We start from the raw sequence: 72,089 nt of genomic DNA, 5'->3' as shown, positions 1-72,089 counted from the left end.
AACATAATGTTTCCACCCAAAGTCAGCGCCCGATCTCACCGGTTGCACTGCCCTAGAGCTGGCCCTTCTCAAGGGTCCTGTGACCTAAGTGACAGAGTCACTGCTGTTCTTGGCTGTGCTGCTTCATAGGCCTGCTTGCAAGACTGGAGGTGAACTTCAGTAAGAGAAGAACTGCTAGACAGAAAGAAAGGGAGGAATGAAAGGGGGGGGCAGCTGAAGCGGCAGAGCAGAAGCGGACACTGTATTTTTCTTCTCTAAGTAAGAAGGAAAAGACTGAGTCCTGTTACTTCTCTGCCGCCCGTGAACCATGTGAAATGCAAGCAGGAACAACATTGTTACCTTAACGCTTTTACACTCACTATTCCGAAATCAGTGAGTGCTTTTGCCTGAAAGGGGCCTTGAATGGTCCCATTTCAATGTCCATTGCTGAAATCCTTACAAAACGTTAGCAGTTGGACGCAGAGCCGCAGTACACATTTTGTTTTCCGATCCACACCTTGCAGTACCTCCAGGATTGGTGCACTAGTTGCAAGCCCCGGGAAAACAAAGACACATTGCAGTTGAAAAATGGTACAACTCAGGAAGGGCTGATGTCTGTTTTTGTGCTGTGACAACAAACGGAGAGGACACACTACAGACAGCACTAAATGACTGTTTCATTGGGACAAAACGCAACAACAATAATGTGATTTAATCCTCCGTTAAACTGAAAGGTCAGTGCTAGGGGGAAAACAAACAACTAAGCCGGAGAGAGGCGAGCATGGCGCGGAGAGAGTGAAAAGCAATGAAGGCGACAGCATAATGATCGACAGAAACACGTTGAGTTACGGCCATTTTACTGTCAGGCAGAAAGTCACAGCTCTGTGCAATTCTGGTTCTGGCCTGACTTAAGGATGGCTGCCGCCAAGACACAACCACGCCTCGCGTTTACTGTTTGGGAAGAAGCTTTGCTTACTGCAAATATGGCCGGAAATGTACCCTCTGAGAAAACGCACGCGTACAGACCTCAAAATCTCCGCTACCACGCAAGTACCGATGTAGGCGCTCCAAAGTTAGATCTATAGGGGGGGGAGGCCGCTACGTTCTGTGGTCGCCGCATGGCCCCGAATTCCATAAGGAGGCCTTCCAAGATCTCAGCACGCAATATGCGACCAGGTTAACCGTCAGTACGCACCACGTATTTTGGACACGGATGCCGCGTGCATAAGAAGGGTTCTTGCCCATCCCCCATGCCACTGAAATGCGCTCTAGCAATATTCTGTGGGGTGTGAGGGGGAGATGGCGGGGGATTGATGTCTACGGAAAGTTACATCAGCAGCAAAGGCAGCAGGGAGTAGTACAAAATGGAGAGAGGGCGCGAGAGACGGCAGGCGGAGGGCGATTAAAAGTGATTAATGCTCGCCGACATCTGTGCTTAGCAAAAACACGTCCACAAATTATTGCCCAAAATCATCAGCCTGGCCAGGATGTAGCACCTGAGATTCGGTCTTGCCTTTCTAAAGCTCTTCAGACTGCAATGTCCCAACTCGGTGTCAGTTGCCTTACCTGGCGAGAGCCATGAACACCGCCGCCTTTCTCCGAGGTCAAGCAGAAATGCCTCAGAGAAACGCAGCGGCATTTTCAGATTCGGGGGCGTGTTTTTCTTTCTCTCCTCTTGCCATTGACTGGAATGTTTACATTCCAGAGGAGAGAAAGAAAGTAAAAAACACGCCCCCGAATCCGAAAAAGACGGGGCTTGTTTGGAGAGACAAAACTCTTCTCCAATGGCTGACCAGCATTTCAGAGGCCAGCCAATGGAGAAGAGGGGAGAAAAGGGGCGGGTTCAAGCCCCTCTTCTGAAATACATTAAATCTCGCGAGCGAGACTGCGCAAGCACAGCCTTCGCTAGCCGAGACCTAAAAAGGGATTTGAAAACCACAGAAGCAATCTGGGGTGTCATTGAGAGGTTGCTGTGCATTTTGCACCAAGACATTTTGCTGTTTCCTTGGGTATAGGGAGGGAATCCATTTCCAGGGGACTGTATTGATGATGCCAGAGGTCGAGTCTATTATTAATAATTACAAACTCTTCTCTTTCAGCTTTTAATGTCAAGTGGTTATTTCCTATCCACAGATGAAGGGCATCATGTTTTGAAAATCTTTTGGTGAGGAAGTTTTACCATCCAAACATAGTATGATCTGCAAGTCATCTGTCTAGCCTAAAGGTCTGACATGTATAATAAATAGATGAGGCTTAAAGAGTAGCCTGATGGACTCCACATTTCACAGGTACACTTGTTGCCAGAAAAGGAGAAAGTTGTACAGCTTTTGCATGAGCCTCTAGATATGATTTCACTCAAATGAAAGGGGAATACTAAGGCCTCAACCCGCGCCGTCGGGAATATCATGGTCGACATTGTAGAAGGCGGATGACAAGTCCAATAGTGCAACCAATCCCTTGTCTATATCATTTCTTAGAACATTCATAACTAACAGTAGCACAGTTTCGGTACTATGTGCTGGACAAAAACCTGCTTGTGAGGGATCAACGCAGCTGGAGGCCTGAAGATGACTACATTTACCATGCGCTACACGCACTTCTAATATGTTAGCACCAAAAGGTATCAAAGATGGGTCGATAATTTTGAGCAATTAAAGGATTGTCATCTGTTTCTTTAACAATGGGATTTCAGTGGTATGTTAAAAAGATTTTGATACTATGCCCTGTGTGGTATTGTGAGGTATCTAGTCGACAAGGATTCCATGATTGCAAACTCGATTATTTTCATAGGTTCAGGGGGTCACGGTTCCAAAGAGGACCTGGACTTAGTTTTGTCATCAAACATTTTAGCATTTTCATTTCAATCAGTTGAAATTTAGATATAGATATATTTTTAATTTCAATATACAGTAATTCAACTTGACTTGGCTCTTTGCTAATGGTTTATCTGAATTCTGCTATTTTATTAATTTAAAATTCAAATAAAAGAATTCTCGCAAACTTTTTTAGAGGGTGTAAATCTTGGTGAGGCTTTGTCTGCTGAAGAAAGTTTATTCACAATTTTAAAAACCTCTTTCTGGGTGTTGGAGGCTTCGGAAATCTTATTGGTGTAATATGCTGTTTTTACCCTCAATAATGTAAGTTTCCAGATCATCATGTCTTGTTTGAATCTGTTCTTATGTACTTCATCATAATTCTTCCACGAATAACCTTGAAGGTGGCATACTTCTGTATTAGCTACTACTAGCTGGGGCAAACCTCGGAGTCAGTTTAGCTATTTTTTAATATTCAGCTCTTGACCCTAGAGCAAGTAAATTACCTGCTTCTTTAGCCATGATGTAAATTCTTTTTCAGCATTACCTGCTTTCAAGCTCAACTTAGGCTGAGTGTTTCTGAGCGTCGTAATCATGGCCTCAGGCTTCATCTTCTACTACTTGCTGATTATTTTAACTTAGTCTGACCAAATACATGGAGAAATATATTCAAGTCAAGAGTTTTAAAATTAAACAAGAGTTAATGCCATAATTGTAGGTCCTTGGCTCCTGCCCTTGGGCCATTGGCCTAGTAGCTGAAATTGTCAATTATCATCAAATGCGGATGCTTAATCAGTGGAGAGCATAGAAGTTCCAAAAATTGTTTAGGAATATCCACATTTAGTTAGGTGGGCGATATGTACGTAAAATCGTTCTGTGAGCTACTAATGAGATGCAGCCTCAACAGCAGCGTGTCTGCATCTGGAGGCCGTTCAATGGACAGCGCTGAGATCAGAAGATGGCATTTTGTGTTCAAAAGATTTTCACTGAGATTTTGTATTAAGCAAAACATAAAGACAATACAGAAAAATATTATTGAGCGAAAATACCTAATCATCACGGGGGAGGAGCCTAGCGCGCAACCAAGATGGCCGCGTAGGTGCGAGGCTCCCGAGGACCTCCGCAACCTCCTACGTTTATCCTGACTTCATCCTGCATCGGTTGAGGGAACTGTGTCGGTGAGCCTGAGCCGAGGTGGTACCCGTTTCCCGTTTTTGAATCGGACCTCGGGTGCCGGAGTGAGCACCGATTGAAGTTTGCGGCCTACTTCTCTCCTGACCCCGGATTCGCGTTTGGGGGCGACCCGGTGGCAAAGTGAACAACAACGGCGGGCTGGGCCTGGCGAGTCGCGTACCCCGCACTTTCACTTTCACTTTCGCGCCCCCTTGCTGTCTTTGCAAGTGGGATCGCGGCGCTCTTGGTGTTGGGGTGGCCTCGCTGGGAGACCCTGCCTGCCTGCCTGCTGTGGCCCGCTCCGCCGTCCTGGGGTGGCCCCCCGGAGCTCGTGGCCTTGATTGCTCGCTTTTTACTGCGTGGCTGGTGAGGGTGTGAGACCCGCGACGATGGCCACTAAACAAGATGGAGATCGGTTGAAGGCCAAGTCGACCCGGCGTGGCGCCGCACATCAGGCCAACATCATGGACCGCTACACCCTCCCGAAGGGATCTCCCGGTGGACCGCACAAGTCCTCTGAGTGCCCCCCGGATGCCCCGGATTTGCCCACAGATCTGACTCTGCAAGACGTCATGGGCGCCATTGCTGAGATGAAGGCCTCGGTGGGCCAGCGGTTTGACACGTTAGCGTATAAAATCGACGCGGTCCTCGTTGATGTCAACCTGGTGAGAGCTGATCTCTCGAAGACCAACGACCGGGTCGATTCTTTGGCCCACACCGCGTCGGGCCTCACGACTGAGGTGGCGGCCCTTCAGACGGAGGTACACCGGCTTCGTCAGGCGAGTGCGCTCATGGATCGGCGCCTGGAGGATTCCGAGAGCCGGGCCCGGAGGAATAATATCCGCATCATCGGAGTACCTGAGGGACGGGAGGAGTCGGCGGCGGATCTTTTTGTGGAGGACCTGATCAATACCCATCTCCAGCCTCGGGGACTGAGTAAATTATTTGCGGTGGAGAGGGCTCATAGAGTTCCCGGGGGAAGGCCGAAGGTCGGAGCCCCTCCGCGGCCTCTTATTGCCCGTATCTTTAATTTTCGGGACAGGGATGCAATTCTGCAAGCCTCCAGACTGCAAGGGCCGATTAAGTTGGAGAACATGGAGGTGAACTTTTATCCTGACTTCACCCAAGCGGTCCAGAAGCAGAGACTGAGCTTCTTGGGCGTCAAGCGGCGGCTTCGGGACATGAACTTAAAATACGCCATGCTCTTCCCGGCCAGGCTGCGGGTGGAGGTGGATGGTCGCACTCACTTTTTTGACCGTCCTGAAGCGGCCGGGGACTGGCTGGACACTTTGTCTGGGGGTCGGGATCGGGATGGCGGGGGGGGGGGCTGCGGGAGGAGAAGGCCCACTGGACCGGGACTGAGGTGCTGATACTGGGACTCACTCTGGACGAAGATGCTGCCGCTTTCGGCCAAGCTTAGGGTCTCTCGTTTTTTGTACTCGTTCTCCCTCCTTTGTAGGTGGTGCGGGGTCTCGAAGGGGTACTCTTTCCTCCTCTAGGGGGTTTACCTAGTTTCAACTATATAGGGGCGACAGGCACACTGCAAGTTGGGGGGGCTGTTTGGGCTCATGCAGGGGTGCAGGGAGGGGGGAGTTTTGTTGGGGCGGTTGGGTTGGGGTGGGGTGTTGTTCATTTGTACCACAAGGCAAAAGTATTGTCGTGCTATTCCCAAAGTGCTCTCGGGGGGACGAGTGACTGCTTTCGTTTATGATGGGGGGTAGGGGACTGAGTCTTTTGTCCTGGAACGTTAATGGACTGGGGGACAGGATAAAACGAGGTGTGGTCCTGCAGTTCCTGAAACGAATTTCACCTGACATAGTTTTTCTGCAGGAGACGCACCTCATTGGCAACTCCTTTCGTGCTATGAACCGGCGGGGTACCGCCTTCTGACCCATTCGGGCTTCACGTCGGGTTCAAGGGGTGTGGGCATCATGGCCAAGACCTCGCTCCCGTTGGAAGTTGATGAGGTACTCCATGATGACAGGGGACGTTACACGGTTCTGGTGGGTAGAATGGAGGGCAGAGTGATTATTTTTGTTTCTGTCTATGTCCCGCCAGGGTTGCAGACGACCACCTTTGCGGATCTGAGGCGCCTCCTCCTTGGCCTTCCGGAGGGGATTCTGGTGGTTGGGGGGGATTTTAACGCTGTGGTTTTTGGAATTGAGGACCGTCACCCCCCTAGGGATCTCCCCCGTGCCCAAGCGTGGTTGTCTGGCCTATTGGATGCCCTGGGGCTGGTGGATTGTTGGCGTTTGAAACATCCTACGCAGAGACAGTACACTTTTCATTCCGGGGCCCATGGCAGTCTATCAAGACTAGACTATGTCCTGGTGCCGGCGGCGCATGCGGGGAGGATCGGGGAGGTGCGCCATTTGGCGCGGGGTATTTCAGACCACTCCCCGCTCTTATTGCACTTCGATATTCTCCCGAGGGGAGAGGGTAGGGTGGCCCCGATTAATCCCTGGTACCTGCGTGACCCCACCATTCGCGCAGAGTTGGTTAAGTCCCTTAAGCGATATTTTGATGATAATGTGGGGTCGGTGTCATCTGCGGTCTCGCTATGGGAGGCATTTAAGACGGTGATTCGGGGGGATGCCCTGTCCCTTATTTCCCATTCCCGGAGGCGCGAGCGGGAGGAGGTGACCCGTGTTGAAACTGAAATAACTGAGTTGGAGGGCGACCTCGAATGTGGGGTGACGGATGACAAATTACATGTCCTCCGACTCAAGCAGGCGGCCTATAAGGCCCTCGTCACGGAGGCGGCCAGGGGCCTCAGTAGAGAGCAACAGGGGAGACTGTATGATGTGGGTGATAAGGCTGGGAAATTGATTGCGTGGCTGGATAAAAAGGAGAGGGCGAGTCGAGTTGTCCCGTCGATTGAGAAACTGGATGGTGTGTGTGTCACAGAACCGGAAGAAATAGTCGATTGCTTTGCAGAATATTTTCGTGGGGTGTATTCCCCGGTGTCCTCCCGCTCGGAAGAGGATTCCCATGCCCTGCTTAGGGATATCGCGCTGCCTTCCCTTTCGGAGGAGGACAGAGTGTCGTTGGACGCCGCCCCAACCTCTGAAGAAATTGCTCTCGCCATACGCTCGGTCGCTTCCGGCAAGGCCATGGGTCCTAATGGACTTCCCATCGAATTGTACAAGCTGCGACCGGATATGCTGGCGCCGCATCTCCGTGCGATGTTCCTCGCGGCCCGTTCGGCGGGTTCCCTCCCGCTAGACCAGCGTACTATCGTGGTCATTCACAAGGAGGGGAGGCCGCGGGACCGGGTCACGTCCTACCGGCCTATTTCGCTGCTGAATGCGGAGCCCAAAATTCTCGCCAAGGTGTTGGCCAATCGGCTGGTTGGCGTGGTGTGTGATTTGATTCACCAGGATCAGTCCGGCTTTATCCCCCATCGCAACACTGCGCTTAACCTGCGGCGCTTGCATGGGGTGCTCGCGCGTGTCCCGTTTATACGGGACCCGGCCATTTTGGCATCCCTGGACGCCACTATGGCGTTTGACACACTTGAGTGGCCATATATTTGGGCGACACTGGCGAAGTTTGGGTTTGGCCCGGGATTCATCGGTTGGGTGAAATTGTTGTACTCGGGACCGCTGGCGCAGGTGGTTGTGAACGGTAGAGTGTCGGCTCCGTTTGAGCTGGGCAGGGGCACGCGGCAGGGCTGCCCATTATCACCGCTCCTCTTCGCGCTTGCCCTGGAGCCCCTGGCGGAGTGGCTGCGGTGGGAACCTTCTATTCGTGGTCTCCGATGGACCCCCGAGTATGAGGACCGCGTATCTCTTTACGCTGATGATATTCTTCTGTACCTGGCTTCCCCACGTAAATCACTGATAGTACTGGTTGATGTATTGCACTCATTTGGCCTCAACTCCGGCCTGGTCATCAACTGGGCTAAATCGTGTGTGTATGTCCTCTCTGGGGAGGATCCTATCCTTCCGCGGGGTTGTCCTATCCAGATCGCCCCGCGGGGATTTAGGTACCTGGGTGTCTTCATTACCCTGGACGCGGAGGCCCGATATAGCCAGAACTTGCTTCCCCCCCTCCAGCGCCTGAAGGAGGACGTCGCGCGTTGGAAGCGCTTGCCGCTCTCGCCGCTCGGCCGGGCGGCATTGTTTAAGATGATGTCGCTGCCGCGTTTCCTGTATGCTTTGCAGAATACAATGGACGTTGTCCCGGCGCGCTACTTTAGCGAGGTGGAGAGTTTGCAGCGCCGACTGCTCTGGGAGGGTAGGCCGCGTATCGCCCTGGCGAAGCTGACGCTCCCGTGGTACGACGGGGGGGTTGCCCTCCCAGATATCAAGCGATACTACTGGGCCTCCCAGCTGGCTGCGATCAATCACGGCCTTTACGGGCCCGCCCTAAACCCGGCCTTTGAGATGGATAAAATGTTACTGCCGGGCGGTGACTATAATCGGGCGCTTTATTCTAGCTCGCATGACGCGCGGCTGACGGGCCCCACGAGGGTCATGGTACGGGTGTGGCATACGGCCAACGTGGCGATGGTGTGGTAAATAATTTTCCTTTACCGGGACTGAATTTGATACAGAAACATAATAAAATAGCTCAGTAAAATGAGAGGCAGAATCCGTGGTATTAGAGGTTCGGAATGGGCTTTATTCCAATACTCGATTATAATCGGATGCTCCAAGTTCCGTCACCACGAAGGTTCAGGAAGTGAAGTACATACATTATTGACATGAAATGGCTTTTATAGAACATACATTACAATGAAGCGAATACAGTAGGCGTAACAATTGATAAGGAAAATGACAAATATCATGCGTAACCGAAAATGGGTGTAATAAGGAGTAAAAAGGAACATAATTGGTTGTGATGTCATGTATAGGTGGATCTATAAGATAATACTTGGCATAGATGCGCGCGCAGCATTATGACGTGTGATTGACGTGTAACTAGGGGGTGAAGGGGACTTGACATTTAGCTCTACATGTGGAGACAAGAAGTCTGAGGGGTCAAGTCAACCTAATCCCAAATCATATCTAACATCCTATGTTTAAAGAACTATGTTATCCATAAAGGAAGGACTCTCGGACAGAATCTATTCTATACTGACTGTGCGTGAGTGTACAAGCGTCTAAGTGTCTACACTAAATGCGAGGGCAGGAATCTTCCATAGTAACAGGGCTATGAATTACTTGTATTAAGACAGAGAAGCCGGGCCCTTTGCTTGGTAGCTGGAAGAATGTTTACTTAAACTACTAGGCAGGAATGCATCGGCTGAGGGGGAAGCAGATAACTCGAAGGTGAAATACAGTTCTTGGCAGAGAATAGGCTGATGTCAGGCTTCATGAGCCGCGCAGAGAATGAGACAAAGTTCATGGTCACAGATGCAGGCTCAGACTGGAGCTTTCAGAGGCAGAAGGCAAGAAGAGTTTGATGACAGAATCAGGGCCTACTTGCCTGGACTGTAAAATGGCATAAGTGAACCATATAAAGGCGGTGGCCTTTTGTACTTAGGAATGGAATATCCGGCCTATTCATGGCGGATCTGACAGAGGACATGTTGACGGTGGACGCACATGTATTTGCGTCTTCATAACTGGAACTGGAGGGAACATACATGTACTTGTAACATGTACATAGAACCGTTGGGGTCCAAGATAGGGGACATAACTGACCAGGAAAATCCATATTTCCACATTCCCTCCTTGTCCCCTACTTGCCCGTTAAGAGATATCAATCTTCATTAATCCATTGATCTGTTCATATAGCATCATTTGTTCTTCTTTCTTCTTCCGGGGTCTTGAATGAAATCTTGGTGGTGGAATACACGATGTGGCACACAGACCACAAATCGCTGGTCCACATTGCAGACATAGACAGCAACTGAATAGTATGAGAAGGCCAATACCTAGGAAGGATAGAACTCTCCATCCCCAGGCTGATATCACACTCCAAAACCAACTGGACCAAGTCCAAGTGCCTGGATTCTGGTGTATCTGGCTTACAATCTTGTGAAGGCGAGTTATAGCTTTATATACAGATGGCGAATTCTCTGGTATGAATACGCAGCAGCTTGATCCGATGACCCTACAAGCTCCGCCCCTATCAGCCAGGATGACGTCAAGGACAAGACGATTTTGAAGCACAACAATCCGCATAGCAGACTGCTCTTCTGTTAAATTGCCTAAGGCGGAAATAGTTTCATTCACTACTGCTTCAAGGGTTCTAGTTAATCTACGTATCAGCTTACTATTGGTAACTGTACCTATATAGGGAAAGATGCCTTTATTGAAATCTACATACTTGTCCCATGCCGTCTCAGTATAATCGACAATTGGGAGATCTCTCCGCTCTCTATTGTGTACTAAATGAATATTTCTATAATAATCAGGAGGAGCTAGGAAAACAGGTGGCAAAAGGAATGCAATGTAGCAGGTACCATCCCAATCTAGAGGTAGACGCATATATGCAGTCTGACCACATATAAAGTAGGAGTGGCGATAAGCTCTGAACGAGGATTTGCCTTGATCACTGAATTCTACTGTAGTAGTGCATTTACTATGGCCCATATGTATGGAACCAACCTTTCTTACACACAATTCACCTTTTGCTGGGAATACTGACATGGTGGGTAAGACTAGTTCAACTTCGGATACGACATTTAGAATCATGAGATTAGGTGTAAAATTACCTAATCCATATACTTCATTTTCTAGATCAGTTCCTGTTCTTTTGGGGCGACCCTCCTTGTCAGGATAACAGACCTTGAGTAAAACTAGGTTTAGGTTTCCCCATACCCACTGATCTTGGAAAACTGCGGTGTCTGAGTCTATGGAATTGATTAAGCTAAACCATGCTCCACAGGAGCCATTATGTGTAAACGGATGTGGAAAGAAAGGCAAGACTCCTTCATAATTCTGATAGGGAGGGAGTCGGCCACACACCCAACAATTAGTTGCATTACTAGTCTGATGGGAATGATGTAACATACTAATGAAAGTGTTATTGCGCAGCGCAAGTCTATAGGACAATTCATGCGGGGGTAAGTCACTAAAAGAATGTTCAGCAGCAACATTATAAACATGTCTAGAAATAGGGTAATATATGTGCAACAACATACTTGTAATAATTATTAAAAGACTCAATAAAAACAAAATTAATAATGTCACTATGCAGTGGCTACGCAGTGATTTACAATACGCCTGTCGTTTCAACATTTTCCGGGTATTTTCTCTACTCAGGTCCAAGGGATACATGTCAGAGACAATTCAACCGCTTCACCTTGGAGAGGACTTAAACAATCAAATTGCTCGACTTGTTGGGCCTAAGCTTTAGTTTGTAAAGTTCGGTTTCAGTTTTTTCCACCAAAGGAAGTTTTGAATCAGTCTGTGAGGAAGTGCAGGGCACAATGTCTATATCCGAGGATAGTCCATGAAATTTCTTGATATGACTTGAATGAATCCAGCCCTTGCGGCCCTCGATCTTCACGGCTGTTCTTGTGGTCAGCAGAACCAACTTGGGTGTCTTCCACCTGGGCTCCAGCTGAGTCTTTCGGTCGAAGTTTCTCACAAATACAATATCACCCGGAACTACGTCATGGGGTTTCACCTCAGTGTTGTCGGGAAATGCTGCAGCAACCTGTGAACGACAAGATTGTAGTGCAGACATCAAGGAAGCCAAGTAATCTGTCAGCATATTACAGTCAATATCAGTTATTTTGCGTGGTATAGGCGTCCCCCACATATTTGGTGGTCTGCCGAAGATCACCTCATACGGGGATAGCCCTGTTCTAGAGTGCGCTACCATTCTCATGTAAAAGAGTGCAACTGGTAATGCTACTATCCAGTCGACACCTTTCTCTCTGCATATTTTGGACAGTCTGATTTTCAGTATCTGATTATGTCTTTCTACGAGACCTGCTGCTTCGGGGTGTCGGACACAGTGGAATTTCCACTGATATCCTAGCAGAAGTGAAACATGTTTCATTAATTCGGATGAGAACGGCTGGCCGTTATCTGAGTAGACAACACGTGGTAAACCGTATCGTGGGAAGAATTCTCGAACCAACTGTTTGGCAGTAGTCGGGGCAGTGTAATCTGAAACCGGGTATGCCTCCGTCCAACGAGACAGAGCGCAGACAACTACGAGAACATATTTGAATCCTCGACATCGTTCCATCTGGATATAATCCATCTGGAGGACTTCAAAAGAGTGATCAGGAGGATGAAATCCACCCTGTTCTACGGGAACGCTTTTTCCTGGGTTGAACTGGCAACAGATCATACAGGTACGGATTTTTTGTTTGGCTGCTGCTCGTAAATGTTTATTGCACCAAATGTGTTGAATGCTGTCTAGCATAGCTTTCTCTCCTAGATGCGCTGGACTATGGATAGTGTTAATAATGACTTGGACCATTGAATCAGGAAGGAACCATACAGACTTTTCCTTCGTCATCCATCCTTGGTCCGTTTGGATCCCTCCTAATTCAGTCCATTTCTTTATTTCGTCTGGTGTAGCATGTGTCTGTATGTCAATTACGTCAAGAGTAGGATCTTTAACTGTCATACAATGTGTCGGCATCGGGACTATTGTCTTTGTCATGTCGGATGTTTGTGTTTGAGCAGTCTGTTTAGCTGTTCTGTCCGCTAAATCATTGCCTTGAGAAATGATATCAGTAACCTTCGTATGAGCCTTACATTTCATAATTGATATTGCAGTAGGTAGATGTATTGCATCTAATAAGGCATGAATGAGGGGTCCGTGCTGAATGTGGGCACCGTGGGAAGTTAAATAACCTCTCTCTCGCCACAGCACGCCGAAGTCATGTACGACTCCGAATGCATAACGTGAATCAGTGTATATGTTGACTTTTTTACTTGTGGCTTGAATACAGGCTTGTGTCAGAGCGACGAGCTCTGCGGCTTGAGCTGACAAAGTATTTATACGATTTGTTTCAATGACTTCAGTATCTGTTGTGACTGAGTAAGCAGCCACCAACTCTCCTGTACTTGTTCTCATACATGAACCATCTACATACAATGTCAGGTCTGGATCTGACAATGGAACATCTGTCAAGTCTTGTCTAGGTTTCGTCGTTATAGTAATAACTTCAATACAGTCATGGGCTAGTGGGTCTGTTCCGGTTACTGGCAAAAGTGTGGCAGGATTCAATGTATTACAGCGTCTGATTTCTATGTGAGGCTGAAACAATGTAAGTTCATACCCTGTAAGTCGTGCTATAGTCAAGTGTTGTGTTTGCGTTCTATTCACAAGGACTTCTACTGCATGTGGTACTTGAACTGTCAATGGATGTCCTAACACTATGGCATCGCTTTGTCTGATTGCTAAAGCTGTCGCTGCTACTGATTTCAGGCATGCAGGCAAAGCCTGAGCTACGGGATCTAATGTACTAGAAAAATAAGCACATGGTTTGTGTGCTCCTGCCTGTTCCTGTGTGAGTACTGACAAAGCAGTACCTTCACGTTCTGTAACAAAGAGTGTAAACTGTTTTCTGTAACAAGGTGTTGCTAAAACGGGTGCTTGACATAAAGCTTTCTTTAGGTTTTCAAAAGCTTGCGTATGTTCCTGGGTCCAAGGGAGAACAGTCGATGTGGCTGCCTCCTGGGTTGTCAACTGAATGAGTGGTTTTGCTAGAAATGCATATTGCGGGATCCACTGTCTACAGTATGAAGTGAGGCCTATGAAAGCCCGCACCTCCTTTTGTGTCTTGGGTATTGGCATGTTAGCTATTAACTGAATGCGGTCTGGTGTAAGCTGCCTTCCCTCCTTGGACAGCGAGTGTCCAAGATAAATAACTCGCTGGACACAGAATTGCAGCTTAGAAGGGGACACCTTGTGCCCCTTTTCGGCTAAAAATTGTAAAACTGTCAGTGATGCTTTTTCACATTCAGGTTCGCTTCGGGCGGTGATCAGCAGATCATCGACGTATTGAAGCAGAGCAGTGTTAACTGGCATGTGGATACTGTCAAGTTCTCGTTTCAGTGCTTGGCTATAGATGCTGGGGCTTTCTGTAAATCCTTGAGGTGCGCGTGAGAATTTGAAGCTACGTCCATTTAAACTAAATCCGAATAAATATTGGCTTTCCGGATCTATTGGGACGCTGAAAAAGGCATTCTTGAGATCAATTACAGTAAAGAATGTTGCTTCAGAATCAATGGCTGTCAGTAATGACGAGATATCTGGGACCACAGGGAATTGTGGCACAATGCATTTGTTTAACTCGCGCAGATCAATAACCAATCGATATACTGGCGGGGCCTTTGGATCTGTTCGTTTAAGAATCGGAATTATTGGTGAATTACATACATTGGAGTCTGTTTCTACAACCACTCCTTGGGTAATGAGCTCGTCAATGATTTGTAGTAAAGCCACTACAGCATCTGGCGGTAACTTGTATTGTCGCATTCGTGGTAGCACCACTCCTGCCTTTAATGTGACTCGATATGGTGTAATATTCATGCAACCGACATCAGTAGGGCCTTGTGCCCATAGATGTGTCGGTAAAGTCTGCAGTCGGGGATCCATGTCTCTAGATACATAGTGACCTTTAAAATCACGTAAAAACAATCTTACTCCTTCCGGAGAACAACATATTATGGCTCCTAGAGCTTTTAACGTTTTTATTCCTAATAGATTTTCTGGACATGATTTAGTAAGTAATAAATCTGTAGTTCGGGTCAGAGGTCCTATCGTAAGTGGCAGAGGTTGTGACACTTCATTAACAATAGGTTTTCCTGAAAAACCAAGGGAAATATTTTGTGAGCCTGAGAGGGGTGCCCCTGGAACTTCACTACGTTTTATAGTTGTTCGACTTGCCCCGGTATCGAGTAAAAATTTTCTGTCTTGGCCTAACAATTCACTATGTATATAAGGTCCTTCTTGGTCTACTGGTATCTCGATAAGGGGTAAGTCAACTTCCCTCTCTAGGCTAGTTCATGCGTAACGCAGGTACTCAGGATATTCATACTGTGCGGTCTGATACATTTGTCGTGTTGTTGTCTGTGTGGCAGCAACAGGCAACGCTGGTGCAGCTGGCACGAACTGTATTGGCTGTTGTGCGGCTGGCATGGCCTGGGCATGCTGCAGAGCTCCTTGTTCATTCTGATCTTGTCTAAGTGGCCGTGATCTTTCTTGCGTTTTACCTATGGCGATATTATGTTTTAAAACTGGACAATCGTGTACATAATGACCTGGCTTTTTACAATAATTGCATGTCCCTTTTACAGGTCCTGCTGAATCAGAATGTGTCATACCCTTTTTATGTCCTTCAGCTGGAACTGTCTGAGAAACTAGCATTTTCATTTTTGTGTCTTTCATGCGTCTGTGTTCATGTTCTTGTTCCTCTCTAATTCTATTGTGATGGTACTGTAACATTTGTAACATTTGTGATGGAGTGTTACCTTGCCAGGTACTCTCGAATTTTAATACTCTATTCTTTACTGGTGGCAGGGCATTTTCTACTAATTTTGTTACATTCAGATCCTGGTCCCCCACCCGACACACCGACCGAACCACCCACGAACAAATGGAGAGGCTCAGGCACCAAACCAATCAAAGAAACTCTAGAATCAAGAAAGCAACACACTCTCCCTGTATGTTCAGAACATGATTCGCTACTTGCTTTTATGCCACTATTTATACCAAAACATTTTTCAAATCGGGCATAGTAATCACTAGTGTCTTCATCTTGCTTCTGTTTACAGGCTGAAATTGTTCCCCAATCTTCCTTTTTCGTAGTTAATAAACGTGGCAGTACCTGTACTAATAAACCTGGTAATGCCTTAGTTTTGTCCCCAAGTCCTGCTCCTGCAGTTCGGGCCTTTTCTTCTGCTTCTAATGCTGACCATTCTATCTTTTGGTCTCCTACCTCCCACTCCTTTTCCTTGAGTTTCTCATAAATGCCAGCAGGCATCAATACCTTTAATATTGTCATAATGTCGGGATAGGTATACTCCCCCATGAGTAACATGTCTTTAATTTCTCGGTGAAAACCCGCTGGGTCTTTGTCATGACTGGGTACCACTTTCTTCATTTGTAACAATTCTATTTTCGATATGGGCGTGTATACAAATACGCGTTTAAACTCATTGTCCTCGCCCTTTATTGGGTGCACTTCTCGTAAGGGATTCTGTCTATCCATGTGATACGTGGTTCTTTCCTTGACGGTCAATGGAACATGTTCTGAACACACAAAAAGAACACACTGCTTTCCTGACTCTAGAACCTCTCCAATCAATCCAGTACCTGAACCTCTCCATCCACCCGCGAGCAATTCAGTCAACATGTCGGGCAAGGGACCAGGATCCGAATGTTGACTCCGATATAGTATAATGAGTTGTTGAATCATATAAATCCCAGCTAACCTCTGTTCATCTGGGGTGAGATTCAAAAATGTGCGTACTACTGTATCATCACTATATTTTCCGGGACTGTCCACCCAATGGACAGCTGCCCTGGCTAAATCTTGTTCATCCATAGAATCGAGGAAATGATAACCCCTTCGTTCTCGGAGTAATTTGTCAGCTGTTTGGAACGAATGCTCGTTAGACCTTATATGGACTATGGGTGTTGGGAAACCCCTGTTTTTGTCTGGACATATCGGGCGTATCGGGTCAATAAGACATCTCGTACTATTATAAGATCTTCTTTTACCTACATAGGCTATAGTTTCTGACTGTCCTGTGGGCGGTCCTGACCCTTCTTCCTCGCTTTGTTCGAACTCGTCTACCTCTAATCTCTCTTCGTGTAGGCGTTCTATTTCTTTACGGATCTTTCGGCACATGGCTATTATACAATTTTGTTTATCATGTCTCCCTTCTGATATATTCTGGCTCCATCTTGTAAGAATTTGCATTGCTTCCGGGTCTACCCCCGGTCGGTCTTGATTTCTGATCACACAGTTTATGAGGAAACGTAACAGTTCCCCCTGTATCTCTACTTTCTGGTATTCCATAGCTCTGTGAATACATTCTGGATCTCGCCCTGTTTGGACAAAATGGTATATTTTATCTAGATGCGCAGTCATTCCTGGTAACTTCCCTAAATACACTGCGGCTCGTCTGATACGTAATGATGCTAGGGTCATTTCGTCCTCTTTACCGGGCACAGGGTCATATCTACAATCTACAAGAAGTTCCTTCAGCGCACGGGCACTTATGAGTTTGGGTGTACGTGAATGTGCTGACTCTTGAAAAGTAAGTTTATTTATTCTAGGCGGCGTAGAAAAGATATTGGTAGCACCTCCCGTGGCCCCATCTGGGGTGTCGGGTGTGAAAGGATTCGTCGAACGTGACACAGCAACTATAGGTGTGGACACAGCTATAGAAGTAGCTGTAGGAGCGGATACAGAAACAGATGTGCTTGCCGGAACTTGTGTCAGAACTTGTTGCTGTAACGATACGGGTACTGGATCTTGGCGTTGAACCTCCCTGGTATGCGGTCTATGCGGGGCGGAATTAGCATACTCGGGAGCTGCGTCATCTAAATATGAGGACAGAAAAACGTCTTCTGCGGTTCTAGGATGCCCCTTAGGATGTACCTTTATTGGGAACAATGGGGGTGGCAAGTCTTTCGGTATTTCTGGAGTAGCCTTAGGTAATCCTTCGGCCAGAAGGGGATACATACCATTCATAAGGGCATTTCTTTGTCTGTCTACTTGTTCTGCTTTCACTCGGATACCTTCCTCAATTAATAGATTTTCTTGAACTTTATTGGAATTCTCTTTACTCTTCTCTTCCAGTCTACGTGCTTTTTCTGTTCGTCTATGTGATTCTTTACGCCATAATTCAATGGCATCTTTCTGTGACTGTCTGACTTTTCTTTTCCATAACTCTTCTTCTACTTTTATGATGCATTCCGCATCCCAGGTTCCCGCTGTGGGCCACCTCTGACTTTCTGGTAATTCCTTGGTATAGTCTACCCATAAATCAAGAAATAATATGGCATCTAGGCCATGTTTATGATACATAAAGTGCCCTGGAGTGTCCCTAGGAGGAATAGGAACGGCTTCTTCGAGAACCCCTTTTCTGGTAGTGATCTGTCTTAATTTCGAAAAGAGCGGCATATTGAAAACTGACCTTATACTTGATTTTGACCAACTGACCTGATACTTGAATTTGAACGGACTTAATACAATAAACACGATAATGAACAGTCATTCATACCACAATATACAGAACATATTTAAACACATTTAACATTTAAACATTAAACCTTTAACTGAAACAACAATGATGATCGTCTGCATAACTAATCACCAAGCTTAATTCTTGACAATAACTAGATACTTCGGAATACTTGATATACTGCTAAACAGTACAGATACACTGCTAAAACAGTGCAGACCGGATTTGTGTACCCAAACCCGTCTTGACCGGCACAACCTATGTGCACGTCAGAAATGCCTCCCCAGCAATGGTACTCACCGGGTAGCTTCGGAAACGGAAGGCCTCAGTAACTTGAACTTGAATCGGACTGGACTCGACTCGACTCGTCGGACACTGGACTCGACTTGGGACTTCAGACACTGGTGGGCCTCTGTATACCTCGGATCTTGCTCTCTCAGCTAGGCTCTGGTCGGGATACTTCGCACTTCTCACCGCCTCGTCTGGGTGTCGATCGCAGCCTCAGTCGCCCCCGCTTGACCGGAGGGAGATACAGGAAATCCTGCTGGTACGCGTTATTGTCCGTCCAGCTGTGGCAGGAGACCGGGCCTGCAACTCACCGCCGGCGCGTGAGATGAGAAAGTGTCCCTGTTCGGGCGCCATCATGTGGTAAATAATTTTCCTTTACCGGGACTGAATTTGATACAGAAACATAATAAAATAGCTCAGTAAAATGAGAGGCAGAATCCGTGGTATTAGAGGTTCGGAATGGGCTTTATTCCAATACTCGATTATAATCGGATGCTCCAAGTTCCGTCACCACGAAGGTTCAGGAAGTGAAGTACATACATTATTGACATGAAATGGCTTTTATAGAACATACATTACAATGAAGCGAATACAGTAGGCGTAACAATTGATAAGGAAAATGACGAATATCATGCGTAACCGAAAATGGGTGTAATAAGGAGTAAAAAGGAACATAATTGGTTGTGATGTCATGTATAGGTGGATCTATAAGATAATACTTGGCATAGATGCGCGCGCAGCATTATGACGTGTGATTGACGTGTAACTAGGGGGTGAAGGGGACTTGACATTTAGCTCTACATGTGGAGACAAGAAGTCTGAGGGGTCAAGTCAACCTAATCCCAAATCATATCTAACATCCTATGTTTAAAGAACTATGTTATCCATAAAGGAAGGACTCTCGGACAGAATCTATTCTATACTGACTGTGCGTGAGTGTACAAGCGTCTAAGTGTCTACACTAAATGCGAGGGCAGGAATCTTCCATAGTAACAGGGCTATGAATTACTTGTATTAAGACAGAGAAGCCGGGCCCTTTGCTTGGTAGCTGGAAGAATGTTTACTTAAACTACTAGGCAGGAATGCATCGGCTGAGGGGGAAGCAGATAACTCGAAGGTGAAATACAGTTCTTGGCAGAGAATAGGCTGATGTCAGGCTTCATGAGCCGCGCAGAGAATGAGACAAAGTTCATGGTCACAGATGCAGGCTCAGACTGGAGCTTTCAGAGGCAGAAGGCAAGAAGAGTTTGATGACAGAATCAGGGCCTACTTGCCTGGACTGTAAAATGGCATAAGTGAACCATATAAAGGCGGTGGCCTTTTGTACTTAGGAATGGAATATCCGGCCTATTCATGGCGGATCTGACAGAGGACATGTTGACGGTGGACGCACATGTATTTGCGTCTTCATAACTGGAACTGGAGGGAACATACATGTACTTGTAACATGTACATAGAACCGTTGGGGTCCAAGATAGGGGACATAACTGACCAGGAAAATCCATATTTCCACAATGGGGTGGAAGGATCGCTTGACCCGGGCGACGCCACTATACGCATCTGAGCGGCTGGGCTCCCTGTGGACCTCGAAGGGCTTTGAGAAGTGGGACATGATAGGCATTAGCAGGGTGGGCGATCTCTGGACGAGGGGGGGATTCAAAACGTTCGCTGTGCTGCAGACAGAATTCCAGCTGCAGGACAGGGAGTACTTTCGTTATATGCAGATCCGTCATGCGTTGTGCTCCGTATTTCCGGACGTTGCCTCCATCCCGGAGTACTCCCCTCTGGAGGATAGAGTGCTAGATGGGCATGTCCCGGACGGCACGATTTCATTAATTTACAAAAAACTCATCAATGACCGTTCGGGACTGCTGACCGGCCTTCGTGAGGCGTGGGGGGCTGATGGATTGGAGCTGGATGACGAGGACTGGGTGTCTGCGGTGGCCTCCCCGAAAGAGGTGGCCATACCGGCCCGCCTTCGCTTCGTCCAGCTCAAGATACTCCATAGGGTCTATGTTACGGGGCCGAGGCTGATGCGTATGGGCTATGCTGTGGACGGGTTGTGTAAGCGTGGGTGTGGTTCTTTGGGGACCTTTCTCCATATTCTGTGGGAATGCCCGGAGGTGGTGCGATTCTGGCGTGGTGTGCATGAGGTTTTGCAGGTAGTTACGCATGTGCCGCTGTTGCCTGAGGCGAGGAGATGTCTTTTGAATGTATGGGAGCCAACCGACTACTCAGTGCCGCAGACGTGGTGGGCGACTCTGGGATATATGGTGGCCAAACGTGACATTGCGCAGCTGTGGGGTTCCCAGAGGTCGCCTACTGTCTCGGCGTGGAAGGACAACATGGATTGGTGTATGTTTCGGGAAAAGGTGGTGTATGTTGCGAGAGGTAAGCCTGGGACATGGGTGAAAGTATGGGGCCCCTGGAACGCTTACCGTGGGGGAATCTGTACCCCGCCGCTACTGCCTGATCCGTCACCGGCCCCGTCTCCTTAGCCTGTTTGTCTTCCCGGTTCTGGGCAATGAGTTTACTTAGTCCCCGTCCTGACCTATTCCCCCCCTCGATATTCCTATGAACCAGTGGGGTCCCCCCCCTAGGGGAGCACATGCTGTTGTTTCCGACTGTGGGTTGCCTTGTGGACTTGCTTTTTTGTTGTTATTTATATAAAAATGAAACCGTCGTGTGGGGTCCGGATGGTGTGGCTGCCAACGCCTCTTTTAACTCCTGTGAAGTCCCTTTTGCCGCAGCGTGCGTTCTATTGTCTGTATTACATGCTCCTTCTGTTTGCTAGCGGCCGGCCTGAAGGTTGTAGGCCCATCTTTGTATATTTTTTGGATTCTGTAATAAACGGTTTCAAAAAAAAAAAAAAAAAAAAAAAAGAAAATACCTAATCATAATATAGAGATACAAAAGCAGCAAATGGATTACAGTAGGTAACAACATTACAATTGCTCAATAAAAAATGAAAAGGGGAAGTGAAGGGAAACAATTAGAAAACTATTGCATTAACTAGCAAATATAGAGCTACTATAGCGAAAACATTTGTCTATTATAATTGCAATAAAACTAGATATAAATATATAATTAAGAAGACAAATATATATCAACAGGTTTCCAAAAAGAATGTTAAGAGTTAGAATTATGACCAATACCGGATAAAGATAACTGAGCTCCTCTTCTTGTAAAAATCACCCATGACCGCCAAGCATGTACTGATAATAGCGAAACATTTTTACAACAGAATGTAATGAATTTTAAAGCAGCTGATATTAGAAAAATAAAAAGTTTACCTTCTAAGTCATTCAATTTGTGTGTCAAAACAGGAGATTTGCATATTACCATTTTAAATGAAACATCATCATGAATAGTTAATATCTTTTTTATAATATCCCAAACCTCTATCCAAAATTTAGCAACTAAAGGACAATCAAAAATCATATGTTTTAATGAACCCGGATGTAATTTACAGTGCCAACAAGTTGAAGATTGAAGAAATGTAGCTTGAAATAAATGTAATGGAGTCCATAAACAGTTAAATAAAATATAAGAATTTGTTTGATAAAGTGAGATAGGTAACCAACCAGAAATATAACTAAGCCAAATATCTTTCCCTATATCAACAGATAAGGAGAGCGAAAGTTCATTATTCCAAAATACTGAAATCATATTAATGTTGGTTCCTAGAGAATTAGATAATTTTTTATATAAAATAGAAACACCATGACATGATGTGGAAACAGTTTGACTATAAATTGATAAGTCAGCTTTAACATTAGAAGGAATAACATGAGGAAATGAATCTAGAATTGAATTACATAAATATTCATATTTGGTAATATCGGACTGAGGTAAACTAAATGTTGGTTGTAGAGCATCAAATGATATAAATGCATTGTTGTAATTGACATCTTTAAGATAAAAAATACCAGCATTAATCCATGAATACCAAAAACTTATATTTCTATTTAATTTAATGACTGTGCTATACATAATACATAATGACATGTCTTCTGTAGTAAACATGGGAGATTCAAAAATTGAGTCTAAATCAGTAAAAATCAATTTAGTGGATTTAAGAATAACAGATTTATGAAAAAATTGTGATTTATTAGACATGGTTAACAAAGTGGGTAATGGAAATGGAGTAACTATTGACTTCTCGATAAGAAGCCACTTAGGTGGATTATTTAAAGAGGAATAGTTAAACCATATGGAACTATGTTTCAAAATGAAAGCTTTGTGATAATGAAAAAAGTCAGGTAAACCAAAACCTGCATTATATTTGGGTATTTTTAATTTTATATAACTGATACAAGGTGATTTTTTATTCCAAAGAAATTTGGAGAGAAGTTTATCAACATCTTTGTAAAATTTTACTGAAAATTGAGTAGGAATCATAGCTAGAGTGTAGGAAATTTTGGGAGCAATAGTCATTTTAATAGAATCCATTCTTCCCCACCATGAAAGGTGAAGTGAAGACCATTTGGATGTTTTATCTTCAATATAATTTAAGATAACGTCAAGTTCAATGTTATTGTAGACTTTATGGATGAAGAGAACAGAATACCAAGATACTTCAATTTGTCTTTTTGCCAAATAATTTAATTCATAGGTAACATATCAGGAGTACAATAAATATTTTAAGGAAAAAGTTCAGTTTTATTAGTATTCAATCTGTAGCCAGATACTGTGGAATATTTCGAAATATTTTTTAATAGGGGAGGGAATGAGGATAAAGGATCACTAATAAATAAAAGTACATCATCAGCATATGCTAAGGTTTTAATAATGACGTCTTTAATATTGATTCCCTTAATATTAGCACAATATCTTATAGAAGTAAGTAAAGGTTCAATACCTATAAGGAACAAAAGTAGGGAAAGGAGGCAACCTTGTCTTGTACCTCTAAAAAGGGAAAATTGGTCTGATATTTGACCATTGATAAATAAACGAGCAGTAGGAGCAAAATACAGAGCAGAAATCATGCGAATAAATGTGTCACCAAAGTTAAATGATAATAATGTATGGAAAAAGAATTGCCAGTGAATTTTATCAAAAGCTTTCTCAGCATCTAATGCGAGAGTTCCCGATGGTAGAGATATATTGGAAGCTTGTTCAATGACATGTAACAGAGTTCTTGTATTATTAGCAGAATATCTATTCTTCATAAAACCCGATTAGTCTGGATGAATAATAGAATCTAACACAGGGGACAATCTAGAAGCAAGTATTTTCCAATCTTGATTAATTAAAGAGATAGGGCGATAATTTGATACAATTGCAGGATCTGTATCAGGGTTGGGAAGTACGATAATTAAAGCCTCAGTAAAAGAACCTGAAGTAATTCCTGTAGAACTAAAAAAGGTAAAAAGTTAAAATAAAAAGGGAATAAGCTGTAATTGAAATTCTTTGTAAAACTCATCAAGAATTCCATCGGGACCAGGAGACTTATTTTTTTTAAAGAGATTTTACGGCTGATAGAATTTCATCTTGAGTAATGGGAGAGTCAAGCCCACTTTTATCTGATTGTGAAATCTTGGGTAAACCACACTTAATTAAAAAGGAATCAATCAAGGAAACATCACTAAAATTGGGTTTGTTATAGAGGGTAGAATACAAATCCAAAATTTCATTAACGATATTGTTGTGCGATAAAGCAATTTTACTATTAGGGCCATGAATTGAATTGATTTGAGCTTTATCTTTTTTATACACAAATAATTAGCTAAAAGTCTGCCGGACCTATTGGCATTGAAACGATACTTGGCTTTAGAATTAGAAATCTTAATACCAGCTCTTTTGCTAAGGATTGAATTAAACTCATATCAAAGTTTTTGTAATTTGATTCTATATTGAGAGTCATTAGACATAATAAAAAGTCTCTCAAATTTTGCTATTTGCTTTTCCAAGTGTTTAATATTTGCATTAAAGGTTTTATTTTCGTGTGCCATAAGAGAAATAGTTACACCTCTAATATAAGTTTAACAGCGTCCAATCTATTAACCACAGAGGTAGAACTCTCAGGGTTAAGAAGGAAGTATTCCTGAATGGCATTTAAGAGCTTAGGTTTATTACGCTCATTAAGAACAATGTCAGTATTCATTTGCCATCTAGATTGCTTTGTAAAGGAAGAATTTAAATTCAAAACAAAAGAAATCAAAGCATGATCCGAAATATCAATGTTGCCAATCATAGGAGGAATGACGGAATTAATTAAGTGCTTAGAGACTAATAAATAATCAAGCCTAGAATGAGAATTATGTGGATTAGAAAAGAATGTAAAACGTTTTCTGTAGGGAAATGAAGTTGCCAAATATCTACTAACTGTGTGGTTTGAAAAAATGATTTAACAGCATAAAAAACCTTAGAAGGACGAAATTTAGTAAGAGATAATCTATCTGATAAAGGATCAAATATAACATTAAAATCACCTCCAACAATTAGAGGAACTATTCCCAACTTTAAAACTTCAGTTGTGAGAGTAGACCAAAAAGCAGGATCATCTGCAGTAGGACCATAAACATTTAGTAAAAATATAACTGAATCATAACCTTTAATTTTAACTATGACATATCTCCCGTCAGTATCTGAAAATGTACTCAAAATTTGGCAATGTAATTTTTTTGAAAAAGAATAGCCACACCATTTTTTTTGCCAACTGCAGGAGAAGAGACAATATTATCAATCCACTTTTTTTTCATATATTCTAAAATGTTGTCATCAATATGGGTTTCCTGTATAAAACAAATATCTGCCTTGCAACTACCTGAGTAGTCTAAAATGTTTGTACGTTTAACTGGATGACGTAAACCTTTAACATTTAATGAGACTACTTTAATGTTATGAACATTAGCCATGATAAAAGAGAAAAAGATGAAAAGGTCAAGAAGAGGAAAGTAAGAAGTAAGGAAGGAACATGAAGAATAGTAGCTCCAGAACAGGCGAAAAGTAAAGGGTAGGAAAAGAATGTACAGACTAACACTCAAAAGACGACAACAAAAATGACAAATGAGAAACATCAATAACAGATGCGAAACGCACATGCACTTAACAAGCATGACCAAACCGTTGGAGCCCAGCTTTTAGAGAATGACAAAATTAGTCAGAAATATCAGCTAAAATATTATTCAAGTAGCAGAGTCATGCGTATCCATAGAATGCTGCGAATGATGTGACTACTGTTCCGGAAACAATTTTAAATCTTCTGGACATCGGAAGGACTTAGAAAAATTATCTCTCCAGATGCGCATCGTGGAAGGATCAAATAAGCCATACTTAAATCCAAGACTATGCAGTTGAGGACGCAAATCAGAGAATTCCTTGCGAGTCTTAACAGATTATTCGGCGAAGTCTTGGTGAATACAATTTTTATTGCCATTTACCATTAAAGATGGAATTTCACGTGCCGCTTTCCTTATCAAAACCAAATGATCATGACGAAGAACCTTAAAAATCATTTGTCGTGGCTTGGTATGATGAGGATTGCGATGGGATGGAATCCTATGCTCTTTATCTATTTCAAATTTCTCTGGAAATTTAACATTTAAAAGATCAGAAAGCAAATTCTCCAGATATAATCTGCAATTGGAGCCTTCAACATCTTCTGGCAAATTAAAAATGCGTAGATTGTATTGTGTGTTGCGATTTTCCATATCTAACAATTGAGCAGACATAGGGGAGATTTTAGCCAGAAGAGGTGAAAAGGCGTCGATTTTAACCTTGTTATCCTGTATTTTAATGGAGTTATCCGAGACCCTCATCGACATGCTAGCCATATCTTTCCACAGATTTTTTTATTTCTGACGCAATATTATCAGTGTTGGCATGAAGAGCGTGAAGTTCGTCGAGAATTAAGGACATAGAGGGTTCACTTGATTCCACCACTTTAGACTTAACAGGAGGAGGAGAAATCTGTTGTTTCCTTTTATTATTGGGATTTTGTGCATTTTTACTCTCCATTTTCATAATTTAAATAAAATGAAGAAGTAAATAACTGTAAAGCACAAATAAAGAGGATGAATGCAGAAAAATGCAGCAAATAAGGCCGGTGCAGCAGCTAAAATGGTCTGTGGGAGTGGCTAGGCCACCAAAGCCAGGCTCTTTCCTGAGAGCTTGCTCCGCCCCCCTGACAGGAAATCTGGGCAGTACCTGATCAGGAGCTCCAAGCAGCCACCAGAGCAAGCAGCACACTGCACTTGAGGACTTCAGCACCAGGAAAATGCCCATACAGCCGCAGGTAGGCTTCACAGGACTGCCTGCAGTATTTAGAGAAAAAAAAATAATGCAAAACGCTGAAAATCCTCCTGAAGATGGCATTTTATAATTGCAGCAACCCCGCTACCTTTTTATTAGGCTCTCGTTTACAATTGAATTGATAAAATTTAACTTGGAGAGTGGCTAAGATGTCTTGAGTAGAATCCTCTAAAACCAAGGTTCATATAGTAATAAGTTATCTAAATTGGCATAATTCACAGGGTCCAAAATTTCGATTTTGTGTTTTACAATGGAGTATGTGTTTAAATAAGAAATTTGCACACATTTCTGCACCTCTGATTTGTTCTGGCTAGAAGGTAACATTTTACTGATCCCTATTTGCTTTTTAAATATACCCTATTTCAATAGGGTGGTATTTAAATCAAGTGGTAATGGCAAACTTCCATATCTCAAAGCTTTGAGTTTGTCTGCTGAATCAACTCGTTTTCCAGCATAATGGTTGCCCCTAGTCCTGGTAAGGCGTGAATGAGTGCAGACTTCCTTGCCCTTAGCACACTGTGCACCGCCACAGCAACACTCAGGAAGCCTCGTTAAACAGTCCCCCATTTGTTGGCACATCTAGAGAGCTAACACTCTAACATGGCAATGGAAAGTGTCAAGCAGGAAGTACTCAGACTCATTCTCCCATATGAGAGAAGCAGCGTCTTTAACAGGGAAATTCGCCCTCTCAAAATAATGTTTTTTAAAAGCTCCCACAATCCACTCACACACTCAATAAATGAAGTATTCATTACGTTAAAAATCAGCAATAGAAACTCAAGACTGGGAATTGCATTCTACTCCATCCGAACATACAAAGAATTCTTTAAATAGTCCCCTAGTGGCTGGCACATCTAGAGCATGACATTTCTAATACAGCACTGGAACATGATAAGGAGGAAGTCATTATATTACTTCTCCCCCATATGAGCAAAGCACCCGTTTCAAACTAATAACAAGCATTGGAAAAGCCAATAGTTCTCGCCTTTGGGACCTAGAGGCTTTGTCAGTGGTTTCTAGTGATGCTGTACACCATGGGCACCCGTAAACATTTTCCCAACAATATGGCCTGTAGAGTGGCTGAGGGATGCATTAATGCCAACAGGCTGGGGGTCAGGGCATAGGTGGATGTAAGGTGGGTGTAAGTGGAGTGAAAGATGCACATGCTCTGGACTATGAGTCGTGGAGGTATTTTGAGGGTTTCGTTCCATACTGCCCTCTAAATTATGCCCCTAGTCTCTAGCTGTGACACAGATTTGACACTACTGTGTGCTATGCTGCATCTGAACTGCTGTCCTTCTACCACTCACTGGGTTAAGCCTTTTCTGTTGCTATCGCTACCTTTAGCGAGTCAAGTATGCAAAGGATGTAACTTGGTTACTGAATTGGAATGAAATAGAATCCTATGCCTCACAATCTCCTTATTACTTTGGTCTCTCAGTTGTAAGCTTAGGAATGCTTAGAAACAGGCTCCGTTAAGGAAGCAAGTGCTATAAAAGTTCTTTGATAAAGATCTCTTTGCTTTGTCAAGACTTGCACTAGGAGGGCCAGATGTACGATCATTTTTGCATGCGCAAACTGGTTTGCGAACCCGTTAGCGCATGCAAAAACAGCATGGGGAAAGTACAAACCCTATTTTGTGAGTCACAATTTTTTGTGACTCGCAAAACAGGGTTTTGCGACTCGCTATTAGGAAGGGGTGTATCCTTCCTAATAGCGAGCGCAACCCTATGTAAGAATGTTTTGTGTCCGCAATTGCGGGCGCAAAACACTCGCAAATTTCCACCCATGGGGTCGCAAAAGGGAAGGGGTCCCCAGGGGACCCCTTCCCCTTTGCAAACGCAGGGGAAAATATTTTTTAAGGGCAGCCAGTGGTCCCAGGGACCACTGCCTGCCCTTAAAAAGTGAAACGAAAATGTTTCATTGTTTTTTTAAATGCATCACATTTTCCTGTTAAGGAAAACGGGCTGCATTTAAAAAAAAAAACGCTTTATTTAAAAGCAGTCCCAGAAATGGTGGTCTGATGAGCCCAGCAGGCCACTATACCTGGGAGGGCCTGCCATTCCCAATGGGGTTGCAAATTGAGAGAGGTTCATTAATATTCATGAGCCTCTCTATTTGCAACCCTATTGGGAATCGCTAACATTGTGTTACACACTGTTGTACATCCAAAATAGCGCCTCGCCAATTGAGAGGCGCTATTTTGGCCATCTTACATCTGGCCCTAAGTGTTTGTTTGAAATGGGGATTCTGGTTGACTAGGGTATGCACTTAATCCAGGCAGAACCCACAACTGTAGTGAGGGCAGGTAAGTTACGCACCAAATATAACCTGTGCTCACCCTCTGTTAGCTTGGCGCAAAGCAGGCAGGCTTATCATTAAAAGCAATGTGTAAAGCCTTTGCTCAACACCCTCACACCAGCAACACAATGAACTCACCACAAAAGAGACTCCACACAAGATTGTATAAAAATATAAAGCATATTATACATAAATCATAGACTAAAACAACTTGAATTAGAAATACTGTGCATAATATGCAAATCCTGGGACAAGACTCATTAACCTGGCAATGCAAGGAAAAATAACATTTACTATGACAGCAGGACATGAAAGGCAGCAGTTAGGTTAGAGGGAAACCAGATAAACCACCAAATATCCCCATCCAACCATAATTAATTTTCAGGTATTACAGGTCCTCTTTAGGGGAATTCGGTTTGGTCAAAACAATATGTAGTCATAAATACTGTGTGAATTAGGCAGTATTCAGCTTTGCATGCATATCATTTTAAGTGTAAGTACTCCCAAAGACTTCCTCAGGTAGGCACTTCTGAAGGAGAATGTCAAATGTGTCCACAAAACATGAGGCATAGGAGCATCTGTGCTCCCATTAGGTCTTATATGGTACTCTTCATACACCACTGAATGGTGCGCCCTTTAGGAAAAGAATGTAGGGCACCAGAACACCTGGGCACCTACAACCTGTAATACGGTAATTCGCCTTTCACGAATACCATTCGGAATAACACTCGGACACCTTTGGTGTGTGAAAAGCAAAGCAGCCAAAGGTCCCAGTGAATGGTCTGGGGATTTTTAAATATGGAGTATGCCCAGTGCAAGCACAAGAGGTCTCCCTTGGTCACTCTTGGCCGTGCAACTCTCCAATTAAGTGGCTGCTGGTTCTGGTAATCTGCAAGGAATGGCCAAGCTGCCGCATGGGACGCAGCATGGCAAAATAGGTACAATCCGGGTCTGGTGTTGATTTACATGGCAAAAATTCCTCACTGCCAGAGCGCAGCGTGGCAAAAAAAGGACCCCTTGTGTCCAGTTTTGATTAAAAGGGCAAAATAGGGACAGATCGGGTCCGGTTTTCGTTTAAATGGATACTCATTGCTGACTCTAGGGCTCTGGCATATAGAGGCAAATAAAAACACCAATCCTCTGGCCTCTCAAAGCGCTAAGCAAACTCTAGGCTTTTGAAATGGGGATTTTGAGCGCTCACCATGCGCTGGAGGGAGAACAGGGGCCAGGAGCAGCAACCAATGTTCACCCGCACTGGGGCTCTTGAGAGGACACCTGGGTGGCACAAAGGGGCAGGCAGGCCAGCACAATTTGGCAAATAGGCTATATGGCTGTTCCTTCTGGCAGCCAAACAGACCCTAATGAAATCAGAGTCAGGGAGCAGCTGACAGCAGGCCAACAAGCAGAAAAGCAATCCAGTGAGTCCTTTAGGCACCCAGCAAATAGCAGGCAGCAACGCAACAGAAGAAGAGCAGTTCAGGTGAGTCCTTAGTGCAGCAGTCCTTCTGACAGAAGTTCAGTCCCAGTTCCAAAAGTGCTCTGATAACATGGGGTCAGAGCCACTGTACGTATACTCAAAATGTCTTTGATCTAGGGGACACTTAGAAGAAACCTTAGAAGGGCACAACACTCCCTTTCAACCCCAGCCCTGGCCCCAGACATAAGTAGGCGGTAAATCATAGTCTATACAAATTTAAGTGTGCCCCATCTCCCTCTCTCCCAACCCAGGAAGGCCATCAGTGTGCAGACAATTGGATATGTAACCCTGTCAGACCCAACCCTTCTGGCGTGAAGGCTGTCTGGAAAGTATGCACAAAGTGTAGCTGTCAACCAGGCCCAGACATGGATAGCAACCAGGCTGAAAAGCACAAAGAGTCATAAGCACAACATTTCTAAAAGTGACATTTCCAAAATAGTAATGTAAAATCCACCTGCACCAGTAAGCAGGATTTTTCACCACTATTCCAAACATACCAAACATGGCAACCCAACTCCTTTCACATCAGGAATTACCACTTAAATATATATATAAGGGAATTTCCAATGCTAGCCTATGAGAGGCTATGAGAAGCAAAATAGGGTGTTTGTCACTACCAGGAAATGCCACGCAATAAAGGCACATTTTCTACCTTTTACTTACTCAGCACCTTGCACCATGGGCTACCTAGAGCCTACCTTAGGGGTGACCAATATGTAGTAAAAGGGTAGTTTAAGGTCTGGCAAGTCGTTTTAAATACCAAGTCAATGTGGCAGTAAACTGCACACGCAGGCCCTGCAGTGGCAGGCCTGAGACCGGTTTGGAAGGCTACTTCTGTGGGTGGCGCAATCAGCGCCGTAGGCCCACTAGTAGCAATTAATTCACAGGCCCTGGGTATATTGGATACCACTGTAAAAGGGACCTACAAGTAAATTAAAATAGTGTAAACCAAATCATACAATTTTTACAGGAGAGAGTACACACACGTTACCACTGATTAGCAGTGGTAAAGGACCCAGAGTCCTAAAGCCAACAAAAAAGGGTCAGAAACATAGGAGGAAGAAGGCAAAAAGATTGGGGATAATCCTGCAAAAATGCCCAGGTCCAACAGTGTTGCTGATATGAAAAACACAGTGTATGCTTCATTAATAAAGACTAGTCTTTTCAGCACTTGTGTGTTAACACTCAGGACTGAAGTAAAAGCTGAGAAGTGTGCTTCAGATATTTGAGCTATTTAAATAACAGTATGTACTGCTTCCTTCAAGACCTGCGTAGAACAGGATAGTTGTAAAGATGTGTATCAACAAGGGCCCTTGAATGAACTGACATTGTACAATTGATATGCACCAGTGGTACTGGAACAATTTATAGAGTGGGGGTGATGCCATTAATGTTATATCACTGAAGTCATAGGGGTTATAAAAAATACATATGTCACACAAAAAAACAAGCATAGCAAATATAGTCAGCAGCAGGGTGGTTAGGATGTGGTATGTAGCTGGAGGTACATTTTGGAGCACATTGTGTGAAAAACTATATTACTACAGCATGGTGTGGTAGAGCACTGCCATTACGGAAAACATATTTTCCATCGGAATGAGCAGTACATTTGCACAGACATACAGTTTTACTAATAAAACTATACATTGCACAAATGATAATGTGTGGAAATTGTCATCTCCTAGTGTATTGATTTGTTTTGATCATATTACATTTTTTGTTTCCCACATGCTCCCTTTAAAAAGAATAAACAGCAATTTGTCAGAAGACAAAGTCTGACATTTGATCTCTGTCTTTGAATGCATAGCAAATGTGACAGGATAAAAATAAAATGCAAAGGCCTCTTTATTGCTCATTTGACTTCTGTACTCTAGCATGGTTATTTTGAATGCTTCAGCACCTCCCACTCCCCTATGTCCAGTGCCTATGGCATTGGTGTGAAATTGAGGAAGAGGATTGTTTAAATTATGTTATTGGTAAAGAGCACTGGCCAAAATAAACAAGCTCATAGACAGAACATTTTTCCTCACTGGCATATGAGAAATAGATAATAGAATCAGTCAAGCAGAAAGATAGGAGGCAGGTAAACCCTTTCAAAGAAGTCCAGCATGTTTACTGTTTCCTGAACTTGCATACAAGAGATACAGCTGAAACCATGTGCACCCCCACGAGGAGTGCCTCATGAAAAAGAAAGAGTTCCAGGAAAGCAAGCACTCTTGGAAGAATACAAGGAGCCAGTCAGACAGGTGGTAAACAGGCTGTGCTCCACAGGAGAGACAAAGACATGCTGGATGGCCTAAAACAAATAAAGTCAGCAAATAGAAAACAAGCACATGTGAGTTACAAAACACAAACCCAATGGTAATGAATGGGCAGAATGCATTCCTAGATAATCTTTCAACATGTCCCGAATATGTTTTTGAAAACAGACAGCTGTGCTGTCTGGTACGCTACAACCTAATAAACGCACATACAGTCCACTCACACAGTCATTAAATTAATTAAAAAATGTTAAAAATCACCAAAAGAATAACAAGGTGGTGCTTGTGAACAAATAGAGGTCATCAAGGAGAGCCCTCCCGAGACTTTCAACATGGCGGACACACTACACCGGAAGTGAGGGTAGCGTTCTACTGCATCTGACGGAGTCCGGAGGTTGATTGCCAGCCGGAATTCAGGGGGGCGGCACTGCGGCTCATAAGAGGGCACCACCGACAGAGTAGGGGAGAGAGGAGAAAAGGAGGACGGACGAGGAAACAGACAAGGAAATGGAGAAAGAAGAATCAGGAAGCCACCCAGTGGTCAAAAGATGACGAGAAGAACCAGACGAGCCACGGGACGGCAGAGCCATTCTCCACGAGGAGGAGGGCGACGACTCTGGAAACCGCTTAGGGGGCACCGTGCTCGAATCCAGTACTCTCATAAGGGAAGAACTGAGTATGATGGACTAAGTTTGGCAGGAGCTCTAAGCCACTTACCTGCCCCCGGGACTGATTTTTTCAAAAATAGAAAGGTATTCAAAGCACATTCTGAAATATAAGGACTACAAAACACATCACAATGTCAAAGTTACTTTTTCCTTTTAGTATAAGAGCAGTGAAATCTGTATGTACCAAATTGAAGGGACAGGACCAGTACACAATGCGCTGATACTTATATGAGGGGAGAGTTCCTTGGTGTGCTTGTATGGTTCTTTGTCCTAGATCTACACTTTAGGTGAGACTTAGTTACTTTGCTGGAACTTTTATGCAAATCCTGCGTTGCACCTCTTTTTTTTGCTTCTAGTTGGCCCTGGCTTGTCACTCAGGGGCAAGCCTTCCCTGTTGACAGTACCATGTTAGATCCTGAAAAGACTCGTCTGAGATTGGATGTAGGATTTAACCAACTCTTTCTCTCCCATCCAATATTTCTTCAGTAACATCTTAGAAGTCCTCAGTATGTTTGTGTGGCATTCTGGGCCATCCAGCTCAAAAATACAAGATGAATCTAACAAACACTGAAGCACTGGAAAGACTAAAACCTGCACCGATGGGTGAATGGGGCAAAACTGAATGAATTAGACACAGGATTAGAAAAGGGTGCTCTCATACACCAGAATCCCCAAACAGAACCTAAGTGGTTTAAAATGCCCACTTTTTCCACCGTATCTTTCAAGTAAATAACATACAAAATTCCACCTGTTTTCTCTCCTATAGCAACAAAACTTTCACTCTGCTTTTGAGCTGATCACAAGTTTATAAAGAAAAACCTTTTCTAAGTTGCATATTACTTCTTCACTCATTATAATAAGCCAGTTAATTTATGTGGTCATGGAGCAAAATGTCTTCACTGTTATCAGTTTTAAAACCACAGGATAAGGCATGAACTTGCCGGGCAACCACAATTTTTCAAATCTATGGCCTTCTTCAGGAGATAAAGTGCTTCTGACTGCATTAAAAATACATACTTCCCCTGCCTCGTGAATCCAAGATGTTGAGGCAGACAAAGGTAAATTATAAATGTTTTGACTAAAAATGCAATAAAAGTGCAAAAATGTTTGTTAGAATTGGCTCTTGCGTTCTTTATTCCGCTCCTCTTTGAACATTTCATTACTGTTTCAGCTGCTCCCTATTTGGCTGCTTTCATTTATTTCATAAGTTAAGTTTAACGTGTGTCTGCTTTCGTCCATGTGATCCAAACCAACATTTTCTTAGTGCTAAGAAACTATTCCTCTTCTCAGACAAAATTCTGCAATCCTCTTTTGTTGCTTAACAGGAAATTTATACAGTCTACTCGGCGTGTTGGCTCAGCAAACCAATAGGCAGTATCATGCTGGATGAAAGAGAGGCCAAGCCATGGTCAGCTTGTGTATCAGGGACAAGGAAAAATCAGAAAATGAGTTTTTTTAATGATAGTCTCTGTACAATAGACAGCATTTCATTTTAGATTATCAAACACAGTTCTAGATTCAGCCTCCAGCCTCACACATCACTAGCCATGGCCCATTTTAATAGCTGCAGCTCTCAGAAAAATGTTTTATTGTCCTAAATATGCGACATGGAGATGATTGCAGTACGCACACCCATACTTGGACTGCTGCGCTGCCCAACCTAGCCTGATCATCAAGTTTTTAAGCATTTGAAAACAAATCTTGTTAGAATGATAGGATGTTAAGAAATAAGTAGAACAATTTGGGTATTACTGTAATTCTTTAAGGCAGTTTCACCTGATAATGACAATGGGTGTTTTATCCAGCTTTCTACCCTACTATCAAGTTTTGATAATAGTGTCCCCTAGTTGTTATGCATGATTGTCACCTGGTGACAATACCTCACCAGATACCGTGTGACACCTCTGCAGGGGCATAGCTTAGTCAGTGAGATTCTGGCGTGTGAATCTCAAATTACCCAACTAAAAAAGCAATGGGCTGCAGAGGGGAGAGGTGAGATGACCAAGGTCTCCATGAGGAACAGTGTCAGTACTGATTTGGATTAGGTGGGCCTCTGTCTAGAGTGGCACAGTGGGTGAAAAATGATGGATTGGAATGCTACCCTGAGCGATTGCAACTGGTTAGACTATTTGCAAGCATTTATCCTCACCTTTTGGGTGTCTGCCTGCCTTAGTTGTGCCTGGAAACCTGAGACAGGTGCAGCATTCCAAGTCCCGATTCTGATCCAAAGAATGAACAAATTAAAACCTCTTTGTGAGGGGGACGTGGCTTGAGTGCCCGCAAAATGGCCGACAGTCCGTGAAGCTCCCTTTCCCCTGGTGGCTTAAGAGAGGGTTTCTGCACTTCTGCCAACACTTATAATGAGTTGTAGGTGTGCGAGGGCGGCGTATGTGTAGGGGCATGGCACACAGCATTTTTCAGAGCACGTTCGTGCCTCTACATTCACTTAAATTGATTTAATTGCCTCGTCTTGCAGCTTGCAGCTTCCATTTTCATTGCTTCCCTCCCCAGAAATGTATGCTTTACACAAAATGTTGGCCTCTCCCTCTATTCCATCTTGTTTTGGCTGTGGCCAGAAGTATTAAAGTTTCATTTCTCGACTACTGATGCCTCCTTAGACCTAAATTGTGGAAGCATGTTATCTTCACCCCACTTGTGATTGTGGCAGTGTTCTGCTCGATTTTCCCGGTCTTCTTGTATTAACAGGTGATTGAATGTGACTTCAGTCTCTTACCATTCAAGCCTAAGGGTTAGAGTAGTGAATGGAACCTATTTACTAGGCACTTCGACATGATTCTGTGCTCTTCCCCATAGATCAGGGCTTGCACATATAGCCTAGGGGATAGATTCGTTAGTATTAGGGATAACCTGTCCTGTAGTGAGGGTATTTCATGGAGCCGTGCTGAATTCAGGCCTGGTAGGCCTCAAACGGGAGAGACTCCATCTTTCTTTCTGCTCCGGCAGCTTGGGATTCTTCTAGGTCAAACGTAATGTTTTAGTTATGAGGTGTTATTCGCTTGGAGAGAACCGGTTCAGGCCGGCCCTTATCGAAGGATTGTATTTTTCTTCATGCCGAAGACACTACATCAGGCCGGCCGGCTGGGAACGTGTCCTTGGTACGGGGAGGTACAAGAATTTGGTGGGCGGCAGGTTACGGGCCGGAATTTTCCATGAGGAAACGCACCTCTATATTAGTGAAAGTCTGAGGCAGTTACATGTTCAGTCCGTAGGCGGCATCTAGCCGTTAGCAGTAAAGCTACTACTTATTCCAGGGAAGACAGACGCCATCTTGAAGGCGGAGAAGAACTAAGAGACAGATGCTTTCCTAACAGAATAACCAGAGAGGAGAGAGTAGCCGATAAGGAAGAGGTCCCAGTGACTCGGAGAAGGGTGACTCCAGGCGAGCCGAGGCACAGACGAGAAGGGAGCCTAGATGACCACTGAGTGCAGGCTACATACTACTAAGGTGATGTCGACCCTTTCTTATTAGAGTGTACAACTTAATCTTTCACTTTTCTTTGCAGGTTAGGTGTTATATCGTAATGTTAGGTGATTGTATATGCAATGAGTAATAAAGTATCCAGTTTGTAGTGAACCAACATGTGCTGTGTGTTCTTGTATAAGAGGGTAGCCTATTCTTCTAGTCAGCTGCGGCTACATGAACAGATGTTAACCCTGATCAGGTAAGTGGTAACTGAATAAGGGAAAGAGGAGCCCCTCAAACCTGAGAACAGGCTATGCCCGAACTGGCAATCCTTGTGTGATCTGATGAATAGTGAGACTGATTCCCTTTTTGTATGTTATGGTAATCATAGGATGAACTGTCGTATGAGACTGCCGTCTAGGTAGAGAGGACTGGATTCGTAGGGGATCGCGAGGCCGCCAATTGTGCTGAGACTGCCGTCTGGGTAGAGAGGTCTGGGTTCGTATGGGACAGCGAGGCCGCCACTTGTGCTGATACTGTCGTATGGGCAGAGAGGTCTGGATTCGTAGGGGATCGCGAGGCCGCCGATTGTGTTGATACTGTCGTATGGGCAGAGAGGTCTGGGTTCGTATGGGACCGCGAGGCCGCCATTTGTGATACTGTCGTATGGGCAGAGAGGTCTGGGTTCGTATGGGACCGCGAGGCCGCCACTTGTGATACTGTCGTATGGGCAGAGAGGTCTGGGTTCGTATGGGACCGCGAGGCCGCCGATTGTGCTGATACTGTCGTATGGGCAGAGAGGTCTGGGTTCGTATGGGACCGCGAGGCCGCCATTTGTGATACTGTCGTATGGGCAGAGAGGTCTGGGTTCGTATGGGACCGCGAGGCCGCCACTTGTGATACTGTCGTATGGGCAGAGAGGTCTGGGTTCGTATGGGACCGCGAGGCCGCCACTTGTGATACTGTCGTATGGGCAGAGAGGTCTGGATCCGTATGGGATCGCGAGGCCGCCGATTGTGAGATCTTGGTATGCATAGTAGGAATCCCCTGTCCTTAGGTGATAGATTTATGTGGTTGTAGGATTGTAAATAGGTTCTAGAGGGAGGGGGTAACGTTCTGGCTGGGTTAGTGAGGCTCTGATGAGCGAGTTCTATCTGATCAGAAAACCCAAGCAGAACAGGCAGATAATCATCGCTGGATGATTTTTAGTTCCTCAGACTTTTAATAAACAAGCTATCCACGTTCACTAGGCTCTATATTCACAAATTGTTTATTCTTTAAGTACTTTGCTGATAGAAGGCAGAATCACTTTCTTCCATATGCAATTACACTTGTGAGACTATCCTCTCTCATCTTTTTGGCTATTTCACTCTCAAATGTGGATGTAAAGGTCCACATGTCACACATCAATCAGTAAAACTCCACCCCACAGGAACAAATTTTCTCGTACCCTTCATTGTGGTGTTAATTCTTCTGATATGTCAGAGTCTATAACCCCTAAGATGGACTCAGCAATATCTATCCTGAAACAATTCACCTCTCCTACTTCAGAGGCTTACCTCGTAAAGACTCTTCTATTGGAGGCAACAAACGCCATAAAAAAGACCCCAAATCACCTCCTAAATCAGCACCTATTCTCACCTTGGAGAATATTCTGGAGGAAATTTAGAAAGTAAAAGCCTTCATAGTTAAAGCCAATCTCACACTGCAACAAATTGAAGAGAAATGGTGCAGCTTGGAGTCCAGGATAGCAGAAGTTTAACAATGCATTAGTTATGCACGGGATGTGATCACCAAGGTGGACTCCATGTCTAAGGAAATTCATCTCCTCAAAAAGCAAATCGAAGAGTTGGAGAATCGAAACAGGCATAATATTTAGAGCATATATGGTATTCCTGGAGGAGAGGAGGGCTCTAAAATGATTACCGTTCTTCAGTCTGCTACTCCTAAATTGATTCATCTCTCAAGTGCTCCTCTTTTTAATATAAAACAAGCACATCAAATTGGTCCTCAAGCCTCCACATCAGCCAGTCTACCCGGCCTAGAGACATTATTGCTTTCTTCTTACAATATACTGATCTTATGAAGATTCTTTCAGTGGCAAAACACAGGAAGCATATGCTATGGCTAGGTCACAAATTCTACATTGCTCAGGGCGTGACACAGGTCACAGCCACTCATTATAAGGAATTTCTGAAATACGTCCAGCCTTGAAATCAATGAATGCTAGATTTGGTTTCTTGCACCTGTGTTTATTCAAGGTTACTTTTCAAGACAAGACCCCTATTTGTGAGTCTCCACCCAGCCATGAGAATTCCTACACCGTCATCAAGGAGATGCTATGGGTCTTGAAATATCTTCATAGTCCTTTTCTGACAGTTATTCCTTCGTATTGTCTCCAATTTTTCTTTTTTGAACTTTGTTAATTATCATTTCACTGAAGTATTGTTTTTCCCCTTCTCCGCCACAGGTTCCTTCTTGTGTTGTCAGCTGAGTGGAGGGATGTACCTACAATGTTGTTGCATCTTTCATTTCTCCCCTGTTTACCCATCTGCTTATTTTCTGTTCCTCTCCAGGTTGGTTGGTGTTTCCATATTGTTCCTTGCGCAGTTCTTTTGTTGTTATCTTCTATGATTGTTACTCATAAAGTCTTTGAATTTTTTGTTCTGTAGAGGGCTTATGGACCTTGAGGGCTCTTGCCTCTGCGTTTCATCACTTCTCGATTCCAATTCTATCTTTTCTTTACATTTGTGCCCTTATTATAGTTGGGTATCTCCAACCTTTTGCCATTCTTTTCTTTCTATCTTCAGATGAACTTATTGGCCGCATCCTACTGTACTTTTTTTCTTCCTTCTTCTTCTCTTTCCTATTTGGTCATTCTTCATTTTTCTTTCTTATATCCTTTTCCCTATTACTTACATATTTGTTCTGGTGCCTATATGTTTCACCTTATGTTATTTTCCGCCAGAATCGTTACTGTTGATATGCTGCTTTGATATGTTGATATGTTTTCCTCTGGACTTTTCTATATTAGTACGGGTCTTTTCAATTCAGATAAGAAACAAAGGGTTATTACTCACCTATTGCAATTAAAATGTCAAATCTAATCTAATGGAAAAATACGAACTTTCATTGAAGAAAACCTGGGTTAGCCACTCCTTCTGCTCTTCTGCCGTCAATAATAATAATGGGGTTATTTTTTTACTTCACTAATCTTTTTTGATCACAGCGGAGCATCAAAAAATAAATGCTGAAGGTAGAAGGATTTTGCTGCACTGTTAGATTAACAATATACTTTTATCTATATTCAATGTGTATGGTCCCACTTGGGTTGATTTGAAGTTTTGGCAAAATATTTCATTCAAATTAATGTCTTGCTCCAATACCAATTTCGTGATGGGAGGTGACACTAATCAAATTATGGATCCATTTCTTGACAGACATTATACTGCACGATTTACACAAATAAGATGCAAAAAGCCTTTAAATAGTCTATTTCATCTAGGGGTTTGATTGATGCTTGGTGTATTTCCAATCCTGAAACCTTGGAACGTACCTTTTACTCACTCATACACCAGTCTAGATCCAGGATAGACTAAATCTTTTTGAGTCCCACCTTGTTAAAATTATTTTAAAATGCAGACAGAAATGTTATTCTTATTTCAGACCATGCCCCTGCCACTATAGACTGGGATCTTGTTTTTGACACTCCTAAATCCAATAGATGTCTTTTTAATAATCGTTTTAGTGATAAATCTTTTGTTGCTACATTTGAGGAATTTCACTCAGCTACACACAAAATATTTCCTTTGATATGGTATGGTATGCTTTCAACATGACAGCCAGAGGTTTTATTATCAATTACGTAGCAGCCAAGAAAAAAACTGCAACGACTGAAACTACTTCCCTTTTAAAAATAATTGAAAACTTGAACATGAATATTTCTCCGTGTTCAAATCAATTATATTAGCCCATCTCAAACAAGCCAAATTCAATTTCAATAAGAACTCTACCCTTAATTCTTGTGAAACATTACTTAAAATTAACGCTAAATATTATGGTGGACACAAGGCCGAACTGGCCGTAGTGGGCACCGGGCATTTCCCCGGTGGGCCGCCAGGGTGGGGCCGGTTTTGGGTACCCGGGGGGACGTTTTTGCAGCATAACTGCAATATCGGCCCTTGTAACAGAATCGACCGAAACCGGTCCTGGCAAACAGCTCGGCCGCAACCCCAATCCCCAAGCACTTTGCCAGGGCCAGTTTTGGTTTCCAGTCCAGCCCTGGGTGGACATAAAAGAGCAGGCAAGATGTTAGCTGGACTACTGCAATGCTCTTCTGATCTCAGCTAACACTTCACTGAACAGACTGCAAGTAGTCCAGAACACCGCGTCTCGCCTGGTCTCTAATGCTCCCCTCGAACTGCCTCCTTCCCTCTCTTGCAGCAACTGCACTGACTCCCAGTGTGTAAGCGGATCAGATTCCACAACTGCTGCATTGTGCATAAATCCTTGATTGGCAAACGTCCTAGCTACCTGGCACAAGAATTTACTAAATATCTGCCATCTAGGGACCAAATCTCTACTCCTTGTTCCACGTTGCAGAAAATCGCGTCTAGGTGGTAAAGCCTTCTTCTACCTAGCCCCATTCTACTGGAACTAACTCCCCATCCATCTGCGGCAATGCCCGGATCACTTACAGTTCAGAAGGCTCCTCAAAGCGGTACTGTTTTAATCTGTTTCCCTTCTCTGACCGGCTGCAGCAGTTCCATAGCGCGGAGATACCCCTTGGGGGGTGATTCAGGCGTTTTATAAACTAATAGATATCAAATAGCGAATTACTTACAAATATAAAAGGTAAGGTACAAAATAACTGTTCACAAACACTATGAAGACTAAATTAATAAATGTATTCCTGACTTGATAGGCATTGAACAGTCCGGTTTCGTTAGAGGAAGATATATCACTGATAATTCCAGATGCTTTCTCAATATTATACCCTCTGCATCACATAGGTACATATAGCTGAAATTAGATTAGATGCTGAAAAAGCATTTGACCGAGTGAATGGAATTTTCTGCTGAAAGCATTACACTGGCACAGATATGGCCCTCATATGTTATGATATATCAATATGCTTTATTCTACACCTCGAACGTCTGTGTTTGTTAATGGTCTCCAGTCTCCTTACTTTGACTTAAAATGGGATACAAAACAGGGTTGTCCTCTTTCTCTACTTTTATTTACATTAACCTTAAAAGCCTTTCTGGAAAAAATGTGTAGATCACCTGGTTATATGAGTTCTAAGCATGGTGAAATTGAGGTCATATTTAATGCTTATGCAGACAATATTCTGTTAATACACTCTTCCAATATGCTTTCAGTTTTTGCAGGACTATTCTAGGGTCTCTGGATACAAACTAAATATTGCCAAAACATAGGTTATGAAATTAAATAAATACTGTTTAAAAGAAATGTTTTCAAATTCTGGTTTCTCATGGAACTCTACATCCATTAAATGTCTGGGTATTAAATATTCTTCTTCAGTTAGGGAATTATGACAATGGTTGCCTTTATTTTTTTCTTGGTGTGTAGAATGGATACTATTAAAATGATGATGCTCACAATTGTTAACTATCGTTTGTTGGTGCTGCTTGTGAGGATTCCTCAAAACCTTTTAAAGCTGTTGACAGTATCCTCAGAAATGTTTTATGGGATGTTAAAACAACACGCACTCCCTATACAAGCTCACTTCCTGGATTTCAATTGTTACCACTCTTCTTTCATCCTCAAACAAATTTGGACCTTCCTAACTCTAGCCTCTGCTATTCCTCCCACGGTCTGGAAGCAAATAGAATTTAATTCTATATTTCCTTTTTCCTTCAAAGATTTATTATATATTTCACGTAAATCCCACTTTCTTTCCTCACTTATAATAAATCATTCTATATTCTGTGCTAAGCGTTTTATTCTTCCACCTCATGTTTCATTGTACAAGTTTAGATTCTCCCTTTTCTGGTATAATTCAAATTTGTAATAAAGTCATTTATTGACATCATTAGATTTATAAAAGTATCAAGTATGTGGATCAACTCTTTACATGTAATCAATTCATCTCCTTTTGTACATTAAAACACATTTTTGATACGTGATCATCTTCACAGCACACATTTGACCAATTGATTCACTCTATTACACAGCTTTTATCTGCTCTTTTTTTTTTGTTGAAAGTTTTATATAGCGCAAACTAGACCCTTGCGGGTATCAGAGCATTTTACAAGGTAAATGTCTTAGATACATAGGTACATGGTAAATAACATAACATTTCATGACAGTCAATGATAGTGTAATCACCCTATCGTAGATACATAGGTATATGGTGCATAACAAAACGTTCCATGTATATCAAGCATAATATAGATACAATATCTAGGATATATAGATGGACAGTAAATAATATATAGTTCCAAGTAGATCAAATGTTGAGTCACATAATAACAGTAGCCCATGATCAAGTGAACTAAGCCATGAGAAGAGATTTCACTTCTTTCTTAAAAGATACAGTAGAGGGATTAAGTCTAGTTTCTGGGGGCAGAGCATTCCAAATTCTGGGCGCCATCCCTGAAAAGGTGCGGTTGTATGTTTTCTTCTTGTTGAATCTTTGCGTTTTCAGTAGGAGGTTTTTGGCACTTCTGGAAGATCTGATCCCACATGAGGGCACCAGTTTCTGTGCCAGATAGCAGGGTGCGTTGTGATGAATGGCTTTATGTGTCATACATGCTATTTTTAGATGAATTCTGGCTTCAAAAGGTAGCCAGTTAAGGGATTTTAGGTCCGGGGATAGGTGAGAGCTTCTTTTGGGGCCAGTGATAAGTCTCGCTGCGGCGTTGATTGAGGCTCTTAGAGTGGCCGTTGAAGATCTGAGCAGGCCGCAGAGAGAGAGACACTCCCGTATTCCACTCTTGGGATGACCAGAGCTTGTACTCCCAGGAAGTCCTTTTCAGGCAGGAAAGGTTTCAGTTTTCTAAAAGTATTTATCTGAAACTTTGCTCTTTTTGTTGCGTTGCTGATGTGTTTCTGCATTTTGAGGTTTCTGTCCAGCGTTATTCCCAGCGATTTCGCTGGGTCAACGATAAGTGGTTGGCAGTTGAGTGCTGTTAGGTGTTTGATCCAGTCTTGCATTATGGGTACTTGGGCGGGAGGAGCGATTAGGAGGAATTCGGTTTTGAGGGCATTCAGTTTTAGATGGTTTTCCGCCAGCCAGGTCTGAGTTTTTCCGAGTTGTGTTGAGCGATTTGATGTCTTCTAGAGTATGGATCTTTAGGTATAGTTGTGTGTCGTCTGCGTACATGTGATATTGTACGTTAGACACGTAGAGAATTTCAGTGAGTGGTTCCATGAATAGATTGAACAGCGTCAGAGATAGTGAACATCCTTGTGGGACTCCTAAAGTGACTGGGACGGGTTGGGACAGGGAGTGGTTGACCTTAAATCGTTGCAATCTCTTTTGAAGGAACGAAGTGAACCAGTTTAGAACTGATCCAGCTAATCCCATTCTGTATTGCAGAAGGTCTAGCAGGTTATGGTGTTTGACGGTATCAAAGGCCGAGGAAAGGTCGAGCAAGATGAGTAAGCAGGCTCCGTTCTGGTCTAATATTTGTAGAGCATCTTTAACATCTTCTCTTATGACTGTCCCTTCCTTCAATGTCATAGATTTTTGAATGGAAAGCGTCTAAAATGTACAAGTCTTTATCTTCCTCAGGTTATCGCAGAGACAAAACCAAAGTTGAATTGCAATGTGAAAAAGACTACCGTCAATCCTTTCCAATATTCCTGTGGAAATAAAATCTAGTCTAAAATCCACTCCACTTCTTGTTCCGCTAGTACCACTCAAACAGTTTTCTTTAAAATAGGTTATTTTTAACACCTTACTCTTTCTAAAAATGATGGTTTTATTTAGCTTGGGGGAGGGCCAGGGTCATGATCCGCTGGAGGGGGAGTGGTGGGCTCTACCTACACTGTACATGTGGTTTTTGGCCTGCAGACTTAGGCCAGCCAAAAACCACATGCGCAGTAATCCCTCTCCAACCCCAGCTGCATTGCTGGAGTTGGAGAGAGCAGGCATAGACTCCCTGTCTGTCCTGGAGCGCACATCATCGGCGCTCAGTCCAATCCTAAAGCTGCTCTCATGTGAGAGCAGCTTCAGGTTTGGCCGCAGGGCTGGAAGTCTGTGTCTGCCTGCAGCTGTGGAGAGGAGCCGAAGAGCACAACGCCATGCTGGAGGGCAGCAGGTAAGATTTCTTTTTTCTTTTTTTGTATTTGTTGTCTCCCTCCCCCCCCGCCTCTTTTGTACATTTGTTTTTATCTACGTTGTTTATCTACGTTGTTCCCATTATCCCCCCTGGCCCGCACCCCGTTTCGCCCCCCCAATACCAGCCACTCCTGTATTTTGTCCCTCTTAAAGTCAAATATATAATAGTTGTTTAAGTTTGTTTGTTTACTGGTGGATGATATACATTTCAATAAATGGTTCTTTTGTAAGGCTCTACCCCTTCCCTTCTCTTCTTTCATTTTCTTCTTACACATAAAACCCACAAAAATGCTTTGTAACTTTATATTGATGATCTCAGTATAATACTCAATTATGCTTTTGTTAACTGTGTCATGTTCCATTGGATTCTACATTGTAACTGACTGCCTTGTGATGATATTGCTTTCTCTGGTTATAAATAGAGCATTTTTTATACTAAAAGGCCTCTTTTGGAAATTAGAATGAAGGGAAGAACTGACACAGACATAGCAGACCCAATTCAGGGTCCCCTGAACCAACTACCAAAGCGAGATTGCATTTGAAGTGTGTCACACCCCAACCACCCCTGATGTCCCTCCCACCTGCACCTGGTAGCTCTATGGCTTAGGGTGGCTGCTAATGTGGCGGCTTCATGTAAATGTAAATGTGCAGGAATTTATATAGCGCAAATCACCAAGCGGTCTCTAAGCGCTTGCTTAGGGAACCCGTCCTGGTATTCCCCTGTGAGATAACCCGGCAGGGAATCCGCAAGGTGAAAGCCAGGCATCCCGCCGCGAGGGGCCCATGTGGAGATTAAGCAAGCTATTGCCCAGAGTCGCAGAGTGTGAACCCATGAATCGAGTATGCACTGGAGCGAGAATTATCGAGTCCATGGACATTTATGGACTCAAGACCCAGCCGAGCCGGGAATTGAACCCTGGTCCCGGGCTGACCTCTGCTTCCAGGTCTGCCTCCTCTAACCAGTGAGCCACACTTCTCCACACTTCTTCATCTACTGTGTGCCTTTGGTTGGTTTACTCTCAGTCTTTGTTAGCCTGTCTCATAAAATGCGCTCTGTGCTGAGGAACAATCATAGAAGGCACACCCTTCTTTTGAGGACTTTTAGATATAACTGAGGTGATAATATGGGTAAGTCAGGCAGAAGGGGGGAGGGATTATTAGCCTATTCCCTCTTGATTAAATCTCTCTGGATCCCGCTCTCCCTCGTTTCTCCTGCGGCAACACAGCGGCTGACCAACTTGTTCCTCTTGCTCAGCGTTGCACCAGAGACACACTAGGTTAAAAATCAACTGGTTTCACAGGTGACTTGTTTCTTTCTATAGTATTTACAAGTTACCTGTGGAGCTACTTTCTCTTCAGCCCATGTAAGAAATGTGCTGTAGAATTGACTTCATGGCTTGGATTGAAGAAAGAAGCGTGTGAGCCATGTGGAACTTGGACAGTGAGCAATGGTCTGTCTGAGAAGCCCCAGCATGTTCCTTACCAGCAAAGGAGTGAGACCAGGGGAAATGGCAATGGCGCTTAACATACCATGTGATTGTTGGATTTGACATGATATGTTTGCATATTGTGCCAATGGTAACTCTCACATTTTAATGGCGCTTTGTCAGACCCAGCTAATGTTAAAAGTTTTGTTAAGTTATGTTATTGCAATGGTGTCCTATATACTGTGGCAATGTAGAAGACTCCACCACACTGTATGCACTAATCTAGGGTAATGTGGAAACTTACATGGATATGGAAATGTACTGTTTATTTCATGGAAATGTAAACATTGACAATTTACCTACGATGTACATGTCTGTGCAATGGAGCCGCAAATATTTTATTGATCCTTCATGTACTTGGGCAATGTGGAAACTGGCTTAGTATTGTTCCTGACATACTGGGACACTTTGTAAACTGGCATTGCTATGGTGATTTCCAACCTGGAACAATGTTGACATTGATAGGGCAGTGGTGTATTACCCGCACTGGCGCCAAAATGGACACTAGCATTGTAGTGTCCTCCTTCATACTGGGGGGATGAAGAAACTGCCATGGAAATATGTCCTGTACACAAAGGGTCACAGTGGAACCTGGCATGCAATGCATGCTGTACAGACTGAGAATCTCGCATCACAGGAGTGTGTAACCGGATGGATAGCTAGCTATTGTCTGCAACCTGACCCTTCTAGCAGTCCGATGCATATTTAAGTAATGCTAATGGCAGGCTAGTGCAATGAGCATTATATTAATAGAAACATCATGTGAAATTTCGAGCAGCATCCTAATATAGCTGACAGCATATTTGAAAGGTTTAGCAACACCCAGATGTAGCCTGGCATGTGATGGCTGAACCTGGCATGAAATACCATCCAGTCGGATATTTTGAGGCATATTTACAAAAACGTCAGGGAGAGTAGCAAGTCACCTTTCTGCACTGCGTGACAGGGAAAGTGCAGGAATGCGCTGTATTTAAAAGAATACAGCGCATTTCTGCTTTTGTCCCTGCTCTGGTGCCGTTTTGGCTGCATAGCGCCAGCGCAAGCACCCTTGCACCATGGTACAAGGGTGCCTGTGTTGCTTGTAGGACTGTTTTTGTGCAGGAAGGGACACCTGCCTGCACAAAAGCAATCTAGAAAGCATACTTTTTACAGGTTACATCTTCTGCAAAAGCGTATCTTTTTGGTGCCTTCCCAGGTTTACCACTTTGGGTAAATGTGGGAATGCCCCTTAACTTTTTTGACACTCTCTCACATCCTCCTCCCCCTCCTCACATCGTTCTCCACACACCCATTTTCATTGGGGCCTGTGGATTGTAATATGCTACCTTTATTTTTGGTTTTTAGCATATGAGGGCACACACACACGTGCGTCCACCGCGCATGTGTCCATTATCTGCTACCGTGACATTTTACATGCGCAGAATCGGGAGATTCCTTATACATTGACAAGATGTCCTCAATTGACATGACACCTTATATGCATTTAAGAACCACTCACCCTGTGAATATCCCGTCATTAATTTATTGTATAAACCACAAGTGCTGCAAGTAACAGATCGGAGAATACGGAGTCTCACATGGGCCACGCATGTCCTATCTTCGCGCATGCGCACCTTTCACAATAGACTCGAACACACTCTGAAGACGTAGTCTCACTCTGGCAACGCATGCGCGAAGACCGCGTGTCTGGTCTTCGCGCATGCGCATCATCGGAAATACACCCACACACACCTGTCACAAATTTTGACCGGATACAGGTACCGCCTCCACGATGCTTGCCGGGACTACAAATGGTACCCACATCCTGATGCGGTTCCATTCCAGACAGGAGGACGGTTGGGGTAGGTTCGTCAGAGGCCACACCGGAGCAAAACTGTAAGTAAATACCCAAGGCGCGTCTAGGGTACTAGTCGTTGACTTTACCCTGATTTAGACCACAGGGTCATAACTTATTTATATGCCATTACTTACTGGTACGTCCATCTGTTCTTTTCTTAGCACAATAAGGTGTGAACGCTCGTCCCCTAGTCTATGGAGCAAGTTTCTCCTTATACCTAGGTGAGTGTTGTGAGATGTACTTCAGGGGTGTGTTCAGTGTGGCTCAGACACCAATGGGAGATGAGCAGCCACCACCCCCGCTGTATAATTACCTGTACATTTACGTTGCGTTGCATCAGACCTTCCACGGGAGATTTATGGAACAGGTGGGTGACTCCGATCGGCGGCGGGAGGCCACCCTCTCGAGGATACCTATCCTGGGGTTGGCCATCCGTTTGCTTACCGTTGAGACCCCATTTTCCTAGTCACTCGTGAGTGGAGTTTATGTTCCCTGAAACACTGTAACCATGTACTCAGTCTTTATCTATTCGTGTCCAGTCTATGGACAAATGTGGGGCATATTTACCCCATACCTTGACATATTGCTTTTTCTTTCTTTTCTTTTGTCGTTTATGTTTACCTAGGCTTATATCCAGGAGCGACTTTTAATCTGACATAACAGATAGCAGGACCATTGAGTCCCTGGACGCCCGGATATACTCTGTGGGTATTATCCCCCAGATCACTTTTATACATACTGCACTTCTCAGTTGGTCCTGAGGAAGCGCCACGGATCCGTTTGGACCGCAGGTGCGCGAAACATGTCGACCACATTGACCACATTTTAGTTATCTGATGGGACATTAACCCCATTAGGGTAACACCTAACCTACGGGTTTTTTAGTTTGTCAAGGGTGCTATTCCTCTGTCTTTATTAAACAACACTTTTCCAGCAAACCTTAGACAATGTATTTACCACGTCACACACACGACTGCACCACTGACCCTTTTTTTAGGACCCAGACCACACACCCGCATGCACCAAACGGCGTTTTCTCTAAAAAGATCTCCGCTAAAGTGACCCTTCGGGGGACCCGTAGGGCATTGCAGCGCCGGCCCGACGAGGAGCAAAACGCCCAATGATGAAGCACGACACCTTCCGGGGTGTGTGAGGGCAACAAGAGAAAATAAGCTCTGCTTCCCCTTCCAACACCTGGGTATTATACAGCCTAGGACCCTCTCTTCTCATGCTTTTTTAGTCTTCTTTTGTTTCTCTCCTCTTTTTGGAACAGTGTCTCCTTTTTTGATTGATACAAATGTGGGAATGCGTCAGAAACCATGGGAGTTGCATGGGAACACCCACACAATGCCCATGGAACGCCTTCCCAGTTCACAATAACGCAATGCAGCGATTTGCGCTGTGTTCTGTTACTCCAGATATATGAAGCCACTCAGTGCCACACAAATTGGCCTTGCATGGCTTCATAAATCACATTTTGGGCTTCCGTGGTATTGCACCACATTGTGTGGTGCAACTGCTTTCATAAATATGCCTCTACATTTTTAAACTAACACATACAGTTAGCTAGCTATTAACTTGCACAGGAACAGTAATGGAGAATAGATATCCTGGTGAAATATGTAATCCTAGTTTTATTTCTCCTGACAGAATTTTGTATAGGCACTATTCAGTAAGGGCACGCTGTTTCATTTTTACATTGTTTAAGCAGTTGCAGAAATATCTGTCTGCTGTGCATTGGGAATTTCTATAGGGCACAGTAATATTCTTAGGCATACACATCATTTACTGCTCCAGGCAAATGATTCTAGTACTGTGCCAGACTATGACATATCGAGATATTTGCACAAGTTTCTGTCGAAAAGTGCAGTAAAACCTGTGGCTGTAACTTTAAAAAAGTGCGATGTGAAGTGAATGATTTGGTCTTATTTGTGTCCAGACTTTCAAAGCATGCTCTGCTATCCTAGATCGTGAGCCATACTGTGCAGCTGCTATTACATTTTCTAGAGCTTCTTTCACAGTGGTGGCCAGTACGGTACGGGGGACACGGAGTGGGGGGGGGTGGAGTTGAAAACACTTATAAAACTCACTTGCCTGATCTCGCCGCTTCTCTCCTCCATCCCTCCCACATCATGTCTCTTCCAGGAAGCACCCATTCTCCCCACAGCCAATCACAATGGTGCAATGCAGCGTTGTTATTGGTCAGCACTCAGTTTCCCATAGCCAATCACAATGCTGCAATGCTGCAATGCAGCATTGCGATTGTTGTAAGCGCCGTGGTTCTGTGCTCAGGCAGGAGCTGGAGTCCTAGGCATGTTCTCCACCTAGACTGTAATGCAGCCTGGGTGTAGAACATGCAAAGTGTGCATGGCGCTTTGGCCGGCTCGAGATGGCCGACCAAAGTGTCATGCGCACTTTAGGGTGCAGCAACCACTCTTCCTCGCTGACGTCAGGGGAGCCAAGCCCCGCCCCGCCCATGACAATGCTAAAAATAAAATGATAACTTCAATTATTATCATTTTCTTTTTTCTTTTACACTGCTCCGTGAGCAGTGGGGCGACGCTCCTCCACCTTAGCGGAGGAGCTGCCACTGTTCTTTTACTTCTTAAATTGCCCCCCAGTCCTTAAGTCCTGATAGAAAATGTTGAGTCCTCCAAACTGTGTCTCTCCCTTTATGTATATACAGTCGGCTCCAGCCAGGCACCTTTCTCCTTCCTGACAGAATAGTCGGCTTGCTTTATTTTCACAGAGCGCACAGTCGAAAACTCCACATTACCAAAGTGAAAACTGAGCACAGTCAATTGATATGACTAGAAAGCCAATGTCGCTAACTTTTAAAAATGATTTTGGTTTGTTTGCATTTCCCTTTGTCTTCTCCTTTTTTGTTGTTGACAAATTCATCCAAAAATACTTCATTAACCACAGTCACAGAACTTACCAAGTTAAATTCATGGGAAGCTACCACCTTAGGTATTTTCCACAGACATATCACAGGGTTTGGGTGCGCTTCGACACCTCGCCCTCCAGCTGGAAAAGCGTTTACTAAAAATGCACTAGAGAGCCCAACATCGCCTGGCTCTCTCCCAATTGAACAAGGCACTACTTATATGGGGAAAGGCAGAAAGCTCTACACTGTATTGGGAGGAGGTCTGTCATATACGCCGGGGTCCTATAGCCGCTGCCTAGGATACTATGCTGTGCAGGCCAAATTTAAAGGCCACAGGTCCCTGGCTACCCGCCACCTCCATCATAATATGCTAAGCATTATACCATTATCACTCATGCTTCCCTAGCTTTCTTTCTCCAAGTTCTGCAACCCATCCCCATTTTTCATTGGGCCTCCCTCATCCTTCTAGAACACATAGGGAGAAAGCTTTTACATGGCAGCACGTAGCTGAAGGACTCTGACATTTTGCATCATTATGAGCCAGTGCAATTTACTACTAGTCTATTGTTTGTGCAGGTACTGAACATTGATTTCTTTCATGTACTGAAATTGTATTGTATCTGTAAATTGCTACCTGTTTTTCTTCTTCTCCTGCTACAATTGTTAATGTCTAAAAAAGGATGCTACCCATTTGTTGATCTCATCCTGCTACAACTGCTAATGTCTAAAGTTGATAAAACCCAATAAAGATTTGTTAATCTTCGAGAAGCAATTCAGCCCCCCGCCCACATAGGGGTCGGAAGCACAGTCCAATACAATACAAAATAGTCTCTTCAGTCAGCAGTGAGCTTTTATTGACCTTATTTCCCAAATGTAAACTAAGTGTGTTCATTTTTATTAAAAGGTTTGGACACATATTTTTAATAGTAATCCAAAACATGTTCGTTATTATACCATGGGGGGGCTAAATCCTGATATTTCACTCGAGCCAGACCTGCCGCTATAAAGGTCTGCTTTTGTACAAATACCATCGAGTTAATCTTTGATGGCGCGGCTCCAGCATGGGGCCACTGAATGTGACGTCAGATGGGCCTATGCTCATGCTATTTGTTTAACTGGTCAGTGAACTGAAGCTTCTCTTTTTCTTGTTTTTTTCTTCTATGGAAGTACCCTGCTGAGTAGTGACCCCGGTAGATAAGGTAATCTTCAGAGCCAACTATTATTCTTTGATTATATTGCTCCGTGCAACCTTTCTAACACAAACTTCAATCACCATTGACTTCAATAGACTGCCCGGTTCAATTGTAGCTGTGTACGTGCAGTGGCGTAGGGAGGCTTCCATTGGCCCTAGTGCAAGCAAGTGCAAGCAAAGTAACTGCCCCCTTTTAGGGTGACATCTCAGTCTGTCAGCTGCCCCCTACACGCCTAGACCTCCTTCAATATAGTGTGCAGCTACCATATCAAAACTTACTAGCATTCTCATACACACACTATTGTATTTGCCTCTCTCTGCACTGCATTTCTGCAAGATAAAGTCATAACCCTAAAAGCATGACCAAAGCCAATAGGTTTGGCCCTTGAAAAGTGCATGCATACAAAGATATGAAGACAAATTATCCATGGCCCAATTGTATGTATGCTATTCTGAACGGCTGACCCAATATGTGACTGACACTCTGTTTGATGAATAACTGAAGTGGGTTTACCCAAAGCCAAGATTATGTATTATTGTTGAGAATACATGATGCTGGTGCGACAGCTAAAGCAGTCTTTTGGTCAGATCTAAAATACACATAAATAGATAGAGCACAGGGAGTCGGAGTGCCACGGGTCCTTGGCTCATGAGCGTAAGACATACAGCACTGGTCAAGCGCATCACAATCTTCCCAGAAAGACATGGAACAAGTGTGGTGATGGCTAACCAGTGCATGTTACCTTCTATTACATGGAATACGTGTGGTACTGCAGTGGCAGGAAGAACATGCTTCCTTGAAAGACAAGGAACAAGTGTGCTACTGCGGCGCCAGTCAGTGCAGGTTTCCTTCAAATTTAATTTTTATGAGTGAAAGGTAGTCATATTCTATCATTAGAAATTTTATATAGGAACTCAGGGGAAGAAGCGTTAGCTCTCCCTAGCCTGAAAGCCTATTATTTTGCACATTCGTCTTTTAGATTTAGAAAACCCTGTTTGTTGTTTAATCATCTGCAAAATGATCTTGAGGATATAATGACTTCAGAGAACCACATTTCTGATCCCGTACATTTCTCTAAATTTCCTAAAAAAGTGAGGTAATAGACTATACGATTGTTGTTTTTTTTTTTTTTTAAGAAAAACACTATTGTTTCAAAGAAATGTTCTCCCTTACACAAATTCTGAATCAACTGTAGGGCATATTGTGTGGGGTAATAGGACGGTTATGGACCATCACACTGTTGAAAGCTGGCAGGCCCATGGGTTTGTTTAATTAGATGATTTCCTGGGGAGTAAAAAACAGAAAACCTGGCGGTAATCAACCTTGGCTCCATTGGCCAAATAGGGCTATTTTTGGTTATCTACAGCATATTGATCCTAAGGCTTTGGTAGAGAAAAAGGAGTTACCAGAAAATGTAATTTGTATTCTGCAGAAGAGGAAAGTAGGTATTGGCATTGGTACCTGTTGTCATGTGATAAAATAGATACCTATAGCCAGATCGCAGCAAAATTATCAAAGGAGAAAGGGATAACGCTCACAAGAGACATCTGGCAAAGATCGAATGAATTGCATTTTAAAACACTGAGGGGCGCTAATTTTGGCAGAATGCAGTTTTTTCCCATGTGGTCAATTTATCAGACTCTACAATGTTAAAATAAAATAAGGGCCATCCGAATCAATGTTTTAGGTGTGATGAGGTTGATAACTGAAACTGGTCTCATATGATTTGGCATTGTACTAAATTGGGTCATATGCCAGTGTTAGCGAGGGTGCGTCAGCAGGTAATATTTTTCTCTATACTGGTGGCAAGATCGTAAGTTTTACAAAATTGGAGGTCCAAAGTAGTCCCACACTTTGCTGATTGGTTCTGGACAATGCTGAGAGTAAGGGGTAGAAAGAGGATATAAGCTGAGAGGGTGGGCAAATTATAACAGTTTGGGGAATTATGACATTGCCTTTTGGTGGCTGAAGATTTGAGTACAAATGCAACTCTCATAACCCAGTTTTTATCAAGAAATTGAATACATAAAATGTATTCACACTATCCAAGGATTTTTCATATAATACATTCATCTGGAAAGATTATATACAATATATTCAAATGCCCATACCACAAAAAACAATACTCATAACAGTATGTCTATACCCTGGAAAAACCCAGGCTCCATCAACCCCGAAGCAACCACAATCAGAATCACAATCCCTAAAACAGACATACCAAGCCGGCCTCACAATACAATCCTCCTTGCATATATTACACAAATCAATCAAATCAAAAAAGGTTTCTTGTCATACCAGGGACAAAAAGAATGAACAATAGAGAATCCTTGTTTTATACATAAACACCCTAATTCAGTGATTTATTGTTAATAGACCCTAGATAATTCCATTCATAGGGGCTACGACTAGTTAAGTGTCCTGGTCTCTGAGTTCCAATCCAGAGTAGGTGGTTGTGATCCACTTAACCCCTCAAGCCCAAAATGAGCTGAGCTTTCATGTAGTTTCTGCTTGCTATCTAACCTCATGCACCAAAAAATGTAAAACCAAGCAATAAACATTGATGTCAAACAAGAGTGAGAAAGGGATACCAATCCAGTGGCTGAATTACACAAAGTGAAACCTGAAAACCTGGGACAAATCCCAGCTTGACCACTTGACTAAATTGTCTGACCCTAGACAATTAATTATTTTTTTGTGCCTCCTATTTTTCATTATTGCATATAAAAAAAACGTTGAAATAGCTGAGTGTTTGTACTGTACAAGAGTTTCTCTTGTGTTTGAATTAATGGGCTATAATATATCTCCATGTAAGATAAAAATACAACCCACACATAGGGTGCACATGCCAAACTGACTTGCCTCTAAGTTCTCCAATGGGATTGTCATTATGAGGGGGCATAAATGTTTCTAAGTTCATGTTTAAAAACTATCACTTTAAATAAATGCCTCTCAATGCAGCGGTATTATCTGATGTACTAAGGTAAAACGCTTCTTAAAGAAATTTATTTATTTTTTTATTTTTAAGACACTTTATCATATTTTCAAAAAATATGTGTTGCACGATTTCCATGCCAAATGCATGGCTCAGCTAGAGCCTGGGCAAGGGATACCCTGGCTTGGCTTTCACTGTTAATTTGTTGTCTCAGCAACTCTACCACAGTACCGTGTTTAACAGTTTCTCAAATTCCCTCTCTCTCAGTATCTCGCTCTGGGGAGCAAACATCATGTTTTCCGAGATTTTGGCAGATTTACACGGGTCTCAGAAGGATAACTATTCCTACTTCTGGTTTTAATAAGGACATATTGTGCTCTAGTGACCCCAGGAAGTTGTTTTAAAACTACCAGACTTTTTGTTTAGCATAAAATGAAACAAACAACACTCAAATTCATTTTCTCAGTTCCAGCTCTTTGTACATCTTTGTACTTTTACTGACTGCCATCATCTGCTCTTCACCTGTCAGGCTGAAGGCAGTGATTACTATGACTGTTTTGTCTTCAGAAGCAAAGCAGCCAGCAGCATGGGCATAACTTCTACTTTGACCTTGGTTGGTGCCAGGCAGCCAGGGCAGAATGGCAGACTCTGCTTTGACAAAAGTGAGCACACGCACTGCTCGGCAATTCAGTGCATGCACAATGAATGACGCCTTTGCAGTGCCCCTGTAGGTGCTTCAGTGAATTCTGCAGCTCTGAGTCTGACTCCTGCAGCTGAGCAATCAGCCGCAGCTGAGAGAAAGCTCCCAGTGCAGCAGGAGCTCCTATAGCCCTAGTGGGCACTGGTACTGGAACCATTCTCAGACTGGTGGTGCTGCCATCAAGGTTACATCACTGAACTCATCGGGATTCTGAAAAATCCAAAGATCACACAAAGAACAAGTGTCGCAAATGATCCAGATCCTTTCCGAAAGAGAGTGGTAAGGGTGTACTATGCAGCTAGTGTTGTATTTAGGACCACCCTGTCATACATATAGTACTAAAGCATGGTGTGTCCTTTACAGACAGCTCATTTTCCATTGAAATGACCAATAACTCTGCACAGTTGAACAGTTTTACTGATAAAACTATATACTGCACAAATGATAATGTGCGGAAATTGGCTTTCAGCGAATATTTGTTATTTGTAAATTACCACGTAAAGTATCTTGGTTTGTTTTGATAGTATTAAAATCTTTATGCCCATCACACTTCAAAATTGGGAAAAAATCTCATTTGTGTTTTCCTAAATGTTTATTTATTTTGAAATATTATGTAGTTTCTTTAATGGTATTATCCTTTTGTTGTGTTAGAAGAAAACAACATCCTACAGCCTTCCTTTTCACACCAGCAAGATTGCCACATAGTGCACTGTAAAAAATCCTCACACTTTGCAGTTAGATACAGAAAAGTAGACATCAGTCTACATTTTAAAAACTAGGCTGGCATTTGACCTCTGTCTTTGAACACAAAGCAAATGGGACAAGATACACCTTAGGACCCCATCATCGCTCTAGGAAAACAAGAAAGGACTCACAGCCTGGCTGTTCGAATGAACCGAGCACCTCGAAGCAGCTAGCATCTCCAACACCTTGAAACTCTCTCGAGTGATTTGCTGTGCTTTATAAATCCTAACTGATTAATAAAAAACTAAATTTAAATTGATCTTTAATGCACATTCATCTTCGGAGTGCCAGCATGGTTATTATAGGGGTGCTGGGGCACCCGCGCCAACATATGTTCAGCATCTCTGCTTGTAAGTACCCACTCAGGGTCAGGGGCTGCTCCACTGCTATTGTGGAGGAGCATCGCCCTACTGCTTTCTGGCATTGCGAGGAGCCAAAACATAAAATGGTAATAACTTTTAGTTATTACCCTTTTATGTTTGCTTTGCGGGTGGGTGGGTGGGGCTGCTCTGCTCTCCGAGCAGGGCATGAGACGAGTGGTTTGCCCACTCCTGAGTGCACAAAGACTGTTTGGTCAGCCCTCTTGGGCTGCCCAAACCAGTCATGCGCACTTTGCCCTTCTCCATGCAGGCTGCATTGCATATGTGACTGCCATTGCTTTTTTGTGGCCATCGTGCAGAACATCTACCTTTTCAAATGATGGAGGACATAGTAGAAATGAGATCTGAGTGGAGCTGCTGCCAAGCTCCCCTCCACGACTTAACCAAACAAGCTGGACCTCAGCTCTCATGTTGTGGTTGCAGAGCTAGCAAACATGTATTGTGTATTAATGACATAATTGTGACAGCCTATCCCAGTGGAGCACCTAAAATCAACCAGATTCTGCCTCTACACATGCTGCTCCTTGGTGAGACATGACTGGCACCCTGAGAGCAGCCTGTTATCCTAACTTACCGGTGGTGGCCTCTGGGTTTCCTTTTCAAGCACATGAAAGACTATCAGCATCTCGTCCCTTACCTGCTAATAATGAGAAGCATTCAGAAACTATTTGTGTCCCCAGGCTACCCTCACCTCTAAAAGTTGTTCATTGCCATGGACTTCCTAAAACAGACTGTCTGACTCCTTCAAAGTTCTTCAATACACTAAGTCCCATATTTTTGAAAAAGTGTTGCAGCGCAGCAAGTCACCTTGCTGTACTGCGCTGCGTCACTGGGAATGGGCAGGACTGTGCCATATTTAAGGTAATAAGGTGCATTCCTGTCTTTTCCCCTGTGCTGGCACACAATGGGCTGCCTAGCACCAACGCAGGCACCATTGCACCATGGTGCATGGGTGCCTGCGTTGCATGCAGGAATGTTTTTGTGCAGGAAGCGACACCTTCCTGCACAGAAATAATCCTGAGAGACTTTTTCCTCATTCTATGTGTGCTATACAATGCAGCACATATAGAAAGAGGAAAATATGCAAAGAAATAAAGATATTTCTCCTCGTTTACGCCTCTCCTGGGGAGGCGTATCTCATTGCGCATTCCCATATTTACAAGTTCTTGTAAATCTGGAGATGTGTCAAAATCCGTGGATATTGCATGGGAATTAACACGCAAAACCCAAGGAAACGCCTCCCTGGAGCAGAATAATGCAACTCAGCGATCTGCTCTGCGTTACATTACTTGAGATTTATGAAGCCACGCAGGGAAATGCAAGGTGGCCTTGTGTAGCTTTATAAATCTCTTTTTTCACTTGCGACGCAAGGGGCTCATAAATATGACCCATAATGGTTAAAAATGAAGCAACTGTGGTGTTTTTGCTTAGACATTTCCAAACGATTTTGACCATCTTTCCCAGAAAGGTGAATTTGTCTGGGCCATGGTAAGCGGACAGAGATGGCAGGTTTGCCCAGTTTTTGACACCCAGGGATAGCCTACCTTTCCTGGAAAGATAACATTGGTCTGGCTTCCAGCCCACTGCCAGCATAACATTATGCTAGAATACTCACCCCAGCCCTCGTTATCATTGTTTTATAACCCTGCGAGATACATAAAGTCCTTGAAAAACCGCACCTTCAAATTACACTACCAAAACATAGTTTGGGATACACCCATGGCACAAGCCTGACTACATAGGAAAACACTATCTTCCTTCATGCTTGCTTTAGGGAAGTATTCATTCTTTCTTTCTTTCTTTTTCTTTCTTTCTTTCTTTTTTCTTTCTTTCTTTCCTTCTTTTATTCTTTCTTTCTTGTTTTTTGCCTTTTTGGTTCCTTTTTTCTTTCTTTCTATCTTTTTTTCTTAGTTTCGTGCTTTCTTTATTTCATTGGTTCTTTCTTTCTTAAAATCAGGAGGCTGGCAGCCAATTGCAGAAGAATTGGCTACTTTAGGTCTGTGTTAGCCTAGGCCTTTTGATCTGTACATATAGGGAGTTTTAACTACACTTCAAACATTTTCTTTGGCTGCGTATTTGTATCCGGTATTTGTAAAGCGTGAACAAATCACCCCAGGACTCTCAAGGCGCTGGGGGCTGTCGGGTAGATTAAGTGAGCTATTGCCCACAGTCACAGGGTGTTGAGCTGAGCTGCTGCCGATGATCGGACCATGAGCCCTGTGCTCCAGAGTCAGCCGCTCTGGCCGCTGCACCACACCTTTCCCTTGTTGTGTCATTCACATTTTCATCCAACCCCTCAAACGTGCATCAAGGGAAGGTGCTTCACCTCACTTCAGCTATTGGCTGACCTCACCATGAGTTACCTCACAAGGAGCACATCTTCACAAGAAGTAGTTCCCTCCAGTAACAGGCTATACCATGGTAATATGTGCTTTTTTGAGATTACAAAAGATTTTGGCTTTAGTCAATTTCCGGCAGCTTCTCAAACAAAGTTTTGCAAAAACCATGACAAAACAATACAGCAGACAACGGCAGACCTATTGGCTTTGCCAATGCTAATGCTCGATTGACAATCTAATATGATTTTGATCTATTTGAAATTAAATTAAAAGAATGATGCTTGAAGTTTATGTGAAAATCACTAAAGATATATAAGTGAATGTGGCTAAATGTGACCAGAGCTTTTCACTGCTGCCTTTGACAGCAGTGGCGGGTGGTATTCAACGACGGGGGAGGGTAGGTCATGGGGGTGGGAGGGAATTGGACGGCATGAAAAAAATTAAAATAAAACACTTACCTGTCTTCTGCCGCCACAGCCGCCGCCTCCTCCTCTCCGTCCTCCAAATGCAGCGTTGTGATTGATCTGAGCGCCGTGGTTCGGCGCTCTGCCAGAGAATGGGAGGCTGGGCATGTTCTCCATGCAGGCTGTAATGCAGCCTGCATGGAAAACACACAAAGTGTGCATGACTGTTTGACTGGCCCAAGACGGCGAGCCAAATTGTGATGCGCACTTGGAGTGGTCAAACCACACCTCCCCTGCCCTGCTCGGTGAGCGGAGCAGTCCCACCCCTACCCACCTGAGCTAAGGCCAAATAAAATGATAATGCCAATGAGTTAATATAATTTTTATTTTTTCCTTTTTGACCTGGTCAGTGGGGCGAAACGCCTCCTCCTTAGCAGAGGAGCCGCCACTGAGTCAGACCACTTCACCTCTTCACAGTCCTTGGCTCAGCCGAAATGGTTGGACTGTCCCACCTACGTACGGCAACATTCACTCCTGCTCAGCCCAGGTGCGAGCTGTCCTGAAGAGGCCAATTAAACAACTAAACATGTTTTTCTTATGCCTCCAGGTACTTGGTTCTAAAATCTGACAGCCATCACCGCCCAGGCGCGACCATCCAACTTCACCGTGTTTTGGGTCTTTGTTTAACTGAACCTGATACCATAATATTCGGGGCTATATAGCTGGTGAAAACAAAGCAGTGCTGGTTTGTGTAGCGTTGGTTTTTGTTTGGCCGGTGTGTGCTCAGCTGTGGGTTTGAACACTATTCCCGTCCTGAAGCCTGCAGCGCATATCGAGTTACATGCGGTGAGAGCGTGTTTAATGTTCGGTGGCAGCAGGCCAGCTCAAAGGTCACACAGGCTCCCATCCTGCAGGCGGACTGACTGACTGCCTGCACCCTTATCTCCCGGAGGCAAGCACCGTTTCACAGCGTATTTCATATCCGCATGTGCTCATTCAAAACTCACGTTCAGTCCAACTAATTCAGAACACTTTATGCTTCTTAAGGAACTGTGCCTGTGCAGACACGTGGCGGGGATTTCTGAATATATTCACAAAAGAAGGAATCGCTGGGGGAAAAAACACACTGGAAGCAAACACCAACGCCCAATGGCCTCTAATTAATGGGATAGGGCATGGCTAGGTGTTATTACTCGTGTTCCTAGAATTCATCTGTCATTTGGCCTCAACTGTGATAGAAGGGCACTGTTCACAGAAGGATATTTCCTTCTGCCTCCTACAGTTTGAGATATTGTCAATTTATCGCCAATAATGTGTCGAGGATTAAGTACCTTATAGGGGAAATAAGACTGTGGGGCATATGTACGAGGTTGTTACAGAGTGAGGCATTAGCCATCATGGCTTAATGAGACGCTCCACCACTTCTGAAACACAAGTCTGCACCATATTTACAAGAATGTGGTGCAGCCTTGCGTTTCCCCCTGCGCTGGCGTTACATAGCAGGTTAGCAGTAACGCAGGCAGGCCTTGCGCCAGAGTGTAAGGGTGTCTGCGGGCAGGGGAGGATTCATTACGTATAGGAAGGCAGGCCCGGACTGGCCGTAGCGGGCACCGGGCAATCCCCCGGTGCGCCGCACGGGTGGGGGCCGGTTTTGGGCCCCTGGGGGCCGTTTTTGTTACAAGGCCGTTTTTGCAGCCTAGCTGCAAAATCGGCCCTGTAACAAAATCGGCCGAAAGCTGGCCCTGGCAATGAGCTCAGCAGCACCCCCAGGCCCCGGGGGGCCGGCCGAGCACTTTGCCAGGGCCGGTTTTGGTTCCCAGTCCGGCCCTGTAGGAAGGTGTCCCTTCCTGCTCATAAACAATCCTAAAATGCCATTTTGTCACTTTTATGTCTGCTGCTTCATGCAGCAGACATTAAAGTCACAAAATGGCATTGTTTTTTTACAGATTGTTTATGTACAGGAAGGGAGACCTTCCTGTATATAAACAATCCAAGGCATTTTGTTCTTTCCATGTGTGCTGCTAAAAAGCAAAAACGAGGAGAAATAAAGCATTTCTCCTCGTTTTTCCAAGTTAAGACCAGGTATTCCCTGGTCTTGATTTTGATGATGCCTCCTATGTACTCTACCCTTGTACATAGGGGGGCATCGTCAAAACCAATGGTTGTTGCACTGGAACGCCCACTGCCAACCCCATTCACCCTAACCATAGAGTGAAAGGGGGCCTTATTTTAGGGTGACCAGAGGTCCCAGTTTCCCCCAGACGGTCCCGGTTTTCGGAGCAGTGTCCCGACACTGCTTCAAATGCCAGAAATCTCCCGGTTTTTGTGCAATGCATGTGGCATCCGGCAGAGGTCAACCCATAGTGGACTCTTGGTCTAAATCACTGGGGAACCTTTGCTAGACCAGTGGGCCACTGGAACTCGGCCAGTGGGCGTCGGGTGCAGAGGTAGTCGGTTACGCGGTTCCTCAGGCAGAGCACTTTTGTCTTTAAAGTTGATTTACTTCTGGACAGGTCCACTGTTGATGGGAGATTAGGAGTCTTTTTAGAAGGCAGGCAGGGTTCGCAGAGTTCGCAGGGTTCTGGAGGTCACCGGGCTGAGGGGCAAGTAGCTCTTCTTTAGCACGGTCTTTGAGGGCTGCAGACAGGCCCGGAGAGCCGGGGACAAGTCAGTTGGAGTCTTTAGTCTTTGCTGCTGCACAGCTCTTCTTTGTCCTCTTTGTCGTAGGTCGTCGGTAATCTGAGGATTAAGGTTAAGGTGTGCCCCTAAATACTCAATTTAGGGTTGTTACAAGGGTTAGAAGGTAGAAGTCAACAGGCTACTTACCTTTAGGGTGACTACACCCTTTGTATGTCCACTCCATCAAGGGAGGGGACATACCGCTAACCCTATTGGCTAGAATCCTTTAAAACAATATGGAGGATTTTCAATGAACGGGGTCACTTCAGCTCAGGGTACCTTAGGAATGGTACTGGCTGAGAGGGAACACACTTCTCTTGTTTACTCATTTTCCCACCGACCTTGCTGCCAAAAGTGGGCCTTGGTCAGTGGGGCATCTCCGCTAGCTGGAGAGGCCCTGATCACCATAACAAAGGGCAGGAAGCCTTTGAAGATCACCACCATTCTATGCTGTTCCCGCTTGGAGGTAGGTGTGAAGCACCTATACCCAAAGCAAGCTTCGTTTCTGACCCACAAGAGCATAAGACTCCCACTTCAGGGGGTCAGAAACATTTCTAGAGGTAGCAGGCTAGCGAGGACCAGTCGGGCACACACTAGTGAGTTGGTCGGATTTCAGGGGAACCTCTGAGGTGCCCTCTGGGTACATTTCTTAATAAATCCTACACTGGAATCAAAGTGGTTTTATTAAGCTGAAATGTTTGGTACCAAACATCTTGAACTTCAGCTAAGCCATCATGGAGCTTTGGAACTCTTTTTGACAAGCCCATGTACTCAGTATGGCTTCACTTTGCACTTATAATGTCTAAATATGGACTTAAACACTATAGGGGCATATCTGCTCATGCAGTTAAGCTCTCACATGATGTATAGTGCACCCTGCCTTAGGGCTGTAAAGCCTGCTATAGGGGAGACTTAACTATGCCTCTTGCAGTGCTGGTAGGCCTGGCACACAGGAATGTGTATCAGGTTGACACTTCACTTTTATCTTCACCAAACACGTAGGCTGCAGTGGCAGTGTGAATGTGTTTAGTGAGGGGTCTCTTAGGGTGGCATAATACATGCTATAGCCCTTAGAGACCCTCTCTGGTCACAATGCCCTTGGTTCCACTGGTACCTTTTACAAGAGACTTATATGGGGGCTAGAGGTGTGCCAAATGAGGAAACAAAGGTACAGTTTTGGGAAAGAACACAGGCACTGGGAACCTGATTAGCAGGAACCCAACGCTCACTCAGTCAAAGATGCATCAGAGTCAGGCAAACAGTGGGGGCGTACTGCAACAGAAACCCACTTTCTTACACAAGCCCCCTCCCCAATCCACAGGCCAGGAGACTCTGCCAAACCTGAAAGAGTCTTTCCTAGTCTGTCAGGCGAGGAAGAGTAGAGAAAGCGGTTTGACTGCTTCAGGGCATACTCTGCCTTACATCCTTCTGTCCAGGTCAGTCCCTTTGGGGAACTGGCCTACATCAACAGTTTCAGAACTTACCTTACAATTCCCTTTTCCTAACTCTCTAGTGTTTTTACACAATCTCTTTTTAGTTTGGGATCAGAGGTGTCCATCTCTGCAAATTCTAACTTAGCCGGGGCAACACCCAGCTTACCCACAGAGGTTACCAACAGCTTGAGTAACCCCACCTTGACAACAGGGTCAGAGGGCCTAACTTACTATTTGACATGTGGTCAGACCCCCATACCAAGGACAGTGCAGCCATGAAGGCTAACATCCAGCAGAGGCCAATGACAGCTGTCAGTGCCAATAAGCACAACTTTAGCTCTTCACTGATAGGTGAAGGTGCTAATTTGCAGGCTTCTTTGGGTTCGGGTTGCCTGTCTGCTGTTTTAGAGTTGGAGGAATGGGGGCCTAGCACCCATAAATAGTAGTAGCAACATAATACCTGAGGACAGAGAGAATTCTTATGACCCTAAAATCCAAATGGATTGTCTTCAAATATGAGGAATGTGGTGACATCACAAAATGGTTCACAGCCTTTGAAAGGGCCTGTGGGTGGAGATATGTGAAGAGGTCACACTGGGGAGGCTTTCTCTGGGAACTGTTCATTGGTACGTGCAGGGATAGATTCCTAACACTCACTGCGACAGATGTTGAGTCCTAGGACCACATGAAGGGTACCCTGTTTGAGGGCTTTGGACTCACCACTGAAAAGTATAGGTTCGGGGGCTCACAAACCTTTGAGTCAGTCCTGGGTTGATTTTATAGACTACTCAGTAAAAACACTAGATGGTTAGTTAACTGAAAGTGAAGTGCATATAATCTGCTTATGAAAGAAAACATTTTAAGTAATTGCATTAATTAAATGTTGCATATGTATCTAGTAGACTTGGGGTCAGTTGCTCCCCAAGAGTTGGGGAAGAGGGCTGGTCATTGGGTAAGAACCAGGGTGTCCAAGAGTCAATATGGTGGGGGTGACCAAAAGACTGAGGCCAAAAAGACACCTCCCCCCAGCCAAAACAGAAGGGCACTCTAAAAAAGATAAAAGTAAGGAGTCCCTTGTAAAATAACCTGATCAGGAGGGTGGGCCCGAGACACATCGCAAAATAAAAGTGGGTACCAGGGTAAGAACTAGGACCCCAAGAAGGCTTGGTGCCTTAAGTGCAACAAGACAGGGCACCTATCTAATGACCCTTGCTGTCCTAAAAAACAAACCTCAACTGCAACTTCAGGGGTTGACAGTGTAGCCTTTGAGGATGGTTCCTCAGATGAGGAAGTCCTTCTAGCCTTCAACTGAAAAGTGGGCCAAAAAGGTGAGTTGGAGATGCGAGAGGGGAGTAGACACTTCCACCACCTACTGGTGAATGGAATCCCAGCCACTGCTCTGAGGGAAACCTGTGCCAGTCACTCTGTGGTGCATGACAGGTTGGTTCTCTCAAGCCTGAATGTCCCAGTCGAGACAAAAAGAGGCTTGGCTATTCTAGGGGAGGTCACTGTTAGGCGTGTGGCTGTAGTGCCCCTAGAAATAGCTGGTCCCTTAGTTGGAGAAGGGTGGTAGTCAGTAAAGACCTCCCCCTTGACTGTATCCTCGGGAATGACCACCCAAAGGTTGGTCTGAGCCAAATTGAGGTACTGGTCCAGTACCAGTCGTCACTCAAGGCTTCTGGGGGGCAGGGGCTGAACCTGCAGCTAGTGCAGGTAAACCCTCCCCAAAAAAGAAGGGAAAGTGTAGGAAAGGTGGTCAACTGTTAGTCACAGTTGCAAAGAGCCAAGGAAATTCTACACAAGTAGGGGATAACTCCAAAGTTGGCACTGGTGAAGCCCTACCTGCCCCACCAGAAGTCCTGATCCCTCAGGCAGCTGCTCAGCTTGAGATGTTGGCTCCTCATGTGGCAGAAGAGAGGGTGGAAGAAGGGTGTTCACTACAAGATCCTCCAGCGCTATTCTATGAGCCATCATGGCTAAAAAGATGTCCTCCTCATTTAGGTGACCCTCAATGTTGCCTGGGGTGCCCGACCCATCTTTGTGGGAGCTAGGTATCCTTTGCACTACTCTTGTAAAGATGGGTGCAGGGACCACATCTTCACTGTGTCGGTGAGGAGTTTGGGAATGATCCCCCTCAATACTAGTTTATCCTTCTGCAAGGAGGACCTCTTCGTCAGAAGGATGTTCCCTAGCCTACTCTGCCAAGAGCTCCTGGAACTTGGTAGGATTGGAACCAGTTTTAATTTTTTGAGTCTACAGAGTGTCCTTAGCTCCTTCATGCCAAGATGGAGGTAAGGGGTCAGGTTGAGCTCCACAACCATATTCTCTGTATCCATTATTTCACTAAAGTTGGGGCCTTCTTCAAAGGACTGAAAAAAACTTGCACTTTTATCACCAACTATAGTAGGCTTTTTAAACTTTTAAAAATGCTAACGGGACTTAACCAAGGCCCTAACACGATTTGTAAAGGTTTGGGAAAATTGTCGATTCAAAAATACAGTTAAATCTAGAAGCAATTTTGTATTGTAGTCCTGTGGTAACTTTTAGACTGTGGAAGGAACGGGCTGCAGAGCTCCTATGGCGGTGGCTTTCTAAGGCTCTCCTAGGAGCCTTAGAAAGGCACCCCCGCTGTAGACCGCCCGCCAGGATTATACTTATAATCCAGCAGGTGGTCAGACTGCGGATTTGGTGAACTCGCAGCGGGGCACTGGCATTGCATCCTGCTGCAAAACCACCAAACTCTTAATCAGGCCCTAAGGGCCCGATATGTATTTGGCGGTCCATGGGATCACCGAACCCATGGTGGCGGTCCACCCGTCATATTACTAGTACGGCGGTTGGACCGCTGCTACCGCCGGGATACTTGATCCCGCGTCGTTGGCACAGCGGTCTGAGGCAGCACTATACTGGCAGCTTTGCTGCGGCACCAACAAGCATATTATGAGTTGCCTCACTGCAAGCATATTACGAGTTGACTCACTGCGACCTTTTCCATGGTGGTGAGCCCCACCATGTAAAGGATGGCGGCAAGGCAACTCAGGAGGCCCATACAGCAGGACTGCCCGTCAGGGTTATACTCATAATCTGATAGGCGCTCAGACTACAGGTTTGGCGGTCTCCCAGCGGGGAGCTGGTGTGGCGGCCCGCTGCGAGACTGCCAAACTCGTAATCAGGTCCTAAGTCAGGATAGGGAACATGCCACATGCTAATCGTTTGAAAATAAAAACACATAACTAAGTGGTCTCCCTTTTCTTAGACATCAGAATTAATCACCATTAATGCGGAGATTTGTCATTTGTCATTATGTGATACCCACATTGTCTTTTTTCTCAATTTACTTTTCCAGACGCCCGTCTTAGAGTGGTAAGTTAAAAATATATATAAGGAGCTCCTAGGTGCATTTATGTAGAGGATCGTCCACTAGCAAATTGTAGCGGCCGGGTCCTCATAAAAAGTAATAAATAAGGCAATACCGGGAAGGGGGTGTTAGGAAGGTGGTGGAAGCAAGCCAACTTTGTCAACAAGCAGCAGTGAGCATGGAGGGGTATACAATAAGTTGAGGGGGGGATTGTGGGAAGTAACTGATGAGTTGCTGGAGACAGAACAACATGGAGAAAATGCGGTGGAGAGAATTTGAACAGGGAAGCAGAACACAGGGGAGAGGGGGAGAAAGCAATAACACATATGAAGGCGTAGGGAGTAATAAAACCAAAATAAAGAAGCATTGGCATAGCCAATAGATCTTTTGGGATATATTGGCCTTGTGGTTTAGAAAGCAAGTTTTACAAGATATAGGTGTTTTCTGAATTGGTATCAAACATTGTCCATGTTTGATAATATCTTGATAGACAGGTTTTGGGATTGATTTGCATACATGTTTTGCCAATAGTACTGAATCATTCGGCCAGACTCAAATATATGAAATTATAGTTCTTGGAAAGCCACGCATGAGACAATCCACCTTCCCATTCCCCACTGATGATTTTTATCAGGGGCATACTAAAATAGAAGGTGCTGCTGAATCTTTTCTTTAGAACCTACAATGATAATTTTCAGGTTGGTAAGGGTGATGGAGTGACACACATTCTAAATAATTAAAAAGGCGACATTAACTCTTTGTCCTACACAGGAAAGCGTAATCTTAATAATCCAACATGCATATTTGTATGTTTGGTCATGTGACTCATATGGTTTTTATAACCTGTAAAATGAAAATGAATAAATTATGCTGTAAAAAGGCGCTATTAACTCACGAGTGATCCTGAAATTCTAGCATAACAAATGTAGCTATTGTTCACTTGGACGAGCAGTGTTTTAATTGTCCAGGCACAGCACTTCCCAGGTTTGACATGCATCACTGCCTTAGGAAGTTAAGTGTTGCACTGAGGTAAAAAATGGACCGAATGCATTTTTGGTGGGTACTTAATGGGGAATGGAGTAAATAAAATTTACAGGTAAGTTGTCTTAATAGAATAGATGAAATTTAACATATTATCATGTACTTGCTCTTGGTCTCCTTGCCACAATTTACATTCTCCTAAAGGTAGAAAAACACACCAAGCACACTTAAAATACACGCATGTGTAACATCACCAATCAAGTTAACATTGATTTTACCATCATAAATACCGTTTCCCACTACAACAGTTAAACATTCTAATTGTTATGTTCAACTTCAATTTAATGTGAAATTGTCAATGCCGAAAACCTCCCCACCAACAACACTAACAAAGTCTTACCCGAAAGAAAACTGATCCACCACCTCCTCCTTTCATTGTTTTCAACATCTGAGTCCCTGCTAACAAAGACTCATGATTAAAACTAACACTTTCTGTTATTTGTAGATCATTACCTGCCATACTCCCCTGCTCAAAAAGTCACCTTCCGTCTGGTCTATGGACCACCCGGCAAACTTTGAAGACATTTTTCACCTCATCATCACATCCAGTGTTAACAATTGTATCAACACCTACACCGACATTGATTGATTTACTGAACAAAATAAATATCAATCATCTTGTTACGTACCCACACACAACATACGCCATGCCTTCGACTGGGTCCTCACCTCCTTGCAATGTTTCCTTTCAACTGACTGTGCATTTGTACTTGTCTGATCATCTTGCTATATTGATCTAGATAAGCCACAGCACTGTAATAGCTACCATCCAAGTGACAGACAGTGCCATGTATATCACTAACCAGAACAACATATGCCTCCTGGTGCTATTGAATACTGCAATGGCCTTGACACCATCGACCATCATGCCACGAAAAGCATCATTGCCATTGGGTTCTTTGCCTATCCTTGTTAGTATAATACATCTAAATCACTTCACCCAGATTCAAGAGATTATGAATGACCTGTGGCATGCACCAGAGATCAGTTCTCCTCCCCATGGTGGTCTTATGCCAACAACAGACTGAAAGTGCCTTAGTATGCCAAGGATACATAACTTTATCTAAAATCTCTTTAATCAACTACATCCATTGTGTGAAAGAATGCAGCAACTTGATTCAAGCCTGGTTGCCAATCACTTCTGCCAAGCTCATTCCACATATAAGAAAGTTCATTCCATGCTCTTGCTTGGCCTTATGCCTTAGCCATAGCTTCTCAGCCCCTCTCATAATATTTTTTTGTCATCTTATTTTCTGGCATATTGATCCATCAATTATTTGCAGTTCTCCCTGTCACATGTCATAGATTGAATTACACATCTATTTTTACTCTCTAGCGTCACCTGCATTTTATAATATGTACTATAAAGGTCAAATTCTTTTGACTGTCTTTGACACCCTTGAGACTTGGTCCAAACTTTAGAAAAATATGCAAACTAAATAAATGCATCTCTAACAACAAACTAGCCCAAATCTGGAAATGAGTGACCAACTTGGGGCCCAATGTATTCATACTCAAAAACTCTCCCAGTACTAAAACCCTAGGCCTACTCATTGACAGCAGCCTATCATTCTAAACTCACAATGACAAAACGATGCAAACAGCGCAGTAACAACTATCACTCTCCTTTGGAAATATAGCCTCACCTGCCTGAAGCTTACTTTAAGATGTATAGTCTGATACTGGGACACTCTCTCATACCCATGTACACAATCCTCAGCACACACAATTCTACGCTGGTCTCACTAAGAAGAGACTTGGATGTTGCCACTAAGCTCATCAAATGCGGGCTTATTATTGTATAATTTATAGGATCCCTAATGTCTCTAATACAATGGGGCCAGTACATACGCCAGCAAGACTATGATAATGAAATAAGTCCTGATTCCTCCCTCTATTTCTATGTACACACAACTTGAGCAAAGACTACAGCACTCCACTCTACAACCCTCCACTCTGCAATACTCCACTCTAAGCCACTCCAATGTAAGCCCCTTCACTGTAAGACACCCTAAGATGCACCACTCTGTGACACACCACTCTACTTTACGCCACTTCACTCTACAACACTCTACTCCACTCTATGGCCCTCTACTCTACGCCCCTCTACTCCACTGTACAACACTCCACGATATGCCACTCAACTCTATGACATTTCACTCCACTCTGAAAAGCCACTGTACTCTATGACATGTCACTCCAGTTTATGACACTTCACTCACCTGTACAACACTCCACTCTACAACACGTCACTCCACTCTACAATATGCCACTCCACTGTATGACACACCACTCCACTGTATGACACACCACTCCACTCTATGCCACTCCACTCTACTGTACGACACGCCATGCCATTCTACAAAACATCATTCCACTCTACGACACTCCACTGTACACCACTCCACTCTATGACACTCTGCTCTAAGACATGCCACTCTACTCCACACCACTCCACTCTACGCCACTTGACTCTATGCCACTCCAGTCTACACCACAACACTATATGCCACAACACTCTATGCCACGACACTCTATGCCACAACACTCTATGCCACAACACTCTCCAAGACAACACTGTATGCCATCCTACTCTATGCCACTTGACTCTACGCCACTCCACTGTACACCATTTGACTCTATGTCACTTGACTCCATGACATGACACTCTGTGCCAGACACTCTACGACACAACACTCTACAACACGACATTCTGCAACACTCTACGCTATTCAACTCAATTCCATTCCACTGTACTCCACTCTATGATATTCTACTCCACTCTATGCCACTTTATGACACTCTACTCTACGCTATGCAATTCTGCGACACTCCACTCCACTGTAGGACACTCTACGTAACTCCCTCTATGCCACGCCATGCCACTTTACTCCACTCTACTCCATAACACACTACTGCACTCTACTCCCCCAGGCAACTCCACCACTTTCACTGAACACCTTTCTGACCTGATTTCCCACTGCTCACTACGAGATGCGAATAACCTAATTCTGGCAGATCTCAACATACACTGGAATGAAGATAACAACCTGCTAATTCAAAACCTGAGTGAGTTGCTACATAACAACAAACTTACGCAACACTGCACAGAAGAAACACACAACAAAGGAGCAATCCTAGATGTCATTATCTCCAAACGTGACGCAGTGAAGATAAACCACACCCTGCCCGTAGACTGGTCTGACCACCACTTAATCCTCTTCCACCTCACTCAGCCAGCCACTCTTCAGCCCCCACCCAAGAAGAGCCAAAATGGACCAGAAACCTCACTCAGATCAATGTGACTGACATGGAAGAAAAGTCAACTCCCTCCTCACCACCTCCACGGTGGACCTATCCACGACAGAACTCACCGACCATTACAACGCATCCCTGACATCCATTCTAGACCAGATAGCCCCTCTGAAGCTAAAAAAAGCCAGGAACATCCCATCCAGATCTTGGTTCAATACAGACATCAACAACGACAACTCAGAGCCACAGAAAGACTTTGGAGAAACAACCCCTCCACAAGCCTACTCGAACGACTCAAAGCAGCTCGAAGAAATTACAAAAAGCACATCTGTAATGAAAAATCTAACTTTTT

Source organism: Triturus cristatus, chromosome 5_2, assembly GCF_964204655.1.
Source record: "Triturus cristatus chromosome 5_2, aTriCri1.1, whole genome shotgun sequence".
Lineage (NCBI taxonomy): Eukaryota > Metazoa > Chordata > Amphibia > Caudata > Salamandridae > Triturus > Triturus cristatus.
This window is presented reverse-complemented; position numbering follows the sequence as displayed.